A 60,948-nucleotide genomic window follows, 5' to 3' on the forward strand; every position below is an offset into this window, starting at 1 on the left:
TACTCCCAACTTTTATTCCACACAAAATCTTGATGTAAACACTTGTATTGAGATTCACATGAAAAAAGTAACTTATCAGTATCCGTCGGACTAAAATTTAAGAGTCCATGTAGTAGAACTCTTCTTTATTTTTTACCGTTATTATTTCTTGTTTTTATTAATCTCAATATACTCCTTGACGACGTGACAATCTCAAGATGAACTATGAACTATTTTTCATCATTTGAATTTCTAAAAAAGTGTTTTACTTCAAGAATTTGAGAATAAGAATTGGAATTAAGAGTTAAACGTAATATTTTCCGGGCAGATATATGTTCCCAAAAAAGTGCAGTGGGAAACGTGGCTAGGGTTAATCCTACCCAGTACCCGGCTATATATGTACCTAAGCTACTAACTATGCCAAAGTACCAAACTTCAACTCACTTTTCTAGTTTTCTTGCAGCCTGCAGATGCCATCACTACACCTTTCTTTCTTTCTTTCTTTCATTTATCTGAATGAATGAATGAATGTATGAGTGTTTGCTTTTATCCAATATGATGAAACCCAGGCCAGTTTGCTTTCATGCCTGCAGCTTCCTCCTCTTCTCTCTCTACTTTATCTCCACCCATTTTCTCTCTCATCTTATCACATCTGCTGCTATCTGTACTTTGCTTTGTCTCTTTACTTTGGGTTTTGAGTTGATGAGGGTGGTAGGGCGTGGGGTCTTTGGTCTTTATGTACAACACAACAATATCATATCATTTAAAAAATAAAAAATAAAAAATAAAAAAGAGTCAAATAGACCACTGAACTGTACAAGAGAATGCAATTAGGTCACTGAACCTAGAAAACCATAATTAGGTCCCTAAACTATCCAATTTCATTCAATTTGTTCATTTTTCAGGTTTCTCAAGTTACTAACTGGTTACCCATCCACCTAAGTTATCCCTCCACCTCGGATGCATATGTGACATTTTAAAAAATAATAATAATTTATTTTTAAATTAGTTTTTTAATGTTTAATAAATAAAAACTAAAATAATTTATTTTTAAATTAGTTTTTAAATGTTTAATAATCAAAACTAAAATAATTTGTTTTTTTTTTGAAAATAAAATCCAAGCGCCTATACAACACAATAATATCATATCATCATTCACAAAAACTTGTATAATTCTGTTTACGGATCTTTATTTGTGAAATGGATTAAGTCAATATTTAAATATAATAGTTATATTGAAAAATGTATTATTAATAAGGAATAAAATATTTATCACTTATAACTTGAAAGGTGTGGTTGAGTGGAAGGAAATAGAATAATCTTAAATTTCTAAGCCAGTAGAGAATTAATCATTGTGTACCAAAAAAATATATTTATTACTTATAAGAAAAATGTAATATTTTAACAATATAACAACTATGTTTTGTCACATACTCGTATAGGGGTATAAGGCCAGGCTTTAATGACACCCTTTTTAGAACTTCTCGGATGCACAAAAAATCCTATTGTATGGGCAACCGGTATGACTTGTTCAAAAATTACTCTCTTCATATCTTATACATTTATACCTCAAACTAATTTCTATTTAATTTATTATAAGAAAATAACTAACAGTTATATTTAGACATTATGTAAAAAGTTTATTACATATTTTTTAAAAAAAATCAAATTTAAAGAATATAACAAATAAAAGTAAAAACAAATAAACAAAGTTCATTTGACCTTGAAATAATAAAAATGATAACGAGTAAAATGATACAAATTAAAGTTGGGAGTAAGGGGGAGGGGGGAGGGGGGGGGGGGGGAGGTGATTATTAATATAATTTATGACAAATAGTTTTCATAAATATGATTATTGGTAGTAATAACGTTTATACCTTTAAATAAATATTAATAATCATACTTGCTAATAGTTACCAAGCACCTTGTGCTCAGATGACATGTAGGGATCCCTCCCATGTGGGAGGTCATGAGATTGAGCCTCAGTAGAGGTGTTGTTGATTATAGGTTGAGAAAGTATGTTTGAACAGATAGTACAATGTAATATAGTTAATAGCATTCAAAAACATCTTATCTGATACCACGTCTAATATTTTTAAATTACAAATAATTTTGTCGCGTTTTATGTGACGTTTGCCTTGTGATCCTTGTTGAACATATAATATATAAACATAAATTTCTTCAAAAAAAAAATATATATAAACATAAATGTGCATTTCAGTAGCATTCAAAAACATCTTATCTGATATCACATCTAATATTTTTAAATCACATCTAATATTCGTAATCACATCTAATAATAAACAACTATGACAGGGAGTTAAACTTAAAACTTTCTGGTTATCAAATTAATTATTGACCAATTTAACTAGGATTGTCCCCAAATGTCATTTTAAGTATTATATTTTTTAACTCTCTTTAGATCCTGCCTAGTATAAATATGATAAATTTTGATATGATTCTAATTGACTGATTAAAAAATATATGGTCTGAAAATATATATCACGACATGAACAAAATTAATCACGAAAGTGGAGTGAAACGTTGTTGGAGACGGCTTTTTAATGTATATTAATGCAGTGTCTTTGGACTTTATTTATCATGCTTTTGCTTTTTTCCATTCTTGCGTATAACAAGCTTTTAACATATATAGTAGCAAAAAAAATCATGATCGAAGCTAGCGTGTATGACTTATATATACTCATATTGCTTTTTCTTTTTATCTTTTACTAGTATTTATCATTCAAACCTTCATTTCACTCCTAATGTTGTAAGGACAAATCTCATGACCAAAAATACTGAGATTGGATGCGAATAGACTGCGGTATGGTGGTGATTGAGTTTGAAACTAATACATACATGTATTTATATTATAGCAAATATCTTTCTTCCAAACCATAATAATAATATAACCATAATTAAGTATTCTGCTACATTAAAAACGGGATGTATTATAATTAAATAATTTAACCATCATTTAAAAAAAAAATTGACCATAATTAAATATTCTTCTATATTCTATTACTATCATTAATTATTTCATAATGTACCATAATTAAATAATTTGAGCAATACAATTAGTTTTTTTTTTTTTTTTGGTTGGGGGGGGGGGGGGGGGGGGGGGGGGAGAAATGGTGAAAGGAGGATTTTACTTATATATACATGTGTTAAAAGTACAAATAAAATGTACAAGTAAAATTACTTAAAGTGCAATCATTTTCACTTAATAGTGCAAGTAATTTATCTTTTCACATTGGTGCACTTAATGATAACGTTATGTGCACTTAATATTCTTGCTCGGTGTATATATTATATTGTTGCAATTTTAATACATTTTACTTGCACTGTGCACTTTATGAAATTGTTACTTGCACTTCAAAATTTAAATAATTTACAAAATTGTCAGTGTATTTTTTTTAAATGATGTTTCTAATCCGTTAGATCTGGACATATAGATTGCTGTGATGGGTTCTCATTCCTTTCCTAGGCATGGTGGGTGGGTGGGTGGTGGTTGTGGTTGTGGTGGTGACGACGGGTGATTGGTTGCTTCACTGCTTCAATCGAAAAATGACTTCCCTAAAAAAAAAAAAAAAAAAAAAAAAGAGAGAAATTTACTTTTAGAAAAATCTCCTCTATTTTCTAAGGCAAAAGGGTCAAATAGGCCTACGTACTAACATTGATTGTTCATCTAAAATATGGTCCATCTAAGATATTATACTCTTAATTATTTTCCATCTAGCATTTTAACAAGTTTCTAACAAGTAACACATCAAATTTGCTTACATGGAAAAATAAAATAAAAACAAAATGCTGACATGTTTTTTTTTATCTAACTTGCTGTTTTTGTCACTTTTTTTTTACAGAAAAATTCAATTTTTTTTAAGTATTTCCAGATTATGTTGATTATCCCGATGAACAATCAATGTTAGTACATAGGTCTATTTGATCCTTTTGCCATTTTCTATTGACCACACTCCTATTTTTCAATTGACTCCTATTTTTCTCCTCTAGCCAAACACTGAAAACTCAAAAAATAATATTTAAAAATCATTTTCTGAATTTTCAAACACACGTCCTAAATTCTAATCATGGAACGACATCCTTTGAGAAAATCAACGATGGAGGCGCAAGTCGGCAAGGGAAGTTGTACAAAGTGGAAAATAAAAGCAGATTCATTTGTCTATGAATGCTTGCTAGCTACCCTACTTCCCATTTGAGGAAAACGGAAACCTTTTCGACGCCAAAGTTGTCTTAATTAGCTCCACCTAGAGAAGCCTATGGTTTGATTACAATTTTAAATTAATTGTTCACATTTTCAAAATAATTAAAACCTTAATTTCGATCTTGTGGAGAACGTTAGGTGATGGATATATATTACAAATAGATCTAGTGTGAATAAACTCAAAAGAAATCGGATCCAATCAGTTGTGGGGTTTCGGAATCGAGCCCGACCGATCTTGACTTGGTTGAGTCCAGCCTCGACCGAGCCTGGCTAGTCCAAGCGTGGCCGAGCCCTGTCTCACTCGAGCTCAACGCTTGCTGCTTGGGTAGAGCCCCGCGCTAGGCCGCTGGGGCTGAGCTTAGCGTTTGGCCGCCTTAGCCGGGTGTTTTGGTGTTCAGCTGGTACGGTGCGTACAACGTGGGGTGCGGTCTTTGGTGGTTACAACTTCCCGCCCTTTTCTCACAGGACGGTTTAGGGGTTTAATTAGTATAAACTATAAAAACATTCCACTTTATCTTGTTAGGAGATTCATTCTAATCTCTTATAATTTTCCACTAAACAAACTTGAAAATGTAGAATAATCTCATCCATCCATCTTGACTTATCAATGGAGGGAAATTAGAGAAAAAAGGGACGAAAAACATGACAATTTTTATACAGAGTAATTCTTACAAATATTGGACTTACACTGAACAAACATGAGAATGCATTCACTAATAATTAACCGTGTACTCAAGAAAAAACAAACACTCTCGAAGACTCCTCAACCACATGCAACCCCAAGCTAGGTACCTTCTCATAAAATATCATTCACTCTACCTACTTATTAATCTTTATATTGATATGACATTAGGGAAAAAAAAAAAAAAAGGGACCACTTCCTACAAAGAATACTCATAATATCCTCTTTTGAGGCGTTTGGTTGAAAGGAGAAAATTAAGTGGGAAAGGAATTACAATTCTATGAAAGATGAAAAATGTGGGAATAAAGTGGTAATTGAAATGTTTGGTTTGCATGAATAGAATTACTGAAAATTTGATCAATTTCAATGTTTAGTATACATGGCCGGGAATCGAAAGTGGATAAGTAATATAAAGTACATAATACTCATTATTATTATTATTATTATTATTATTATTATCTGACCAAATTCAAATTTTGCTTTTGAAAATTTATGTAATACGTTGTAAATAAACTTTAGAATTGCATAATGAAAGGAATAATATAGATAATGGAGTTTTGAAAAAAACATATTTTATTGAGGTTGGTTTATTGATTGATGTTCTCCATTGAGAGTAGAAGAAGAAGACACGCTAATCGAAAGAGAGACCAAACATCAATTTTAGGTTTAAAAAAATGAGTAATTTTGTTTCAAATTTATTTATTTTTTCTTAAAATCCATTAAATTGAAATACTAAGGGGCATGAGATTCTAATTCCATGAAAATGATGGAATTTTAATTTTGTTAAATTGGCAAACGAAAGAACCTTCAGAATTATGTGTGAATCGAATTATAATTTTCTCCCACCAAACTTCCTGTTAAAGATGGAAGCTAATGTAAAAAATTGGCAGAAGGGTCAAATAGACCAATGTACTAACTTATAGTCGATTTACAATTAAGAGTATAATTGCTTAGATGGACCATATTTAAATTTATGATGTTAGATGAACAATGTCTACACTAAAAACTTAAACCCAAAACTTTTCACATAGAAAAAACAATCGGATACCAGTGGACCACAAAGTCCTTGATAGTACATTGATGTATTTGTCTGCCTAAATTATTTTTATTTGGGTACATTTACCACAAAACAAAAAAGGGCGGCATGCTTGGGAGTAAAGAGTAATTACCAACCCCAAATGTCGTAAGCTAATTAATTAAGAAACGTTATCCCGATTAAGACAGTTAATCCATCATTATTATATTTGTACTAAGAAATCAAAGAGAATGATTAGGTTGGGATAATATAAATATAAATATATTATCAAATGTATCATATACGACAACATATTATGATTACAACGTTTGACTTTGGTTTGAATCAATTAATTTAATTAATTAATGTCTTACGTACTTCATTAAAACCGCCGGCCACCATGCTTAATGGGTTCACTAATTTGCGAGATTAAAGGGGAGATTGTGAGTTCAAAGTTGGACATTGCAGGTCTACCTGTTCCTTGGGGTGGGCCCTTTGTGGCCAATAGGGCTTTGCTTAGTCAAGTAGAGACAAAAACAGAGTCCATGTGATACTTAATACCATCTGAGATCCTTCAAATATAGTAATTTTGTGTCATATTAAGTCCTAAATTTTCAAATTGATCAGTGGTTCTTCGACTTTCAAATTTAATCATTTGTGGTCCAAGTTAACTACTTATGATCCTTCAAATTTTGAAATTTAACTAGTTGTGATCTTCTTGGAAAGACCATGGTTAGTTAAAATTTGAAAGTTGAAGGAGTACAGATGGTCAATTTGAAGGTTTAGAACTAAACGTGACAAAACCACTATATTCGAAGGATCTCAGATGGTATTAACTCATGAAATTAATTACGACCCCAAAGAGCAAATTACAATGACTCCATGGTGTGTTCTTTGTGCGCACCGATATTTAATTCTGTCTGTTGAGTCATTGAGTTATCGTGATTTACATCATTTCAAATGCCGTGTGGATTCTTATGGTGGGCCATTTGGATGGGGAGAAGTAGAAATGGTTGCTCCTCATTAATTTTCTTATTGACAATGAGATGAAGGGACCATTATTGTGCGTTGGATTACAAGTGGCTGGGTTTGGTCTGATTTGGTTGAATTGGTCTCCCACTAGGGACTAACCCCATTTCCTTATTTTTACCAAACCCACACCTAGTGTCATTTGACTTTTTTTTAACCCAACAAATAAAAAATAAAAAATAAAAAATTACAACCACTATCTCAGAGTATAAGATAAATTTCAGTCTTTTATAATAACAAGCAATCACATCAAGACAAATAAATTAAATCATACTATTAAAATTCTGTGCGACAAACTTGACTAAGAATGTATTGACAAAAGTCGAATTCGTGATTATTTATCTTTTATTACATGATAATTAGTAAAGCCCTACTTCAAAATCAAACTTATTTAATGTGGGGAAACTTCATCTGAAATTTTGGACGTGATTGTTACAAGTTGCATGCAAATTTATTTTGTGAAGGTAGTGTTCACATGACAAGTAGATTCATACAACCCATAAAGTGAAATTAAAGCCATAAATAGAATAGGGAACCGATCGGAATTTCAATTTCAAGTTGATGAAATATTGGATGATGATAGCCTAATTCAATAGGTCAAATCTAATAAACTTGCAGATAAGGATGACAATTCAATCCAATTAAATGGAGAAATTCAATTCTTGTCCAACCCTGATCCTGAATTCCTAAAATACATATATATTATAGAGTTAATTTTATTTTTGATCTTAGATTTATAAATTCAGTTCATTTTTACTTTTTTTTTTAAAGCATTCATATTTGATTCTAGTATTATGGTGGCATGATTATTTTTTTATCCTCAGTCAACAAAACTATTTAAATAACATTAAATACAAAAGCATTTTGATATATTCAGTTTTAAGTGTTAAGACATTTTTTTGGTCCTAGATTTATATGTATCATTCCATTTTTAGTCTTTTTTTTTTTTTCCAAAACATCCATGTTGGTCCTAAAAGTATACCAACACCTATTAATCTAAGAACAAAAAATGAAATTAACTCTATATTATATTTACATAATTATATGTAATATACTAATATTTATATATGAATTATTTGGATTTTATTTTTTTTGAAGTTATGTTTGGATATTTGAAATTTTGAACACAAATATTTTGGCTAGGACTTACATTTGAACAATTTGAATCTTTAAGTATTATTTAATATTTTAAAGATAATTGGATGTTAGGCTAATTGAATATTTAAATATATATAAATTTGTAAATTAATTGTATAAGTTAAACAATATATTATTTTATAGTATATACTAAAAAAACCGGGACATGTATAAAGAATTTGTATTAAAAAATCAAGAAGGAAAATTCCCATCTCCAATAAATCCCGTAGGAACAAGGATGGGGTAATCCCCCAATCCTATTCCTTGCACCCGCCCAATTGTTATCCCTACTTACAAAAACAGTGGTCCTAACTTAGAAACCCATATTTAATTGCATGCGAATGGTAACAACATTAAATACCATCAATGACATCGCACATGGAAGTGATGGAACTGCCACTGCAACATAACATATGAGGCATCACTTAAAAACCCTGAATTATTATATGACACTAGATTTTTGAGATATAAGGCATCACTTGAAAACCCTTAATTTGATGATTATATAATGCTTAGAATTTTGAGAGAGTCTTCTAATTATACTATCACCTTTATTAAGACTCTATGTATTTGAGTCAGTTTATAACTTCTTATCCCAGTAATCATGTGACTCTTCCTTGTATATATTCTCATTTTCTGTACTCTTGATGATGATTTACATTCAATACAATTTATTCAGTTCTCATCATGTTAATAATATTTACTAGTTATACATAACTACATATTATTGTGACTTATGCATACTAAAACTAATACTCCAAATTAACTAAACCCTAAAATCCATCACAAGCAATTTGATAACAGTTCCTCCGAATTAGTTAAAAATCGAATATTTCTCTATCCAAAGTATAAAATGAAAACGACAAACAATTCTATATTATTAATGGGTTTAAAAGAGGACCTATATGCATTCATTACCCATTATACTATAATATTTGCCATGTCATATAAGAGACAAAAGGTGAATAATAGAAAGATTATTTATGTCATCTCCATCCACAGAAACTTCATAAATCATAATGTCGTTTAAATATCGAATATTTTCTTGTTTTTACACAAGTGGAATTTAACAGAGGCAAATAGGCAATCCAACATATAATAATTTTTCCAATGCACTCACCTATGCACAAGTAGACTGAACATTATCTCTCTTATGTAAGACCGTCTCGTGTAAATTTTTTTTAAGTTAAAATATAATACTTTTCTATACACTTATAAAAAGTATTACACGTCTTATAGTGAGACAGTCTTACAAAAGACTTGTTCTTATCTCTTCTCTCAAGTCCAATCTCACGCACACTCAAAACAGACTTTACGCAGAAATAGTGAATCCTGCAAAGTACAAACTGCGAGATACATACTCTTCTCCTAAAAAGTTGAATCCCTGCGAGATGCATACTCTCTAAGGTGGAATGTAGAAGGAAAAACAGTTCAACGTTCCGCCTTAGAGGGTATACATCAATATAACAATTCGACAAGGGCGGCCAACTATATATTTATTTGATAGGAATTGAAGGACAACCATCCATATTACAATGTTAGAGAGTTACTACTACAAGGGGAAGAAAGTGATGAAACTATGGCAAAGGGTATAAATATACAGCCACTTCCTAACCCCACCTCTCTCCAGCTCTTTATTTCTTGCCTAGAATACCCAAGCTTTTGTCATACTAGGCTGTCAGTTAAGGGTTATCCTATGCTAAAGTCTATGGGTTCTTGTCGCCTTAATACTATGGCTACTTATAATGTTTAGTCAAGTTAAGATGGGAGAAAGGAACACTTCCCTTTGTTTTCAGAACTCCCAAGATCTCTGCTCCGGGTTATTCCTGCCCAAAAGCCGCCCTGACCATTCGCTGTTGGTTCTGCATTTTGAGAAGAATATCCAGTCGTCTCCATGTCAGCATGCTGTGAATGCCTTGAATACAAGGGAGAAGGAGAGGATGAGGAAGATGCGTCGGAATCTGAAGAATTTCTCCAAAAGCCTCCAGGGTCGCCAGATATTTCAAAATAGTCGTCAATGCTTACAGAATCCCTGTGGCTACTGTCTGTGCTCGAACTAGAAGTACCAACCTCAGAAAAAAGAGATGATGAATTGTCGTCACTCAGATAGTCATCACCTTCAAAAATATCCCAAGAACTCATCTCAGATCTAGGTTTACGGTTCAGATGTTTTAATCTCCTTGCATCATGGGGAATTGACAACTTCTTTATGGATCTTGTGGCCCGTGGAGAGCACCTAGATGACAAAATCATGCCGGGTATAAATTCAATCAAAAAGAAATGAATGCTTCAGCTCGGGGAAAAAACAAAAAATTAAAATGATTTACCTAGCATAGAGAAGTATGTATGCCCTCTCTGACAAGACACTTTCAAGTTTAACAGCTTTTACCTAGAACCATATTTCAAAGCCAGAAATATCAATGAGTTTAGTGAAGCTGGTCTTGGAATATTTCGATATAGCACGCTCAGAGCAGAAAAGGAAGACCATTCAGCATAGAAATGAAAGATAAAAATCCATAAATTACATAACAAAACAATTTTAAGAAGTGCAATATAAAGTGAAATTAGGATGACAAATGCACTAATTTTGATGCTTTAAAGAGGAACATAATAACATACCGTGCTGTCATCAACTCTGAACCACTTGTTTTGAAAATTCTTCACATAACAAATGTAGTGACCAGAAAATGCAGCATTCATAACATCCAAATGAACTATAACTCCATAGAGCTGGTAAATTGGTGACTTGTCGCTCGTTCCACTCATGTATGGGGCCAAATTCAGAATTTCAGGAAATGTTACCGGCTTATTCAGCTTGCCAAATTTACCTGACTGTTTTACAATTTAAAATTGAGCATGCACTAAATACAGAGAGAATAAAAAGAAACAGCTGATTCAAGGGAGTTTACCTGATATCTCTTCAAGGTAATAGTAAGGACATTAGGGGCCTCCAGCACTTTCATCTTCTTTCTAGCCTTTTCATAGGATTTGCATCTGATTAAAATAATGCAAAATTATTCTTCTTTCTAGCCTTTTCATAGCAAACAAAATCCTACTAAACAAGCCAACTAGGTTAAAATTAAGTCTTAAGAGAACCGTGAGCACATATTTTCAGGAACAACCAACAAAAGATCTTGGCAATTACTTAAAGAAACCATAGTTGCACCATACAGTGATTTGTGAAGTTAAAATTGCTGTTAGTGAAAAAGGTAACAGATGGAAGTATTAAAAGAGTTTCTAATTTGCAAAGTGATGTACCACTCAGAAAAAAAAAAAAAATTAAAATTAAAAATTAAAAATTAAAATAAATAAATAAAAACCTGAATTGTGTTCTATGATGTAAATGCATATAATAGATATTGATGTAAATCAGTCTTGACTACCTGCTGCAGTGGTACTTGTTTTCACCATCTAACACCTCAGTGCGTGAGAATTGTTTTAGAGCCTCTTCCAGAGTTACAACATCTCCATATATCTCAACTATAAGGTCCATCATTCTTTCATGCTTCTCAGATTTGCCTCCACACCTCATGCACTCAATCTGCCAATTAAATTAGTGAATAATATTATAAAAAGGGAATTGTGCTTGATATGCCAGATTTTGAAACATCTGTCAACTCCAAAAAGACTAAGAATTACCTTTGAGCGGAGACAGCCTCCAAATGTAAGCCCAATTAGAGTTGTTTCCTCTTCCAAAGATCCTGATACAGTGACTCCTACTTCCTTCAAGCAAACAGATTGCATGGTGTCAATGACATACCTGTAATAGCAATCATTGTCAATATCATCAGAAAGCAAATGCCACGCCCTCAAAAAATTAAGAGCCATTTTTACCTGAGAAACTCATGAGCATCTTCTTCTTGCCCATTACCAAGATTGCTCCCAATGTTCTCCAAATGGGAAACTATTCGGATTGGGGAGAGTGGAGAATTTCCCTCCTTTGCTTTTAGAACTAAACTCTCTAATTCACAGGTGAAGCACCATCCTTCCTTCCTGCCTAACATATAATAGACCAGGAAGAGAGAAAAAGGAGGGAAGGAGGAGTTACAAGAAGATACAACCGAAAGCTGATAATTTATTTTCACGAGTGAAAATTGATAATCAATCACCCTAAAAAAAGACCATTGACCAGAAACTTACATCCTTTTGAATGAAGTCCTTGAAGAAAATAAGCAGTGAGAGGCGGAGTAAATGCCAAGCACTGGAGGACAGCATTAGCATAACAGCTGCACCATGTTAAAAGTTGTTAAATGTTTGGGAGCAAGAATGTAGAGAACATAATAAATCATTGACCAGTTATCAAAAACATTATATTGGAGGGTTAGACAGGGAGCATAGGCTTGTACAAATACAAAACAGAGTAAGCATCCATAGTGCAAAAATTTGCTGCTGCAAATTGATATTAAATTAAGATACAATATATTTTAGTGAGTGTATGGTCAATCATGTGCATTCCTGGATGAACATAGAAACCAGTGAAGTAGATAAGAGAGTAAAATCACAAATAAGATACTGACTGATGTTTCTATAAGATCATATGAAGTAGAATTAGAAGAGCCCAATGTGCAATTTCATAATTTGTTAAGTGTTTTATGGAGAATCTAAGCAGCTGATAACCAAATCCACATGCAGAGCTCAGCATACCTATTCCCACAATTTGAGAGGCCAAATGGATGCAGTTCAACCTTGCTCCAATCGTAAAGCTTTACAAACAACTCATATGGAAATATACCCTGTAAAAATGGCATAATTAAAAAAAAAATGCTTTACATCTGGGATTTTGTGCATATAATAATAAAATGTAGAGGAAAGCATAAAACTCTACCTTGCCATTGTATCTTCCTGCAATTTCACTCCAGGCTCCTAAGGAATTACAGGGTGGCAACTTCAAATTTTTTAATTGGTCAATAACCTCCAAGCCTATTTTACAATTTTGTGAATCATTTCCACACTCTGATGAGTGAGCAGTAACCTGCTGTGTGCTGTCATTCTTTATGGACTTCATACTTCTAAACTCATGACTTTCAATGCTGGAAGATGGATGACCAAAATAAGCTGTTGCAGGGAGAGATTCAACCTGTAGGGCTTTTGGAGTATGTGAGATATTGTTTATGCCTTCAATACCACCATTTGACTCTCTCAGCAAGCCATTCACCTTTAATGTGCTGTTACTCGCTAAATGCAGCATTGGGCAAGCATGTGAAGCAGTAAACAAGGGATGACTAGTTTCCATAGAATTCAAAGTACATTTTTCATTGGGGTAATTGATTTCAGTTTTGGTAGGTGTTTCAGGCTTCAAAGGTGATGACCTTCTGAACTCCATAGTATCTTTAATTTGCAACAGTCCAGCTGAATCATTTTGTTTCCTTACTTTTGATATTTTTGATCCAGGACCATCCAAATTTATTGATTGTGCTTGGCAGGATTGCTCATCCACATCAGGAAAGGCAGCTTTAGTTATTTCTGAAGAATGGTACGGAGATGACCGAGAACCTGACATATTGATGTCAACACTCTCTTTGGGACTAGGATGGGGAACATCCTTTGCTACATACATTTTAGATAAGCCATAATTAGCCGCTCCTTCCCAAAAGCCACAAGAGGATGAATTATGCCCCAAAGATGAAGACTCACCAGAGCCAATACTTGATATTCTTGAACCTGATGAACTTGACTTTATATCTTCAGATCCAGGCTTTATATGACTAGATCTACTTGAAGTAGAAACAGCATTAATAGACCTGATCAGGGTGGGCTGCTCCAAAGAAGGTAGCTTACATTGTTCCATGTTGGGCTGACAAGTTTGAGTCTGAACAGAATCATCTGAATCACTGACAGATGTACTAGATTTACTTGATGTGGTGGTGGAAATTGAACAAACCGAAAAGTCAGAATCTGAATTTGAGGTTGTTTCATCAGTTAGATGATTTCCTTCCATGGCATCCATCCCATTTGATATGCCAGACATACTGGATTTTGATAAAACAGGCTCTGCAGAGACATTAATTGGTAAGGGAGACTGTGCGCCTTCATCCTCAATACCATTAGCAAAACTTTCATTTGCATTTTGCTTAAACGCCTTTGAGTGACAAGTTTCATCACTACTCTGATGATTGCAGTTGAGAACCAGATGGCACTTATCTTTGTGACCCTGCCTCCAGTGGATGATTTGACATTTGCCAGAACTGAAACATTTGGTCTAAACGTAAGCATAATAATACAAACACAACAGAAAGCAATGCAGCAATATGAACACAAAAATGTACTAATTGTTACCATAAGAGGATTAAAAAACACAAATCTTTAGAAAGTAAACATTGTCTAAATGGTATCCAGCATCATAGTAGTGGCAGCATCTTCAATTCAAATTAAATTCTTTCAACAATTAATCCATTTAAATAATTTACAGTAATAGGACTATAGGAGCAAAATACATGTTGGACATCTATGTGCAACCAATTCCATGAATTAATACTACTGTTTTAACCTGCTTCAAAACTTGCGCATACGGCATACAGCTTTCAATAATAATGTTATGACTTAGAGAAATGAATTCAGCTGCATCCATTAATTGTTAATGACCTATTAATAAGAAAATAAAACCCAGCAGCCCTAGTATATTGATGTTTTCTTGCTTTACTGTCTGGTAAACCTTATTATAAAGCCAATTATATATTAGGAAAAAAAAAAAAAAAAACACAAATCTTTAGAAAGTAAACATTGTTGTTAAGAGTACCACTTAGATAAAATAAGAGAAAACATATGGGTTATAAGGCCATGAGTTAGACTAGCTAATTGGTTGGATTCAATTTTTTAGTGTGGTTTGGCCCATGTGCATTATAGCCCAATTTGTCTTTTATTATTTGATAGTGCTTTTAATACACATAGACAATTGAATTGTAAACAATTTGAGTCAAGTCATGTTAAACGAACCAAGACCCCAACCTTTCATAACTAAAATAGAGATCTAAAAGTTCTTTTTATGATAAGGCCACTCAATCTCCCAGTCTCCCACTACTAGATACATTTGCTTTCAAATAGGAGGCAAGCTCCCTGTTCTTGCCTTTGTAATGCTTGATTTTATTCAATAAAATTTATGGTTTGCAAATTTATTTTGAAAAAAAAAACACACACACACTCCAATCTCTATGCCCACAATAAACATGCTGCCTGATAAACCAACTGACTAGCTGAAGCTAGAGAATATTGCACGATATGTGGTTCGATAATAGATAGTCTCTATGTCCTTGTTTGGTTAACTATCTAGCCTGTGATTTTCAAGATTCCTTCCATAGAAACAAGCTATTACAACACAAGTAAATCAATCATTCATGGCAACAAATAACTACAAACTCTTTTTTATAGCTACAAAATTACTACGGAGTTACAATAGATAAACAAGTGTACAAACCAAATGTCACATCAGAAGTTAACCTATCACCTATAGCAACAAATATCTGCAACTTTTATATTATTAAAGTATTAAACACTAGTATCTGAGCACACAGTCTCATGTAATAGAGAAATGTAATTATAATGTAACATTCCCAGTGCTTTTTTCCCTTTTCCCATGGATTGTTATTTTTGGAACTTAAATCATGATCAACAATTAAATCCAAAGTAATGGATCAGAATTTTGTCACAACAATCATCAAAATTACTGGTAGGCATCCAAACCGAACAAACCAAAATTGAAATGGAAAACGACTCAAATTGAACAACCCAAACCGAAACAGAAAGCAGTGGTTTGGTTTCAGATTGGTAAGGTTCTTAGCTTACCACTAATAAAGGATCTATTGCCAAAGTCACACTTCCATTTGATTTCATGCCAGCTTAACATATGATCTAAAGACTAATCCAATTTCAAAGCGCACAACTTAAATATTGCAAAATCCTCAATTCAAATCGCCAATTCTGACATTAGCTTGTGTCCATAAAACCACTAACAAAAAAAAAAAAAAAAAAAAAAAAATCATCAGTTTTACGGGATAGGTTTCAGAATAGCCATACCAATATCGAACTGCTTTACACCGTGAACACTTTGCAGACGCCGGGGAAAAGCACAACGCGCACTGGTACGGCAATTGCCGAGTAACCTGCACTGGGGACGAAGCGGAAGCCAATACAGGGACAGTCGTCGGAGCACTAGCCGGAAGCTCCTCCTCTAACACAGAGCCGTAGCTATAGCCATAACTAAACCCGGAGGTGTACTCGGCAGCCGCCTCGAGCTCAGCCTTAGCAGCCTCCTCGGAGGCCAAAACCAAAAGCCGATTAATCTCATCCCTCCTGGCCACAACGCGCCGCCATTTACGACGCACCACAACCCCAACCACCGGCCCTAAGAGCACCACAAACACCGCCGCCGCCGCGCGAAAGAAAAAAACTAGATCTCCTCCCACGAGCATTTACACAAACTACTCAACACCACAGCTGGATCACATCCCACCCCCCGTTCTTCCAAAGTCATAGATTACAATTTGCACCTTTCTCCAATCGGAAAAAAAGCAAAAACTCAAACGCAAATTCAGTAGAATCAGAACGGCGAGATCAAACTCACCGGCGATCGCGTCCCATATACACGAGGAAGTGCTATGCTTTTACAGGGAAAAATGTATAATGTTAAGCAGAGAAAGAGGTGACGCTTGGCGATGATGCTATAAGGAGAAATGGAGATTCTGATACCTGACCCCCATGATCTTTCAGATCGAGAATTTAGGGAAGATTTTACAGAGAGAAAGTGATTAGTTAGAATAAATTCGTTAATTAACTAATTAGCCTCCGGGGAGGAAATGGATTAAAGTATTTCGTACCGTAAATTAATCTGTTGGAGTGTGAGAGCGATATACGGAGTCCATTGTCGGGGGAAAGGAATTCCTATATTCCTTACTATTTCTTCTACCGAATCTTAGGGTGTATTTGGTTGGTGGTTTTGCACATAGGAATGTGTATGAAAGTGATTGTTTTTGTTTAGTTGATAGATTTTTGGCAAATTATATCATGCATCACGCTGCATGATCAATTATGCACCGCGCGTTCTTTTTTTTAAATGAAAAGAAACGGTGTTTGTTTTCTGCCGTTTCGCACCTTTTTGCAAAAAGTAACCCTGTTATTCAGTGTCATTTTGTATACACTGCAGTTTCAGTTCAAACACAACTACAGTTTCATTTCGATATAACTATAGTTTCATTCGATATTTATAGACTCAAATATGTGAAAATGTTATTTAATTTTATTTTACATACACTATAGTTTCATTAAAACACAACTACATGATCATTTTGATATAATTACAGTTTCATTGTACAATATACATTCAAATATGTGAAATGTTATTCAGTTTCATTTTATATACACTGCAGTTTCATTTCACTATAACTACAGTATCATTTTGATATAACTGCAGTGTCGGTTTAGATATACTGTAGTGTCAGTTGGTGTTGAATACACCAAACAAGCGGACTCCGTTAACTATAACGGCGGGTCGTTTTTTTACTTAAAGAAACGGCGCCGTTTTTGTGCACCGCGGTCTATGATATACCGACTCTAAGTTTTTAGAACACTACTATGGGTTTCGAATACTCCATCAATTGAAAAACTCATACCCAAATAAAATAAGGGTTTCATTCCCTTATTCATTCTCAAGCACTACTATTAGTAACCATTCACATTCCACCCTACTACCAAACATGTTAATTTACTTTCACCAAAACTCATTACCATTAGTCTATTACCAAATATTTGATACCAATTCTGATTCCTATGTGCGAACCAAACACACCCTTAATCTCTTCTCTCAAATATTACTTACTGAACTAGTAAATTAAGCTTGCAAGAACAAAAATCTTGATCCTTCCCTCTTATTACCAATCACCTGCAAATGTAATAGCCCATTCCTTGAATGAGCTATCCTATTCTATAAACAAAAAAATCAAAAACAAACAATGAAATAGGTTTATTCGCAGAAATGTTGAATGAGCTATCCTATTCCATGAACAAAAATTTCAAAAACAAATGATGAAATATGTCTCTATTCCTATAAATGTTATTCCATTCGTGACCTAATATATAAACCAAATATGCTCTAAGGCTATGTTTGGCAATCGTAGCTGAAAAGGTAGATGAAAGCTGAAAAGGAGTTGAAAGCTGAAAAACTATAAGCCAAGAGCTAAAAATTGAAGAGTTGTTAAGCTAGCTGTTATGTTTGAAAGTGTTTGATAAAATTAACTTTTTGATAAGTTGATAAAGGTAAAAAGACAAAAAAACTATTAGTATAATCATGATCTAGCATTCCATAATGAAATAACAATATTGTTGTGAATCTCCTTCATATAATAATAATAATAATAATAATAATAATAATAATAATAATAATAATAATAATAATAATAATTGCGGTGAAAGTAAAGGAGAAGAGAAAAGAGTTTTAATTAAGAAGTATAAATGATGTTATTTCTGTAAAATAATAAAAACAAAGATGGAAAAAAAAAAGTTAGGAAGCTAATATATTATTTTGAACCTAAGGGAGCATTCCAAAATAAGCTCTTATTTTAAGCTACGAGTTTTTTTTGGGAACACTACCAAACAAAGCTTATATTTTATTAGTAGCTTAAAATATATAGCTCATAAATAAGTTATGCCAAACATAGGCTCTGTTTGGAAAACCTAGCTGAAAAGCTATAAGCTAGAAGCTGAAAGCTGAAAAGGAGCTGAAAGCTGAAAAGCTATAAGCTCGGACCTGAAAACTGAAGAGTTGTTAAGCTAACTGTTATGATTGAAAGTGTTTGGTAATATTAGCTTTTTGATAAGCTGATAAATGTAAAAAGACTAAAAATGACATCTTCATAAAATTTAAATTAGTTTGTTTACATATTAAAATTTAACATTTTTTCTTTAAAAAAAAAATTAACCATTTTGAAATAAAGCTATTAGCATAATCATGATATAGCATCTCATAATAAAGTAGCAATATTGTTGCAAATCTCATAATATTAATAATAATAATAATAATAATAATAATAATAATAATAATAATAATAATAATAATAATAATAATAATAATAATATTTGCGGTGAAAATTGCGGATAAAGGAGAAGAGAAAAGGATTTCAATTGGGAAGGGTAAATTATGTCATTTCTTTAAAATAATAAGGATAAAGATGGAAAAAAAGTTAAGGAAGTTAGGAGCTTATTTTGAAACGCTACCTATTGTAGCGTTCCAAAATAAGCTCTTACTTTAAGCTAGGAGTTTATTTTGGAAACATTACCAAACAGAGCTTATAGCTTATTAGTAGCTTAAAATAAACTATAAACTCCTAAATAAGCTCTGCCAAACAGAGCCATAGCCTAAATCTTTTAAAGCAACCTTAACTAAATTGGTTAAACTATTGTAACTGCAAATTTGTCTTTGTGACTTGAAAAATACAAAATTTTATTTACCTTTCACTAGATTCTAGACATTTGTAGTCAAAATGTAGTGTAAATTTAATCCCTTATGGGTTGTTTGATTGGGAGGAAGGAATTAGGAAAAAGAAAATTGTAATTCGATGGGAAAAGAATAAAGTAGGAATAATATAGGAATTCAAATTACATTATTTGGTATGGAAGAATAGAATTATTAGGGGTGAGAATGAAAAATGTGATATAAAGACTAAAATATCATTGTGTAATAATAATAATAATGACAATCAACAAGGATATTTTTGTCATTTCTTACCCTTTTTCCTTTCCCAAAAGCATTGAATTGTAATTCATGGGGTTACCCCATCAATTACAATTCAACAAAAGGAGATAATTGCAATTCCCTCCAACCAAACACTGTAATTGAAGCTTTAATTGAATTACAATTCAATTACAACTAAATTTCATCCAACCAAACACTCCCTTAATTCATAGGAGACTTTTACACTGATTGGATGGCATCGTAGTTAGCAATTATCTTCTTCTATATCTAAAAAATTTACACTCAAAATTAATTAAAATAATAAATTTACACAATTACACCATAGTCGTGACTAAAGAATACAAATTATTCATTTTCATTTAAAAATAGATTTCAATTCTCATGTCAATTTTATTTCAATTACCATCCAATTAAGTCTAAATTTTTGACATTTTTTTTTTAAAAATAAAAATAAAAACTAGGACTGGGCCTAATGGCAGGGCCAATGGCCTGCTACACCCAACCACGGAGTCCATGTAATATTGGAGTGGGCTATGGCCCAAACCACATGCTAACTCATGGGACCAAAATTAATATTTGCTCTTTGTGTTAATATTAAGTGAAGTGCAATCGTTATGGCAATTTATATCGTGCACCAGGGCACGCATGCATTGTGCGACTTGATGCAAAACGACATCGTTTTACATAATTGTATAAACAAATACATATAATTGTATAAATAAATACACATAATTGTATAAACATATACACATAACTGTATAAAAAAATACACATAATTGTATAAATAAATACACATAATGATATAAACAAATACACATAATCACGTCAACGGTCAACCTCCTTCCGCGCGTCTCAAAATGACGTCGTTTTGATAAGTTGTGTGGGGAGTCGACGCGACATAGTGTATGTGTATTATGTTATATAATTATGTACGTTATGTTATACAATTATGTACATTCTGGTATACAATTATGTACATTATTTTATACAATTATGTACATTCGAACACACGATTTTTTTTTAACAATTAAAAGTTTATGTACATTCTCATATACAATTATGTACATTTTAGTATACAATTATGTACATTTTCAAAACATGAATTTTTTTTTTTAACAAGCTAACAGTAAACAGGGAAAAGTGAAATTTTCAAAAAAAAAAAAAAAAAAAAAGTGTCGTTTTGCATCAGGGCGCACATTGCACACGATATAAATTGCCAACGAAGTGCATTTATATTTTGAATCAAAATGAGTAGGCAATGAATATGGGCAAATTATTATGTGGACCGTGGTCCACACAGTGCTGTATGAACCATAACAAAAAGTACATTTTTAATATACTAAATGTACGTTATTTGTGTATTGAATGTACATTATACAATATAATATACATTCAGTACATAAATAATGTATATCTTGTTAATACAATGTACACTTTTACTATACTAAAAATATATTATTTTTATACTGAATGTACATTATTTTACAGTATACAAAATATAGTCCATAGAATAATGATAGATGAATATGCAGGCATATCAAGATGAGCATGAAGACTTGTAGAAATGTATGTACATGTTTGTATTGAAAGATAAAAGAAAAATACACAAATGATTGATTACTATTGTTCCAAATATGATTCTTCTATGGAGTATTTTTTGTCTTGTGACATATTTTTTCAACCAACTCATTAGGATCATCGAGACTAATCTTATCACACTCTCTTATAAGTTTTAAAATATTTTTTTTTTTTTAAAAAAAACCCACGACATCTCATCCTTTTACTTTCAAATGTGTGTTAAATTCACACATTCATACAAACAATATTTTAACAACATACAATACACACCATACTTATTATAAAATATATATATATATATATATATATATATATATATATATATATATATATATATATATATATATTTTTTTTTTTTTTTTTGTTTTTCCCTAGTAAAAACGACTTAATTTTGATGAATTTGTAAAATATTACTGCAAATGAGATTAGTAGGTATGAATGTATTTATTACAATAAACAAAGCATACTTGTTAGTGCATCGTCCCGGTAGACCGGTATCATATTAGTATATTAAAAAATAAAATACTAATATGACCCACTCTTATAATAATTTTTAAATTTTAATCAACATGTAATACTTTTTATAAATTTATAAAAAAAATCAAAATATACTCAAAAAAATATTCTGCAAACTTTCAGATAAGATCAAACTTGCAAGCTATATGAACTGTTAGTCGTGAAAATGATTGCAAAGCCAGAACGATAAACTGATTGCTGGATTGAAGTAGACGTAGCGAAATCTGGAATTCTAAAGAAGTTAACGTGACAGTGAAACTCGATCGATCACGACAGTCCAATCATATCACCATGGCACAGAAACTCCGGTGTGTGATCGTCGCCGTCGATAGCAGCGAGGAGAGCATGAACGCGTTGAAGTGGGCCCTAGCAAACCTCAAGCTCCAGTCCTCCTCCTCCTCCGCCGCCGCCGAGGAAAACGGCTGCTTGGTCATCCTTCACGTTCAATCTCCGCCGTCAATCGGCGCCGGCATCAAACCCGGCGCCATCCCTTTCGGTGGACCCAGTTAAGCTAAGCTGCTTTGCTTTAATTGAATTTGGATTTTCGGTACTTTTTGGTCTAATTTTCGTGATCAACTATACTGATACTTAGAGATTGCCAGGTGATCTCGAGGTTCCCGCTTTCTCCGCCGCGATTGAAGCGCACCAAAATCGCATCTCTCAAGCTATCATCGATCATGCTCTGAAGATTTGCTCCGATAAGAATGTAAGGATCCGTATGCGTTTGTACACACACACACACACACACACATATATATATATGTAATTACATCTGTGAGTAATTCGAATAAACAAAATTCTTCCAAAATTCGGATTCAATGTCCTTTTCTTTTCCGGCAAGCTAAGTGCAAGATTGAACTGACTTGTTTATCATCCAATAATTTGAGCTGTGATTTCTACTAATTTCTTTGTGCTATTGCCTGATTGGGAGAGTTTATTATTTCTAGGTAGATGTTAAGACTGAAGTGGTTGTTGGGGATCCAAAGGAGAAGATATGTGAAGCTGTTGAAAAATTTAATGCTGATTTACTGGTAATGGGAAACCGTGGATTTGGTCCAATTAAAAGGTAAAAGATCTCTTGAAATTTGATTCTATTGCTGATTATTGATATTGATCTGTCTAGATAATTCATCCAATTTGGAATTTGATTCCATTGTTGATTAGTAATCTGTTTAGATTAGATAATTGAAGTGGGAGTCAATCCTCTGATCTTTAGCTTTGCAGAGTTTCAATACAATTCGTTTCTCCAGTACTCTTGTGCTAGCTAGTAGATGTAAAGCTAATATTAAACCAGAAGGGATAACTCTAAAATAAATTACTAACTTAATTGCTCCTTTGTTCCTTGCAATATTGAATGATATTGAGGCTTGTTTCACAGAAAGGAAAGAAAAGTGATGAATAATGAAACGACTTTTGTGAATATTTATGTGATCAATTTTGAGTACAGTAGATATTTCATGATACCTACTGATGAAAAGGATTCTTTAAAAAGGATATTCCTAGCATATTTATCAATGTAAAAGAAAATGTTTGCAAATATTTTTTTATTGTAAGGAATTAGGGCACTGTTGTGCTAAGATTCAACCAGATTGAAGTGATTTGTTTGCTTTATATACTTAACCAATTCATGATATTATGATTCTTTTTTGGGAAATTTGGAATAGGTTTTCATTCTTGCTTCCCTTGGTGTATATTTTTGACCTTCTTCAAGGTGTGTTGTTGACTGGTTGTGCTTTAGAGTTGAACTTAAAGTAGAAGAATATAATATTAGTGAAAAGTTTAATACACAAGTAGCTTTCATAGCTCAGTTGGTTAGAGCACCCGTTTAGTAAGCGGGAGGTCTTGAGTTCGACTCTCAATGAAAGCAAAACACATTTTCCTCCATATTTTCCGTTCTTACAGATTGTTTTACTACTGAACACATGACACCTCAATTCAAACATACATACAGGATGTTTCTGGGAAGTGTGAGCAACTATTGTTCAAACCGTGCACAATGCCCAGTCATGATTGTTAAAGATCCCCAGTGATGAAAGGGCAGGGTATGTATAATGTATTCTTTCTTTCAGGCTTTCCTTTAATTTTCTCCACAGATCTCATCTGCTTCACATCTTAATTGGCCGGTTATTAAATTCATTATAACACCATAATGTGTGGATTCATGGCAATATAATGTTACGTTAGTGTATCGATCAATAATATTTATAGACATATGTCTATGCAATAATATATATAATACTTGTGGATAGACAACCCTCAGGCCTTAGTCACAGGTTCCTTGGAGATCTTGATGGCTTTTTTTTTTTTTTTTCTTTTTTCTCCCCATTCTTCCAAGTTTTTCAAGTCTTAATAGCTCGATCACATTGTTCTTTTTCTATTATTTTGGTTGATTCACATGAAATGTTGAATCGTTGATTGAAATCATTAAATTACATATTATTTTTTATCGTCTAATTTCCATCTCCGATCCCTTTCTCTTGTTGCTATATATTTTATAACATTTTAATCTTCTCCGTCCTAGGTTTCAAACACAAGTTCTAGTCTTGTTTGGATTGTGCGAAGGGTAATACCCTATGTGGCTATGTCAAGATCGAACATGCTGGTCCGCCTCGTGCCTCAGCCCGAGCCCGAGCCCGGCTGTCAAAAAGAATTGGCATATATATATGCAATATGCAATGATTGGCTGTTAGTGTTACTCTGTTGTTATTTGCAGTGTTTTTGTATGAGTTTGGAAGAAAATATCTAGGAGGTTTATATACTTTTGATGTGTGGTGTGTGATGGTGAAAATTTGAAGCAGATTCTTTAATTTCTGCGTTACTACAGATAGATGATGATCGATCATTCATCGGATTCTTTGTATCTGAAGCATATATATTCATGGTTTTGGGGATCCGGTAACTTTGAGTCAGTTTTAAGATCAATAATATGGTGTTTGAGGAGTTTGTGGTCCTTTCATTCTGCACAACAATATATTTTAATTTTTTTGTGAATTGACAGGAATGACAGCCATGCATTATGGGAATCAATTAATGCCGTACATTCGCATATGCATGCATTTTGTCATCTTTTGTTACCAACAATTTAAGTGTCAAACTAACTGCACCTTAACAGGGCGTTTAGTCGGAGATGGGGAATTACGTGAGAAAGGAATTATAATTCTATGAGAGATGAATTACTGAGAATAAAGTGAAAATTTAAATTCTAGTGTTTAGTTTACAGTAATAGAATTACTGAGAATTTCAATTCCAATGTTTAGTATACATGGGAATTGAAAGGGAATAAATAGTAGAAAATTAAAAATATTCATTGTTGTTGTTAGGCATTAATTTTAAGTTAAAAAAGGGAGGGGTAATTTTGACTCATCACTATCTTTTTTTTTTTTTTCTTAAAATCTCAGGAATTAAAATACTAGGGGGATGACATGAGATTTTAATTCCATGAAAATGAGGGAGTTGCAATTCCTTTCAACCAAACAAGGGAATTTTGTAACCTTTGAAATTAGGTGGGAATTAAATGAGAAGGGAATTTAAATTCCCCCATGTAAGTGTCGAATTGACGCATTTTAACGATTTTTATAATCTTGATAATAACTCGTAAATCATACATGAAAAGTAAATTACACTAAGAAGACATTGTGTTATGAACTCCATCGAAAATATATTAGCAAATTAAAAACCAAATTCATGATGATAAAAAAATCATGTTTTTCCGGTTCGGCCAATTAGGAGGAGGCAGGTTTACAGTATATGTTTAATGACAGAAAAGTACAAGCGTAATTATTGCAGTTGTTTACATTACAATTTTGAATTTTGATCTCATCCGTTGCATTTTGCGAGCCCGTGACCGACCGCATCCCGTGCATCTTGCTTATCGACAAATTACAACTTGCACCATATTCTCTTCTGTGTCTCGGTCTTTCTCTGTCCGTTTAACGGTCCAAGTCCACCCGATAAGTTCATTTGCCACTTGAGCTACCCTGTTGGATTACACCATATTTTCTTCTATCCTTTGTTCTTTCTTCCTCTAAAAAATTTTTTTTAAAAAAATCCTTTATTCTTTCTTCTTTTATAAATATATTTCTGAGTTAATTACCAAAATGGTCCTTTAACTATAGCGAAATTATTGATTTGATCATTGACTATTTTTTTTAACCAATTAAGTCCCTCAATTTTAAAAATCTTAATTAATTTGGTCATCCGTTTGTTTTGACATTGACATCCGTTAATTCGGAACCAAATTGATAATTTTGTTATAGTCAATGAACCATTTTGGTCATCACATGTACCATTTCTTCTGAAAATTTATTTATCAAAATGGTCCATTGACTATAGTGAAATTACTAAATTGGTCCCGAATTAACGAATTTTTAATAACAAAATAAACGGAGAACCAAATTGGTTAATATTTTTAAAGTTGAAGAACTTAATTGATCAAAAAAAATAGTCAATAACCAAATTAATAATTTTGTAATAGTCAAGCGACCATTCCGGTAATTAACTCTATATTTCTTGTTTCTAAACCTTTGAATAAAAGGTCCCAAACACTATATATATTTTACAACAATATAATTTAATTACAATATTAATCAATTAATTAATACATCACTTTAATTTTATTAGCAATTATTACACACCAACACAATGGATCAATAATAACAATGATTGGAAGCTACAGTATGAGTGTTAGGGTTAAAATTTCACTGGAAATATGTATGGAAAAAATGATGGAAAATCTGCATTGGATTTTTGTACGCACATAAAGACTAGGATTTGATTTGTAGATTAATTGCGCGACTCGCGATTTACACGGGTTTAAGATTAGTTTGGTGAGTGGCCTAAATACACTTTCATGTTACGTTCAGTGACCTATTTGTGACTAATCCCCACGCTGAATTGTAGGCACTTTTTTTTAATGGGACAGCTGGCTTAGAGATTTAAAGCTGCTCCATTCCCAAAGCCAATGATCAAACCCTTAACCATTAATTAAGGGTGAATAAGTCTCTTCCACTCAACCACACCCCAGGTTATTATTCGATAGATTAATGCTTCTCTGTTTTATCTGTACTCCCCAGTCTTTGTTTTCTTCTCATTCCTTGTTTTATGCATCAAACTATGACTTGCAGATTCACTTTTTTTTGGGGCCAAGTCCCACCAGCATTATTCAATACCAATAATTGAACACAAATATCCTCACGTGAACCCAAATGTTGAATAGACATGCTAATATAATAATGAATCATATCCTAATTAATCTTATTTATGTGGCACTGCAAAAAACATACATGATACATACATTATATTTCATAAATTTAAATTCACCTCATTATTGTTTTGTTAATATAATAATATACTCAACGATCGAATAAGTTATTAATGACACATCATGTAGTATAACTAGTAAAAGTTAGAGCAATAGTTCAGTAGACAGTATTTGAGAAAAAAGACTAAGATTCAAATCTCTGCCGTAAGATTTACATCCTCCTAAATGCTCTGTTAGGCAAGGTGTAGAGAGCCATAGAGTTGTGACCATCTTGACACCACACGCACCTGTCACGTTTCTCACTCCTACCCTCCACCTTAAGGCCAGAAAAAACACACACTCCTGCAACATACTCACTTTTCTCACTCCTACCCTCCAACTTAAGGCCAGAAAAAACTCACACTCCTACAACATACTCACTTTTCTCACTCCTACAATCCTACCCTCCACCTTACCCCGAAAATAATAATAATAATAATAATAATAATAATAATAATAATAATAATAATAAACAACCTTTTTTTAAGGCCAGAAAAAACTCACAATCCTACAACATACTCACTTTTCTCACTCATATTCTCCACCTTACCCAAAAAAAATCTCATAATAAACCGCTATTAGGATTTAGGGATGCTCTTACTATAAAATCTGATTTACTAGTAGAGATACAACCAATTGAGAAATATATTCACCATGTGAGATGATTGGCTTTGAAAAATATCTAAATCTATGAGTTGAGATGTAAGTAATCCCTAATTGTAGAGATACAACCAAGAATTACGTATCAAGACTGAAAAGTCCATAATATAGCTATACTCCCTAATCAATAATCCAAATAAAGTTAATAACTCTAGGTGGATTATAAGTAATTAAAACACATCTTGTAATTTATTTATCCATCTTGTAAAAGTTCACGAGATTGGAGTACAAAATTGCAACATAAGCTACTGCACTAAAGACATTATTTCTGGGTTTATGGAGGGTGAGGGAACACTTCTTCCCCTTGTATATATATATATATATTTAAGAACTCTCTTGTTTCATGCATTCTCATCATCATCTCAACACACATTCTTAGTTCTATCTAAACCAACTGTGCTGGGATTTGGCTAAGTCCAGCCCCAGCTACCATGGCTGCCTTACTCTTTCTGCCATTTCTTCTTCCTCTTCTTTCAAACACAGCCTCTGCAACTCAATTCTGTGCTCCAAACAAGGCTAATTCCGAGCTTTCTGTTATGCACATCTATGGCAAATGCTCACCCTTCAACAATCCCAACCCTACTTCTTCATGGCTCACTACTGTCATGAACATGGCCGTTAAGGACCCGGCGAGGCTCTCCTACTTGTCCAGCCTCACGGCCCTAAAGCCCAAGGGTAAGACCAATGTGCCCATTGCTTCGGGGCAGAACGTGTTGAATACTGGCAACTATGTTATTCGGGCTAGGATTGGGACTCCGGGCCAGGTCATGTATATGGTGTTGGATACTAGCAGTGATAATGCGTGGGTTCCGTGCAGTGGGTGTGTCGGGTGCTCGGAAACCGTGTTTGCCCCGAACACGTCGTCCACTTTCGGGTCGGTCGAGTGCTCCGTGCCCGAATGCAGTATGGTGAATGGGATGTCGTGCCCCACCGGTGGGTCGGGGGCTTGCAACTTTAACCAATCCTACGGCGGAGACTCCTCGTTCTTGGCCGCGTTGTCACGTGATGCGCTCGGGCTGGGCAATGATGTTGTGCCGAACTATGCTTTCGGGTGCATCAATGCAGTGTCGGGCTCGAAAATCCCGCCCCAAGGGCTATTGGGCCTGGGGCGGGGCTCCATGTCGTTGCTCTCGCAAGCCGGAGCTCTTTACTCGGGAGTATTCTCATACTGTTTACCCAGTTTCAAATCGTACTATTTTTCCGGTTCGCTCCGGCTTGGACCGGTGGGTCAACCCAAGACCATAAGAACCACTCCACTCCTCAAGAACCCACACCGTCCATCTTTATACTACGTAAACCTCACCGGTGTCAGTGTGGGAAAAATTTGGGTATATATTCCCCAAGAGCACCTAACTTTCGATCCAGCCACCGGAGCCGGCACCGTCATTGATTCCGGCACGGTTATAAGCCGGTTTGTCGAACCTGCGTACGTGGCAATCCGGGAGGAGTTCAGGAAACAAGTGACGGGCCCATTCAGCTCCTTGGGTGCATTTGACACATGCTTTGCAGTGACAAAGGAGTTCATGGCACCACCCATCACCTTCCACTTTCAAGGAATGGATTTAGTGCTTCCAATGGAGAACACCTTGATTCATACTAGCTATGGGAACTTGGCTTGCTTGGCCATGGCCGCGGCACCAAATAATGTCAACTCTGTGCTGAATGTGATTGCCAATTTGCAGCAGCAGAACCTTAGGGTTTTGTTCGATACCGTCAACTCTCGCCTGGGGATTACTCATGAAAATTGTAACTAATGTTAACAGTCAGTCATCCCAAATCCAAATATGATGCCCTGTGAACCCTTTTAGCCTCGTTATTTTTCTCCTAATTTGTGTGTCCACGTTACAGTTGTTGCAGTTTAATAAGAATGGCATGTTAAGCTGTGATTACTCTAATTCTCTAATTTTTCTTTCTTTCTTTAAATTTTCATAGGGATCCAAACTCAACATCTCTAACATGTATGATAATAATTTTCGACGACTAAATTGAACTCAAGAACATTACTGAACATTACCTGAAAACAAAACTTGGGGTTTTCAGAGTTTCAGCCTGCAGGTGAGTTCTTTGTATAGGACTGTAATAAGCTAAGTAACTAACCGAAACTCCAAAAGCAAAATGATTAGGCGCTATTTTGATCCAATACTTTACAGCATCATCTTGTTTTCAGAAGTGATTTGGTGAAGATCTGATTCTGATGCTGATCCATTTCTTTTAAGGGTTTGGATAGATTGTCCAGAATTTCTGCCATTGTCCAAAGTTTTAGGCTCATTTGTAATTTGAGTGCGGCGGCTCTCCCTCAAGAAGTTGATCCTGTTTCTTAGCTTGGACAGTGCGGTATTACCTCCCTGTCATTCACAAGTGTAAACAATAAACTTCAACATCTCAACAAATAAATGTCTTTCTAGTGCAACAAAGGAAAGTACATTTAGTTTATAGGGAATTGAAGGATGTGCCGTCTCAACTAAAAATTTAAATGTATAGTTGGATAGCACTATATATATAGCTCAACAAGGGTATGTCACATATGTGTACCAAGAATTAAAATAACCAATGATTATCATTATTATTTTTTGGGTGACGAGGGAAACATGCAATCACTATTTAAGGATGCATGCTAGGTAAACCCCACTCCTGTGTAATAACTCACAAACTATACAAGAAAAGTAAACTACATTAAGAAGATGCTAAGCGACAGACTTGACCAAGAGATGGTTGTCTTTAACTATACAAAGTTTCAGACTCTATCTCCAAACTACAACCATAATCTAGGAGTATTCAATTTGTAACAGTTCCAGCCTTCCAGAGCATAACATTTCGTAGAAAAAACAGTTTGCAAATACAGATGAAAATAAACAAAAAAAAGGCAATATTTACTTGTGTTTTATTACATTCATAACTTCATTTTGATGTATGGAAGAGGATTAGTTCGTGTTGGCTCTATCATCAATTAAAGCACAAGATGAACTACTGAAACTAGAGAGCCTACCTCCTTTGAACCAGAATTCTTGAGAATAATTGAAGCCCCAGAAGTGTTGGGATAATGTACTGAATCTGATTGCTTACTCTGTGAATTCTGTTTATCTGACAAGTGAGATTCTTGTTTCATGTCTCTTTCACTTTCTGCATTGTTCAAGCAAGTACCATTCTGCAAAAAAAAAAAAAGTAAATTTCAAGCATACTTGTATTAGCTTCATGCAGTCAAAATGATGCACTCCAAACAGAACATGAGAAAACAATAACTGATTTAATGGTAAGTGTGAAGTTGGCAAAAGAACAATGGCATTAAAATTTTGTCCAATTATTATTACATCTGATGATCAAAATGCAATATTGAAACTCCATGACAGTAGCAACTTTGTTACTAAATGTGTCTTGTAAAAGCAGAATTCCCAGTACTGAAGTCGAGCTACCATAATAATCTGTACCTTACTACTCTCTGACTTCTCATGAGCTTGTGATGTAGCAAGGCTATCCTCATCCCTCTGTTTATCCTCTCTGTAGCCAGATCAACAAGGGGAAAGCATAAGGCAATAACAAAAGTGAAAAAAGGGTCAAATACGCCCCTAAACTTTATACGAGAAGTCAATTAGGCCCCTGAACTTAATTGCAACTTTTAAAAGTTCAGAGGCCTAATTGACTTCTTGTATAAAAGTGGCAAATACTTGGGTTTAGCCAGCTTTAAGCTCCCTAGATATGATTTTCAAATCATAGAATACAAATATTTGGGTTATGATACATTAATGTTCAGGTGCATGCAAGTACCACTCCCAATAGAATGGAAACCATAATACACCTAACAGATGTATATTACACACAAGATTTTGTGAAGTATATACAAAATAATAATAATAATAATAATAATAATAATAATAATAATAATAATAATAACAACAACAACAAATAAAATTATATGTATAAAGTTATAAACAAGTATGCAAGGTTATCATGCTTACACTTCTTGAAAATATAAAGCTTTTGGTGGATTGACCACATCAATACCAAACTCTGATTGTTGGCATTGTTTATTAAGCAGCGCTGGATGATCATTATCCCTCTGTTTCAGCTTGATAATATCTGCCTCCATAGGAGCAATCTCCTTCGGCTCTGCATTCTTGTATTACACATAAAGAGGATTACTACTATGGACTACTTCCACAATGACAATAACAAATACGGAGTATTTGGAAGTGCGGTTATACTAACTGTTTCATCAGTACTACTAGAAACAGGCAATGACCCTTGAAAATTCTCATGTCCAGCTTCCAGTACCATACTAAATTCCCTTTCCTTCTGCAATTGTTCCTGAAGCCTCGCCACCTATCCATGCCAAAGGGTGGAAATCATTAAACATTCCCAAAGATAAAGTAATATAAGTATAATGTGCTTAAAAATTGGTTATAACATGTAATCCTTAGCATGTATTCTCGAAGCAAGTGGGCAAAATTTTATTCATAGCAAAGCAAGACATGACAATTTTGGTTTCCAACTCTAGCTTCTGTATCATGTTAGTAACAGAGAAAATATAAGTAAAGCAATTTCTCTTCAAACTAAAAAGTGGAAGGTAAAACATCCACAATAATTATGACCCCAAACAGCCATAATAGCAGTGGTCCCAAATGATCAAATTGTTAACAAGTCTGACCATACTATTATCATAGAAATCACATATAAACATTTCAGAAAGTAACACAAAGAATCTCACAAATTGGTCCTTTAAAAAATAATTTTACCCAACCTGTCATTAGATAAGAATAAAATTTGACTTTTTTTAGATAAGATAAAAATTGACTTGTTGATGCTGCAACAAACACAAATTTATAGTTTGAAATTGTAAAAATACTTAAAAATGAGAGGAAAGAGAGTATCTAATCTAGCACATACATCTTTCTCAAGAGCTAGACGGCACTCAAGCAAAGCATTCTTTCGTTTCTCCAAGTTTTCTTGCAGAAGTGCATTCCTCTTAGCCTATTATTAAAAATAAATAAAAATGAAAGCATAACATTAAGGGGGAAATTATAGAGTTCAGATGAAAGGCATGCATTCTCTCATGTCCATCTCTCAACAAGAAAGGATATACAATGATCTGTACCTCCTCAGCAATTCTGTTTTGCAAGACAGTTTTGGTGGCCTCCAGTCTCTGGATTTCATCTCTGGAGAAATAAAAGCAACAAGAGAATACCAAAATAATATCAAATATATTTTGGAGATTCAGAGAGGAGATCAGAAAGAAATTGATGCTTGTTTGCAAGCAAATAAAAGAAGGGTATAACGCACAAAACATGTATACACATTTTAAATGCTAATAGCAACTACAAATGCAATTTTCACTGAAAACATAAGAAAAAAATACATTCTGAAAATTCACAAAATACTGTCACCCAATTCAGAAACAGGCATCCAACCAATTTCATATATACTAGTAGGTAATCTATTCAAGTTAAGATGAGGTAGAGGACAAAAAAATTAGCTCCAATTTTATAAGAGATAAAGGAAAAATTTACAGTACATAGCAAAGAACTGCATGTCTACATCATATCAAAAGAATAGGAGCAAGAACACCATGTTGAGCTGTAAAGGAAGAATCATAGTCCTTGTTTATGTAGTAGCAGCAACAAGAATTTTTTACATAAAATTCAACTAATGATAAATGAATGCATCACTTACTCATCATCAAATGCAACATCAATAGACTCCATGGAAAGGTTCTTTCTACCCTGTACTCAGAAAAACAGAACAAAAGAAAATGAAAATGGTCATAATAGGGAGTACTTCAAAGGGAGACACTAGTAAAAATGAATAAATTCAAAACTAATATCTTAGGGAATAAAACAATACCCAATTAAATGAAAACATAATAAACTGCAATAGAAATGAAAATTTGACAAAAGATTATGAATTGAAAAGTAAATTTCTCCCAAAGAATATACTGACAATTCTACGCCTGAAGATGGATTTCCACCGAAGGTGCAGTATAGGCCCATTATGCACGTCTATGGACTTTAGAAACGTGGATGTTTCAGCAGATCCAGTTTTGAATAATTCACTGGATTCATTTTCTGGTGTAGCGCAAACATCCCCATGGCTTGGAGCACTATCAATCCCTTCCTTCCTTTCATGCCAGAGAGAAGTTCGAGGAGGTTTTCTTGGTGGCACTTTATCAACTTCAACAGCATTGCTTACTTCAGAAGACTTGGAGACTAAATTACCATCTCTGGGGCTCTGCATATTCCATACAGCTCAATAAATTGACTACCTCCAGCGGGAGTTAGTGAGGAATGACAATGTAATAAAAAGCCATGCATGACTTTAAAAGAACATATGAAACATAGACAGAACATGGAACCTTCAAAGAACCATAAGGAAGGAATTGCCATCATTAGCCTTTGAAAGAGTTTATTTATGAGCTAACCTTTTATCATTACAGGAGTACAGGTACAGGGCTTTTGATTGCTGCTCTTTCATATGTGATGGAACAGATTATACCCACCCATGTTAAACAGGTGATTATCTATGAAGTAATTATATGAATGAATTTAAGCTCTGTAATAGCACTAGATTATTTGGTATCATTTCATGCATGGTACCAAATCCATCTAAAATGAATATACAAGCCATAAAGAAGGCTAAATTCGCGCACTTTATTAAAGAAGACAGTCAAGTACATTGAGAAAAAGGGAAACTTTATTTGTGCTAAGATGAGTTCCCCTCACAGTCCTTCACTAATCCTCGCTCAGCATCACATTCAGTCACCGGGAAGCCTCGAATGGCGCAACTCACTTCTCCGGCGAAGAGGGCTCGTCCAGGAAAGCCATCTCTTCCGATGAACCAGCAGGAGATGGGCAGACCGTGTCCCAGAAGGCCGGCATCAGAGGCGGAACCGCGGGTGCTTCGTCGTCCGGGTATAGCTCGAGATAGCAGGCAAAGTCGCATCCGACATCAGATCAGAGGCTGGCCCATTGAAGTCGTCCAGTGGGATGGTAAAGGTCATTTGGAAGGCCAGCTGTTCTGGGACCGCCACCTCGACGAAAGTCCCATCCTTGGCCGTGACACGGGCTTTGGTTTGGGACGAAGGATCAATTAAGGGAGAGGAATCCACGGCCGGAGGCGGGGCCTCAGTTGCCATCCGCGAGTCAGAAGAGGTAGAGCCAGAATTATGTCTTCGAGAGGCAGGTCTATGAGCTTTTATTTTTCCCTTCTCCAACCTCGATCTTGGAAGGAGGGGGGCGAGGTGGCGACCCAAAATCAATCTTCTTTCCTTTTATTGGAGAGCGGCCCATGTTGGCAAGAGGGATGAAGAAAGGCAAAAAAGCAAAAGCGTTATTTATAAGTTCGAGAGGTAGAGGAAGGAGTTAAAGCGAATCAGGGAAATCACGCAGGATCCGGTTGCGATCCGGCCACTGAAGGGAGAAGATTGGGGAGAGATTCCAATGATTTGCAGTAAAGAGGCGGTTACTTTTCAACATTCGAGTGGGAGAAAGGACTTAATGTTGAAAAGTGAGGGACTAGTTGATGGGGTACGGGCCCCGGGGCCCAAAACCTGGGAAGAAGAGGAGAAGCTCAAAAGCAAGAGCGGCCCGAAGAGAAGAAGGGGCTAAGCCCAGGAGAAACATAGATCGAACTAAGAAGTCGGCTCGACCTTGAGGCGGCGCGAGTGCCAAGAGACCGTTAGAGCATTTAAAGAGGCTGCTTTAAAGACACAGTCAAAGAGCCGTTGGGAGGCCCAGTAACGGCTGCCCAACGGACTTGAGAGTTAAACGAGAGTTATGGGCCAATTTATGGCCTTAAGTGTATGCTTGATTCCAAGGAGACCCACTATAAAAGGACTCCTCAGAAACTGTAAAAGGGGACGGCAAGTTCAAGACAAAAGAATACACACACATACTTACAAGAGCCATTATTTCCCTTCCTTTTTGAAAGGTGAATCCACCAACCAAGGTTGTGTTGGACCTCCCTGGACCCAAAAACCCTAAAACCAACACAGAGTAAAGACAATTCTTTGGTTCTGAAAAGAAGGGTGCAAGGACAGAGGACTTCAGAATTCTAGCACCATATAAGATAGCCAGAATATCTTATCATCAAAAGTGGCTGTATTATGATGACGTCTAGGTGGTCAAGCAAAGGAAGAGAGAGAAACCAACCTCATTAGTAACTTCATTTTCTCCAGTCTGGTTGGTGGTAGCAGCAGATGCATTATCTGAATCATCATCTATATTCTCAACAGAGCCATCACCTCCATACCGTTCATCATGATCAACATCATTAGTATATTCTTTGCTCCCAGTTCCACTACCATCTGACCCAGAATACTGTTCAGGTGACCCAGAAAGAGAACCTCCCTGCAACCAGTTCTAATGGTTCTTATTCAAAGAAGTAAGAGAAGGGAAAGGCTACCAAACTATGTTTTGTTAATAACTGAAAATGTCCTCCCTTAACAGATTTAATGGACCTTATCAGCATAACCCTCCTGCAGAAGTAGGAGTTTCATTCATTTACTGCTTTTTCTGGGAGGGTGCCAAGTACACACTGATGGACTCACAAAGCAAACAAGCTAAATTACCAACCCCATTATTCCAAAAAAGGCTACACAGATCAACCAGTAATCACAAATTACCAAAATTCCAAAACGGAATAAGTCATTTTCTGCAAGGAGTATTGACTTTGTATAAGGTTCTACAAATTACCAAGGAATTATAAGATACCCAATACCATATGTCCCACAAGAGCAGAGAAAAAGATGATATATGTCTGAACTGAGATGAGCTCCCAAAACAACTACAATTTGCTGATGGATACTCTAAACCGCAATTTCTCAATTAATGCGTTAGTTACATAGCAAGCAATAGATAATAAAAATCCTAACAAAATCTTACCCCAAATATATTATCATATTCCTCTAGCAAAGTGATAACAATAGCTTGAGCATGGTTTGCTGCTGCTGCAGCAGCCTTTAGAAGTTGAACAGATCCACCACCTCCCATGTCAAAGTTATGATCAATTTCACAATCTCCAGCTAAAAGAGGGTGTAGAAGTAAAGGTGCCATGCAAGCTGCCACAGCTGTTGTGCTCATTCTATTCATATCCTTGTGAGTTACCACATTTTTCATCATTATGAGCATTCTGATAGATTAAGAAAGGGTATAGTCAAAAGCACAGAAGCCCATTTTCAGATTATCAAAAAACACAGATGCACATTGTAGAATGATCAAATGCACCAGATACACATTACTAAAATAAACTTAAAGACTAGAGCAAAGTTTAACATTAGAGAAAGATATTAATTTCCAAATCCACCCAGCATGTCAGCTAAAACTGAAATAGTCAATACAACTTTTCAAGAGAAAGATATTAATTTCCAAGTCCACCCAGCATGTCCCATTTCTTACCACTTGTCTCTTCCTTGAATCAAATCTTGTTAATACTTGAATTTTAGGAAATAGGATTTTAATGACTTGATTGTATTCCCATAGTTTTTGGCTAGTTATTTTCCTAAGAAAAAGAAAACTCAGCAGTCCTATATAGTATATGTGCTAAAATATAAGTGTCAACAAATGATGGCATGAAAGGCAAGTGCGCATGTTCAAATGTGCACAACATTGCATGGGCCTCATAAAAGGCATGTCCATGCAATATAGGCTACATGTCAATGTCCAAAAGAATTTATCCACTCCTTGTAGAAATAGCACTCATACAGTTGATTTCCCAAATGAAATAAACATTAAGAAATTGACATCCTGGATGATAAACTTACTCAATGGATCAATATGGAAACAGAATGTTCTCACCAGAAGACATGCACATGAGAATATGTACTGGGTTCAAAATTGCAATTAAAATTTGTAGAAGTGAGACAAGCAACTTTAACAATAACAAAATATGAACATAGGCAACATTCATGAATGAGAAAGATTATGAAATATCATGCCAAAAAACACAAGTGAAAAGTACTTATACTAAATACCTTTGTAACAAACGACGATTTGGTTCTGGAAACATCTCCATTATAGCTGAACGCATAGCACTAACTCTCTTACCTCTATCAGTTCCTAAAAGCAATCATGAAATCTTCCACTAAGTAACATTATTTCACCAAAAGTGTAATAGAGCACTTGAAAAGTCACCAACTACACAAATTTAGCAATTGAACAACAATATTGTAAGAATTCAAGCTACCCAAGTATAGGAGATTATTAGTTTCCTATAAATGTGGGATTGCTAATTTAGGGATATTAGAGCTGAGGTTATCTTATCTTAGACAGTATAAATTAGCTTCTAGAAATTAGGGTTATCTGATGGATCCTTTTGTATATATGTACCCAAATTGTTCATAGTGAAATCATGAGAAAATTCTTACTCTATTCAGCTTCATGGCATCTACGGGTAAGCACTTTTTTGGTTAAACAGATTTACCCGATAACCGAACCGAAGAAAAAAAAAATCAGTTGGCCATTGGTTATATAAGTTTTTGGTTAAACATATTTACCCGATAACCAAACCGACCAAAAAAAAAAATCAGTTGGTCATTGGTTATAAGTTTTGAAAAGGTTTTGGTTTTCCGGTTACCCATCAGTTTTGTACAAACAGTGACCACGGGCTACACCTACACTCAAAGAATGTGGATATAGTTGGATACAAGTAGATTTTTTTAGTGAAACAAAAAGCTGATTGCAGTATTGAACAATTCAAGGCCTGTTTGGTTGCCAAGGGCTTTACCTCCTATTAACAAACACGTGTTTGTCTACATGTGTACGAATGTATGTGTGTATTTGCGTACATATTAGATACTCCACATTATATATGTTTATGTACGTATACAAGGATATTTGTGGTGTTTTGAAAAAGTAGTTTTTTTTTTTTAAAACTCAAGAATAACTAATACCTAATACCTCCCCCCACCCCGGAATAGTTCATTTCCGATAATGTTATTCTTGACAATAGAAAACCAAACCAAATGAAAAAAAAAAAAAAAAAAAAAACTCAAGAATGATATTCCATTCTTGACCTATTTTGTGAATAAAATAAACAGCCTAAGTTTTTGTGCACTATGAAGATTATTAAATCTATTAAAATAACTTGTACCAAAATAAATAAGTATATTTGTTGATTTTGTTCAAAAAAAAAGTATATAAATAAAATGAAACAAATCTGAGACTTTTATCTTTCAAGCATCAACGGGGCAGAAACTTAATGTGTTTGTGCCGTCCCTCCCAGAAATTGAAGTTTTTCAATAAATACGATATTTTATATCCATCCACCATCACAAGGACATCCAATTTTCTGCAACTACTTTTTCCGGGGGTAAAGAGGATCAAATGTGTTTCCCAGCATATCCTTAAGGTGATGGTGGCTACAAATGAAAGCTGCATCATCTCTTAAAGACTATAACTCTGCATATAAGAACACATGGAATAGAAATAGTAGCAATGGAACTAATATCAAAATAAACTTACGAAACGCTTCAAGCAAGGCATTGCAGCAAGATGCAGGAACTGGAGATGACGGCATTTCTCGGAGGATATACTGAGCAATTTACCATAGCAAAAAACAAAATATGAAAACATTGTTTAAAAAGGTTTAACCTGAGGAATCTGTAATGAGATACCTTGACACAGTCACCAATGATATGTGCATCTTCATCTGGATAAAATTCAACTTTCCCTGGGTCAAAAGACAATAGTTACCAAATAATTCAGTTTCCTCTGAGCACGCTGCACTAACAAAAATTTAATTAAAACTATAAAAGCACTTAATAATGTTAGCTTCATGATATCATGTATGTGCAAGCATGTCTAACTTTTGTTATGTTTGAGTTTTAGGTTTTTAGATATTCACACATCAAGAAAAGAAAAACAACATCACTGTATTCTCACCACCATTATGATCACCAATAATTCACAGGATGTATGAATCTTGGGTACAGGAAATAACTTCAGATACATATCAGTGGAGACATTTCTAAGAACTGATATTCACATGGTTTTTGCAAAACATGTCAGATTTTCTCAGTGTAAAAATTTAGCACCATGGAGCAAAGTGAATAAAATTCCAAAAGAGCTCAATGAAAGAACAAACTGAAGAACAAAGAGACCTTGTTTGTACTCTCGAATTCGGCACTCAACATCGTCAACATCTGCAGCTTGTCGCAAGATGCCTTCAATTTTAACTCCTGTAAATATGTTCAAGTGATCAGCACCAAATCATTGACAAGAATGCATTCTAAGAACCAAGTCCAGAAATTATGAAGAGTACTGAAAAATACTTTTAATGATAAAAGATGCAGGAAATTCTACAAGTAAAGGCTCTGTAAAAGCAAGGACACATTACAGTCATCTAACAGACTCTGGCCTATTAATTGTAGGTCAGAGGGTTTAATACTTTAATATGAATAAGAAATCAAGAGCCTGGAGAGAATCCAGATATATGACCATCAGCATAAAGAAAATAGAGCACTGGTTTCAAAGAAATTCATGTATAAACAGTGTAACAGAGGCTGATGGTGTAGAAATTTAGGGACTCTAGGGTGTAACAAGTTCCAGCATATTTATACAGAGTTCACATATGAATCTTACCATGCTTTTCTATGAACTGAAGGGCTTTCTCCAAGAAAGATGGATTTCCATCAATATCTTCCAAAGCAAGTAAAACAGGTTGTCTATCCTTAGCTACAGAGTAAAAAGTGAAATATAGCTTCATTAGAAGGATAATCAAAATAAAAGCAAATGCATATTTTGCCAAAACAAATTGCCAAGGGAATCACCTATCTAGGGAGGAAGGAACAACACTCAAAAATTAAAGAACTCCAAAAATAATAATAATAATAATAATAATAATAATAATAATAAATAAATAAATAAATAAAGAGGAACATGGCATTTGCCATTAAAACTCTACTGCAAGCTTCTATTTACTGAAATCACACAGTGGAAACTAAATATACTCAAGTGTTAAATTTTACATTTTTGCCAATGTTACAAACAGAAGAATCCTAAACAATTTCAGAATGCATGAAAATATAAAGCTACTCCAAACTATAGCTTGCTGAACTGGAAGAACTATGGAAAGGAAGTAAAAGTCAAAAACATGTCCACAACATAGAATGTAAAACTAAGAGCAAACCTAACACACCAAGTATGCTTAGCTAGAAAGAGACAGGAAAACCAGGTATCCTTTTCCTTATCATTATGCCTTTTGATTTTACAACCCAAAAAGTTAGTGAAGCTATATCAACAGCCAAATTCACTCAACTACACGTCAAATGAGAAGGAACTAAGCAATATCAAACAGATCATGTGACCCATGACCATATAGGTAAAATGCTTACATTTTTCTGAAGAAACATCAGTTGCATTGACCTGATCATTCCTGAGCATTCCATTTTGTCCAATCACAAGAGCAACACTAGGTACATTTGCTAAAGCCTCTTCTAGTGCAACCCTCCACTCAAGCAATTCTTCTAATGTTTCAGCCTAAAATATCAGAAGTTCTCAACATCAAAAGAGCAACTCGGAGCGCATATTCTATCCAATCAGATACCTTAACGGCTTAATTAATGGTGATCATGAGGTAATGTACAAAAATGCTGGATGACCTAGTGTGCAGGCTCCCATATAATGCATTCATGCAAGATTTGTGTAAGGGAAATGCACCTCTGTTCTGAGAGATTGTTTCTGAGGCTTAAGCCTATGATGTAATGATCAATGAGTGAGCAATTGGCCTTTACACCATGCCCAACCTTCAATTATGATGTCATGGATGAAAATACCATAAGTCATTTGCAATTTCAAAGCTAAAATTTTGTCATATTCTCCATGTTATTATAATAAGATGAAAAGAAGATAAATATTAAAAGGGAATAACAAGTACTACAAAACTTAGAAATGAAGAATAACCAGACCCAAAAGGAAAAGAATGAAAATACAAGAGCTCACAAAATTAAAAGAAAAAATAAATCAAACAAAAGGCATTGACAATCTAGCACCTTAAAAGTTCGCCCATCACGACCATCAGGAAAGAGCACGGTCAAGAGTTTTTTATCTTCTTTGACAACCACACTGTAAGGGGAAGAAACCTCAGTAGACTGTTTTACAAATATAATACACAATCATCTAAATTGTGGCATTAAGGATGAAAAAAATAAAAAGAAAGCCAACCTGCCTGAACTGTTAAGATCAATAGCACCAAGTATTAAATTTACTTCACCTGGTTTTTGAGGTGAAATAGTCTGAAATGTAAAATCAATGAAATGAACAAATAAGTACATGTAACTTTATATAAAAAAATGAAAACTAATAAAGTCTTCTGTAGATTCTAAAGAAGACAACAGATACAACCTGAACAGAAAGATGGGGCTTGAATTATGACCACAGCAATTACTCAAAAAGAAAATAATGGTTGTTTAACCTAAACACTTAGAAGTTATCTGCCTTCCATACAATCATATAACCATCGGTGAAAAAATCATCGTTGCCCACACCAAGGATGGTGCAACCCTCAAGTTTCAACTTAGCATTTCAGGTAACTAATAAGGAATATTATCTAAATAAATACCACCATTTTACATAAATGGATGCCATGTAAGCCCAGATAGTGCTGCACTTGCAAGCAGTTCACATAAAATTGGATAGATAAAAGGAACAAAAGGTAAATTTGCAACTCCTGTAGATGCAGTATCAACAGAAAATTTGATAAATCAAAACTCGAAGTTCCTTGAAACATTGTATTGGGATAACAGAAACAATTAACTAAAACTTTTCACATTAAATCATAGAGATAATGATATTTGTCCAAGACCATCACTAGACCTAACTTAGATTTTTTAAAATCATATGACAAAACTTTGGCTCACTAGAGAACTTACAGGATCACTTCTAAAGAAGATCAATGAAGTATGTGTTAAAATGAACCATCTTTTCTTCCATGATGTCCATCCAATACCTACAAACAAAATTGACTTTAAGATTCAAGAATAGACCACCACTATGGCATTTGGCAATTACAAAAGTATCCAATTTCAGCTTATTGTCTAGTATCATGATCAATGGTAAATTCTTACCCGTGAAACACTAGAGTTTAACTTTTGTTACAAAACAAGAAGATAAAAATCAGTCATTCACTAGAAAGCAAGGAGATAACAACTACATATATGTTTTTTAAAAAAGAAAATGTGAAATACGAAAGGAAGAGGAGTTCAAAGTAGTAAAATAAGCTTAATTTTCAGTCCTAACAATAAGCTTCGTATGCAATAACAGAAGAATGGAGGCAACCTTTAGATGATACAAAAAGGGGGCCGCATTTGTAAACCTGTGAAACAAGGTAAACTTTTAAACTTAGAACTTCAAATTGGCAAACAAATAACAAATTCTATATATACTTTGTACTATACATGCATAGCATATATTCTGGGGAAGGGAAATGCACTTACTAGAATTGTGAACCTCACAAATACTGCTGCAGTATATTCTCAAATTAATTGCCAACTGTACTAATAATAATAATAATAATAATAATAATAATAATAATAATAATAATATTATTATTATTATTATTATTATTATTATTATTATTATTATTATTATTATTATTATTATTATTATTATTATTATTATTATTATTATTATTATTATTATTCAAAAGGTAAATTTGTTCTGAAATTATCACTCTCCTCTCAATTTCTATGTAAACATTTATCACAAGCACACGGACAATGGGAAAAAAAAATAGAAGAGGCAGAAATTGAAGCATTATTTGATAATTACCTAAAGACATGCTCTGTACAAAATTTGCTTAGGATTATAATTACCTTATAAAAATTGTGATACTGCAGCTGGTGATCAGTGGAATCAGGAGGCTGAAGAGGAAAATTAGCACCTTCTCCCTGCATATCCGAAAAACAAAAAACAAAAAACAAAAAACAAAAAACAAAACAAAACAAACAAAAAAACAAAAAAGTAAATACAAATTGTTTAATTTTTGTACTAACGCAGCAAGAAAATGAATGATTAAATTGCACGGTTATTATTTTTATATATTTATATTTTATGCTCAGCCTATTATTGGTCTGACCAATCATATGAAGTTTCAACTAATTCAAAATCCAGCTACTACTGTTGAAGCTCTTCAATCTTAAAGCTCAAACCAATTTGAAGAACTTTAGATGATGATAGTACTATCATACCTGAGAAGCATCTGCGTTGTGATAAGTCATGGCGCAATTCTGAGTACAGACGTCCGCAATCTCGATCAGGAAATCCTACATTTGTCAAATGATCAGATACAAAAAGAGAACCACGGTACAACTGGATTCATTCCCGTTTCCGAAATGTGGATCAGAGAAATAGACAGCGAAAAGCATACCTTTGAAAAATAATAATAATGATAAGAATGCAGCAGACAACAGCGATGAAGAAAAAGTGAGGACAGAAGACTTGGAGATAATATTCTATCGCGAATTGAAGTTTTCTTCCTTCACCTGCGGAATTCTTTTCCTTTCCTTTTTCTTTGGTTCTGACTTCTGCGAGTCAAGCGAAGAACGCATACGAAATTAAGCATTGAGCTCAGGAGATTACAGAGAGAGAGAGAGAGAGAGAGAGAGAGAGAGAGAGAGGTCTAGCTTTCTCTCTCTATCTGTTCCCGAAAAGAGCGGGACAGGACTTTGATCGACGTGGCTTAATTCACTCACACGTTGGGCCGTACCCGTACCCCCAGCGACAGCGTCTATTTTGGAGGGAAAATATATTTCTCAATTTTCTGCCTAAATTTAGGCATGCTCGCCAAGTCAAGACTCAAGACTCTTGTTATTGTATCCTCCCTTTCAAGGTTTAGTTTGGTAAAGTAACAAAATGTTAAAATTCAAAAAGTTGTTTAAAATAATTCTTAAAAAAAATTATTTTGTATGTAATTAGTTATTAGTTAATCGTTAATTTACTAAATATTTTTTTACTTTCACTTAATTTTAATTTATTTGAACATTTGATACTAATAGATCTTTGACTTGATTAAACATTCAATATAAATGTTTAATTAATTTATTTTTTGTAACAACTTATCATTTCAAAATGCTTAAATTTGAAAAAGTTACTCAAAACAATTTTTTGATAAAATCATTTTGCATGTAACCAGCTATCAACTAACAACTAATTTACCAAACATCTTTCTACAATATTTACAAAACACTCCATTAATCTTATAGTTTTCATTTTTAATTACCCCCCCCCCCCCCCACCCACACACACACATACATACATACATACATACATACATACATACATACATATATATATATATATATATATATATATATATATATATATATATATATATATATAATCATGATCAAATGTGAACTAAGTTTCTCGTGATGAGTGTAAACTAATTTGATCCATCCATCTAAAAGGCTTATGGGACTAACAAATGACGGGATTAATTTTATAAATATTAGTATAATAGAATTAACTTAGGGATTCCATACATCTATTTCATGAATGTAACAAAACAAATTAGAGCAAATCCATTCTTTTTTTGCAAATAGCACCAGTAACACAATTACAAATAAGACATTACCAACAAAAAATAAGTTGACAAGCAATGAAGACGAAGACAATGGCCCTGTTTGGTAAAAAATTGGTCTATAGGCCAATTTTGGCTTATTTGACCACTATTAATTGTTTGATTTAATTAAAATATCAATATAAATGTTTGATTAATTAGCTTTTTGCAACTCAAAAAGGTTAAATTTCAAAAAGCTACTCCAAGCAACTTTTTCAATTAACTTTTTGAAAAAAAAAAAAATTATACCAAACAGCTATCAGCTAACAACTAATTTACCAAACAATTTTCTACAATCAGCTAATGTTATCAACTATTTATACCCTCTAATTAACACAATCAGCTAACAGCCATTTTACCAAACAGGGCCAATGACAAACATATCCAAAAGCAAATTAACAAAACTTAGAGTAATCCCAACCAAAAGTAGTATTTACTACCTAATACCATATCAACTACAATAAGTATTTAGATAATTGTTTTTTTTTTAATACTATTGACTCTATTACAAGATAGTATACATTCTATACTTTCTCTAACTATTGCAGCTCAAAGAGTCAATACCCACCACCGAGGTTCGATCCTGTGGCTCCCTTTCCCTCAAAGGGAGCCACAGAAGTGCCATATGAGCACAAGGTGCTTGACAAATAATTACTTTTAAAAAAATATAAATTAAACATTAATTTTAATGTCAATTATAATGAACTTCTTCTATATAATCCTGTGTAGATATATTTTGAATTACTTAATTAAATATAAACATGAGTAAATACCCAAAATGGTCCCTTGACTATAGCTAAATTCATAAATTGATCCTCGACTTTCAATTTCAACCAATTAAGTCCTTAACTTTGTAATTTTAACACGATTTGATCATCCGTTTGTTGACTGTGATTTTTGAGGATATATATGCAATTTCATGGTCCATCATCGGTTTTTTTAAGGTTCCGGTTGCATTTTCAGACCACACTGTTACATTTGAATCCACTACAGAAAGCAATCTACCAAATTTGGTCGTCTTTCTTCATCCTCCCTTTGGATTCAATGTAGTTGAGTTCGTACCAGAGCGAAGTAGACGATGTGTCATCCTGGAGGCCTCTATGTGCTCCGACGAGAGCTGCAGGTTTTTTTGGAGATCGTTGATGACGGCGCAACCGCCGGCGAATGATGCAGAATCGTGAAATTACATATATATCCTTAAAGATCACGGTCAACAAACGGTCAAATAGACGGAGGACCAAATCGTGTTAAAATTGTAAAGTTAAGGACTTAATTGGTTGAAATTGAAAGTCGATGACCAATTTGTGAATTTAGCTATAGTCGAGGGACCATTTTGGGTATTTACTCTATAAACATTGATATAATATTATAAAATAAATTTTTTATGTGATGTAGCATGAGATAAAGGGTAAGGTATTGTACCTTTTTTGACAAGTTGAAAAAATCAAATTTGACATCAAGAAATTGAATCATTTATTGTAAACTTGTATTATGATTTGCGTAAATGTCGGTTAGACAGTTGGGTATTTAAGCATTTCGCATTTTAATTATGAAATTAGTTGAATTTAGTAAGTCCTTCACATGTCAACTGTTAAGCTTTGAAATGCTGTACTTACATATGTCACTTGTAAAAGTGACAAGTTTAATTAATAGGTTGAGATTTAAAATAAGAAGGAAAAGAAAAAAAAAAAGGAAAATAGACCTATTAAAATTTGTTATATTAGAGTGTACAAGTATGTAAATGGTAGATTTATGGCCAATTAATATTTTTAAGATGTTTTTTTTTTTTTTTTAAAGATCAAGAGAAAGGGAGAATTTCCAACAAAGTTATATGCTAGTCACACCTCGGTGATGGGGCATATCCATGGAAACGCCAGCAAGCATCCTGAGGATTTCGGTCTTCGGTTGAGATAACAAATAAAGGCCTCTATTTATACCAAGGATTTTTAAGTTAAGATGTTATATTTTTTGTCAAGATGTTAATATGACGAGCAATGCTATATATCTCTACAAAAATCATTCTATTTTTGTCACTCCCTAGTATGGCAATTTATAATAAGTTGATAGTATTTTTAAAGGAAAACTAATCAAACAAAAATACCCACCTCAGAAAGTGACAAAATTTGTATAGTTTTTATAGGAGTGGGAAGCATTTCCTTAATAATCTAATATGTGACTAGATAGAACTTTCACAAACCCCTATTACTTTCGAATTCCCATAAAAGATTGGCCTTAATACGGTGTGCATAAAATCTGAGAGAAAAAAGTAAAATAAATAATCAAATTCATAGACATGGATGAGATGATGTTGTTGTCTTTCAATTTAATTAGATGAATTGGATTTTGGTATCCTACTGAAAGAACCTGTGGTCATAAAAAAAAATATTTCGGCTTTTAAAATTGTTTATTACTTTTTTAGTTTTTTTTTTTTTTTAAATGATAAAAACTTGCATCCATTATTTGAGAGTATGCACTAAGTAAACTCTAGTAAATCGCCCATAGAACTCATATACGAGAATCATGGTTCATCCATTCGACCACCCCTTTTAAGACTCTTATTTCCCTTTGTTTATATGATACAATATCGACCTATTATCATTTATAAAATTAAAAAAAAAAAAAAACATGGAGTACTTTTTAAAGTTTGGGTAATTTTCGTATATATTAGACTACTTTTTTAGAATAACATTAAAAAAAAAAAAAAAAAAAAAGATTACCTATCATTTTTTTTTGGGTGTATGATTACCTATCATTGATATTTGCATTGAGATATCAGCGTGTGTGTGACAAGAAAAATACTTTTGTATTCTTTAGAATATATATTCTCACCAAGTGATTTGCATTCATTGAGTGAAACCAATTGAATTACTTCTTAATATCAATTTATCAACCATTGCATAAAAAGTATGGAATAAAATAAAAATACTGAGTATAGTATGAGTTTAAAGGTGTCTCGTATAATTAGAGCATGTTCAGAACAATTCATGGTCTAACTAAAATAAAAATACATATATAATAATATTATTCAAATGCAATGATGGAAAAACAGCATGTCACGATTAAAGAAAGAACATGCAAAGTGAGTGGACAAACAACTAAAATTAAAGACGACAGTTTACTTTTCTTTTTTTTTTTCTTTTTTTTTTTCTTTTTAGAAAGAGGGTAACAATAAGAAAATACTTGATAGATTTTCATTTTAAACTCTTAACTTTTACTCCCATTCACAAGCTTTTGATATAAACACTTTTCTGTGAACCCAAATAATGAAAATAATTAATTATTGTTTGCCACATCAGAGAGTAGAACTGTAAAATTTGGAAGTATGTATAGTAAAACTCATAAGTCATAACTGTAACCACTACTCAAATGAGAGTATTGAATAAATCTCTCATTTATTTAATAGTTCAGACATCGCACATGAGAAATATATTGTACTAGAAAAATCATGTACAACAGGCTCAAGTAAATATGTGTTGACAAGATTCAAACTCGTAACATTAATATACGATAATTATATATACTCTGTCCACTTAACTACCATTTTTAAGACACGATAATTTTACATTGAAAAAAAATGGCCAAATAAGCCAGTGAATTAGAGACAAAAGTGCAACTGAATCAGTGAACCACTGAACAAACAAAAAAAAAAAAAAATCAATTAAACCAATCAACCGTCAAAAGTCATTCAATTTTACCATATAATTAGTTGTTTCAGGTTCACAGAGGTAAAACATATAATGATCATTTTTCATTTAAAAAAAAAAAAAAAGAAGCATGAATGTACAGTAGTAAAAAGCGGACATTGTGATTCAAACTTCAAAGTCATATGATTGGCATAATTGTCAGAGCCAAGCACGTGCAGGAAGATAGAGCAATTTGGTAGATATTTTTCTTTCCATTTTAAGGTACAAGTCGGACTAAATACCCCGCCTCGCCAAGATCTTGTGCTCTAATGACACCCGGATTGAACTCCTATATGAGAGGTTGTGAGTTCAAGCATTAATGGAGACATTATTGACTCTTTATACCTTCAGTAGGTTGAGAAATTAATTATGAACAGATACTTATATTATAAATTTATAATAGAGTCACTAGCATTAAAAAAAAACAAACAAACAAACACCCAGCGTCAAATATTTTTGGTGATGTGGCTGTCTCCAAGATTTAATATTTTTCAATCAAAAGGATGAGAGAGACCCCGAGAGAAACACACCGCCAATTAAGAGCATTCAAAGTAGTAGTGATTTTTATTTAATTTTTGTCATACCATGTAAAAAAGAGAGTGAGAAGGAGAGAGAAAAGCAAAGAAAAAGAAAACAAAAAACAAAAACTGACAGTTTCAAAAAGAAAAAAAAAAAAAATCAGAACCCAATGTTGTTTTACACGCGCCAACCAGGCGCAACACCTGCCAGCCTATGTTAAAACCAGATTGAAATTTTAATTGTCATGATGGACCCACAAAAAAACTTGTATTGGAAGAGAAAATTAAAAAAAAAAAAAAAAAATCTCACACTAGTCTAAAAATTATGTATTGTTTTTTCTTTCTTAAAATCTGAGCTAAAACCACTGATGTGGTTGTTCATTCTCACAAATCTTAGATGTAGATAATTTTTTTTTTTTTTGAATTCACAATATAAAGATGTCATATTCATACTTGCCACATTAGAGAGAATAATTGGTGGAGTAAAATTTGAGAATAATTCCTCATATAATACCACAATTAAGAATGGATGCATGACCACATAATAACATACATCATAAAATATAATGTTTAGTAATCAAAAACATTTTTTATTGGGAAAAAGTGTTAAATAAACACATCAACTATTATTGAAAACAACGATTTACTAGGCATTTGGTTCGGAAAAGGAAATTACAGAAGAAAATGAATTGTAATTTCGTACAAATGAAGTAACATTTCCCTGATGATCTGAATTGGAATTACTATAGAGAGTGTATGAATTACATTTTCACAAAAGGAGGTAATTTCACTAGCCAAAAAAATTACATTGCAAAAGAATTGCAATTACGATGTACCAAATACGCTATAAACTCTTGAACTTTACAAATTTCAATTACACATTTAAATTTAAATTCATTAAAATAGTACAATTAAACTCATTTGAAGAAAGCGACCTTCACGGGCAAATTATTGTGTGGACCATAGTCCACACAATGTTATGTAGACCATAACTAAAAGTACATTTTTAATATACTAAATGTACATTATTATTTGTGTACTAAATATACATTATTTTACAATATGCAAAATATGGTCCACACAACTTGTGTGGATCATTGTTCCACATAATAATGATTGACCTTCACGAGCTATCTTGGGAAAGAATGTGTGGTCCAAAACACTATGGCGGGCTGGGATTCAAAAGATTCCATTTGTTCAATGTGGCTCTCCTTGCTAAGAAAGGTTGGAGATTCATTACCAATCTGGATTCTCTTGTCTCCAAATTATATAAAGCCCAGTACTTTCCCATAGACAATTTTTTTTGTTTTTCAAGTTAAGATTGGGTCTAATCCGAGCTTCTTTTGGCGTTGTTCTATCTCGGGCTCTTGGCTACCCAAAATCTTCTTATGGAGGGTTGTACTATATGCATTGCAGATGGGAAATCTACTAACATTAGTAATCAGCCTTGGCTCCCGGACCTCCTTTTGTGGAATTAGAATTCATATAATTTATGCATTTTCATGGAGTGTTATGCATAGTGCACACGGTTGCAAAAACGATGTCGTTTTGACGTCCAAATTAAATAAAAAAAAAAATCAATTTCGATTGTCGTTAACGGTGTTCTGTTGTGCAGAATTTAAACTATACATCCATAACTTCATAACTATACATTCATAACTTCATAACTACACATCCATAACTTCATAACTATAAATCCAGAATTGCATAACATCACATTCATAACTTTATAACTATACATTCAGAATTGCATGCATAACTACACATCCATAACTTCATAGCTATACATTCAGAATTACATAACTACACATCCATAACTTCATAACTATACATTCAGAATGTGAAATTATAACTACATAACTATACATTTAAAATTGCAAAACTACACACACATAACTTAATAACTATATACATTCTGAATGTGAAATTATAAAATTATGTACATGTGTTTACGTAACTAACGGCAATCAAAAATGATTTTTTTTTTAAAAGTAAAACGACGCCGTTTTTACAACATGATGCACACGGTTACACAACATAATTTGCCCATTTTCATGAACCCCGTAATATAAACCCTTTTATCACCTCTATCCTTACTAATAGTAATGCCCTAAAGAAGGTGGCTAGTGAAATTACCTTGCTAGAGAAAATTACAATACCCTCCTTTTATGAAATTGTAATTCATACACTCTCCATAGTAATTTCAATTCAGAACATCAAAGAAAGGTTACTTCAATTGTACGGAATTACAAATCATTTTCTTCCGTAATTTCCTTTTCCTAACCAAATGCCTAATTCCACAATGCTACTGGAGACTGGAAGATAGGTGACGGCAGGTTCACCTTCTTCAAGATCGGATAAATGAGGCGACACAAGAGTGATAGGGATTAAGACTAGTGTTTACAATTTTTTTTTTGTTTTTTTGTTTTTTGGCTTTATGCCTACATGATATGGTTACTTTTTGAGGAGTTAATACTCAAAATGGTCCCTCAACTATGTCATAATTACCAATTTGGTCTTTAACTATCATTCTTACCCAATTAAGTCCTCAACTATGTAACACTCAATTAAGTCCTCAACTATACAATTCTTACCCAATTTAGTCCTCAACTATACAATTTTTACCCAATTTAGTCCTCTGTATTAATTTGACTGTTTGTTAACTGTCAAAAGTCGGGATAAAATTATAATTTTACAAAATTTCTCCTTCCTCTCCATTTAGCAGCGCCAAACCATGCAGGAATACACTCCGATCATATTTCGATCGTCAAAAAATCGTTGGAAATCAATGGGCTATCCGATGCATAATCACTACTTCGATACCGACAGGTTTAGAACCCAACCGGAGCTTATTGCTACATGGTTTGGCGCTGCTAAATGAGGAGGAAGGAGAAAACTTGTAAAATTACAACTTTATTTCCACTTTTGACAGTCAACAAACAGTCAAATTGACAAAGGACTAAATTGGGTAAAAATTGTATAGTTGAGGACTTAATTGGGTAAGAATGATAGTCGAGGACTAAATTGGTAATTACGACATAGTCGAGGGACTATTTTGGGTATTAACTCCTTTTTGAGCAATAGCTCCATTTTTATTTATTTATTTATTTTTGTCATGGAACTTTGTGCTTCTTTTTGTCTAACCTTTTTGTTGATAATGATTGTACATGTTATTTATCTTGGTGAGCGCCGGAGTATGTCAAATGTATCTTGTATATTCTTTCATCCTATTATATTTACCGTTCATCCATGAAAATGCATAAACCATAATCTACTATGTATATTATAAACATTGGTTCAAATTATATACATACAATCAATATATTATATACTTTATGTTAACAAATTATGTATATTCAATATTAAATCATTATTCTTATGGCCTATTTGGTTCACGGAATAGGACATAAATGACATAGCATTCCAAGTAATAGGCTTATTCCTTTGTTTGACAACCATTTCTATTACCAAGAATAATATTCCTGGTAATAGCCTATTACCTCAAATAGGGTAATAGCTATTACTAGGGGCCCTGGTATTATTCTATTACTGAACGCTCAGGAATATATTTTAGAATCTATTTTCTTTTTTTTACCCCTTTCTTTAACCTAATTTTTTTATCCTATATATAAATTTATCCTATTTCACCACCGTCGTCGCCACCACCACCATCACCACCGCCGCCGCCACCACCACCACCATCGCCACAACCGTCGCCGCCCCCACCACTGCCACCGCCACTGCCACTACTACCACCCTAGCACCACAACCACCATCGCCGCCGCCGCTGCCGCCACCACCACCACCGCCACAACCGTCACCGCCCCCACCACCACTGCCACAACCGTCACCGTCACCACCACCACCGTCGCTCCCACCACTGCCACCGCCACCACCACCACCATCATCACCGCCACCGCCACCGTCACCGTCACCACCATCGCCACCATCACAGATTTTTATAAAGGTATTTATGTCTTTTAAAACATATTTCATTTCTATTCCTTAAATCAACAAAACATTGTAATATAATTCCTAAAGTCTATTCCTTCCGCGAACCAAACAATAGAATACAATTCTTATTATATTCTTTGCATATTCCATTCCTTATGGAATAGTATTTCTATTACCTCAAAATTCACGCTCAAAATTCATTCCGTGAACCAAACGTGCTGTTAATGTTCATGGTAAATCTTGATTCACAATATAATAATTGAAGAATAAAACGTGAGGCCATATTGCCCAAGTTATCCATTTAAACCACCAACTCAAAATCACATTCAATTTTTAGAGTTTACTATATGAACTCTCGAATTTTACTCCTTAAAAGTTTACTTTTTTTTTTTTTTTGAATATTAATGACTTTATTACATTGTACTATTTGTTCATTCATACTTTCTCAATTTGTTGAAGCACAAAAAGTCAACATCACTTCCACTGAGCATAAGATCTTAGCTTAAAATTTACTCTCTAATGTGACAGGCACTAGGCAATGATAAGTTTTTTTTTTTTTTTATTTATTTATTATTATTATTATTTTTTTATGTGAATCTCAATACAGATGTCTACAATGCGTGGAAATAAAAGTTAAGAGCAGAAAATGAGAGTAAACATAATATTTTCCCAATTTTTATTCTACTTCCATCTAATCAATGCACAACAAGAGTATATATTATGTTAAAACAAGTAATGTGTAAGACCATCTCTATGTAAAACGTATAATACTTTTTAAATAAAAATGTAATATTTTTGTGAATACATATTGGCCTATTTGGTAAAACAGTTAGCCTATCAACCAATTTTAACTTATTTGACCATTATTAATTGTTTGACTTAATTAAAAAATCAATATAAGTGTTTGGTTAATTAGCGTTTTGTAACTTCAAAATGCTAAAATTTAAAAAACTGTTCAAAACAATTTTTTCACTTAACTTTTTGAGAAAAGAAATACCAAACCTTTTTGAGAAAAGAAATACCAAACAGCTATCAGCTAATTTACCAAAAACATTTCTACAATCAACGGTATGAATTGAAACCAGACTAATCAATCAATTCATACTGATTGGAAATCTGGTTCACAGTTCATACTGATTCCCAGGTCTCCATCCCACAATAAGAACCATGAATTAGACTGACCCATTGCCATGGCAATGGGAGAAGGACCAAGAAAGTAACAGTTAACACAAAGAAGCATACAAACATAGATCGAGCCAACACAACAAAGCCTGGAAAGTAACAAACCAGATATTTATCAAAGATTCACAAACATCAAATTCCTGCTGGCCTGACAATAACAGTTGAGGTCAATGAACAATCTCGGGGCCGATATTCTCTTTATGCTCTTCCAAAACAGAGGGAGCGGGGGCAACGCAATCAAACCAAAAACAAAAAAAGACAAAGAAAGAAAGAAAGAGTATGTGTTGCTCATTGAAAATTGATTGACAGGGATAGCATAGCATTCAACGACTCTGGAATAGAGGAACGAGGGAGGGGCTCTAAAGTCTAAAAAATCGATTTTTTCTTTTTATTTCAGGCGTGTTTAACTAGTGAACTAGGCATACAACTCATCGACATTGCACTCGCCCAGAAAAACTTTGACGCTTCGAGGTGAACCACAGTTACCTTCAGCGATCAGAGCTCTGTCGTTGGCTGCCATGTGCGCGATTATCTTGTAGATCATTTCGATCTGAAATATCAAAGGAAAAGAGCGGGCAGGGGGTCAGCAATATAAATAAAGGAATAAATCACAGACATAAAAGGGGGACAGTTTGTACATCTTCGAGGGCGTGACATCTGTCAGCAATTTCTTCCAACGTTAACGGTTCAACTGGCTCTTTGCAGCTGCAGGAAGAAGTTATCATAACATCCAGTCAGTCTCAACATTAAAGAATTATAGTACACATGGCGTCATTCGAAATGCCCGAATACCTGGCTTCATTAAGTACTGCAAGAACACGCTTTTGTAGGGCTAGAACTTCTCCCGCGGCTTTTTTACCTGCTTCTACACCTGATATCGCATTCAATTTTAACGGTTATCTAAACGGGGCGAGAGAGGAAGAGAGCAAATGAGAAGTGAAGCATAAATATTGATGGTGAGAATGTTTTACCCGGTTGATGGTAAGCGTTAATATTGACAAGTGAAGCATAAATCCCAACAGCTCGCTCATAGAGTGCTACTAGGGCTCCGACGGATCTAGGTGTCACTTCTTGTACAGTCACCGTGATAGACTCTCGGTCATTGGCATACAGAGCTGACCTCGTTCCCTACATAACAATAATAGTATGTATACGTACCAGCTTTTCTATAAAACTATCCAACTCCCGAGATATGATAGCATTCCGAAAAACGAACCCAAAAGAGAAGAAAATGGGGACCAGGAGGAAACCAACAAATAGCTAGAACGAACCTGTAACATTCCGAAAAGATAGTCACCGCAAGTGACACCAGGTTCAAGTTCCCAATCATGACCCGGGGGCCTATCGCGCAGTACTTCGATAAACGTCACAAAGAAATTGTGCACACCCTCTCTCAGTTGTTGGATGTAACTGAAAATACGAAATATTTAAGCATATAACTAAGAGATGACTCCACATATATATATATATATATATATATATATATATATATATATATATATATATATATATATATATATATATATATATACAAACAACAGATATCAAACCTATACTTACGCATGCTGATCTGTGCTTCCTTTGTTTCCATAGACTGTGATCCCTTGATTCACCTGTATGTGATAGAGTAGAAGACAAGCATAAATCCATGAACTAAACAGTAAACTATGTATTTGCTTATATAATTCCTCTGATACATAAAATATAAATCAGACATCTATAAAAGCTTAGAATATAGTTGTCTTTCTTCTTATCATTAACTGTATAAACTGTATTAGTTTCTGCGCATGAAGAGAAACATACCCGATTACCATCGAGATCAAATTCTTTGCCAAGCGACTCCATAACCAGCTGCTGTAAATACCTACTGAACAGTAATAGGCTATCCTTGTAAGGAAGAACAACCATATCCTGTGTAAGCCACATCACAAAGTATATCGTGTTACTTAAAAAAGTCACAAAAAATACTGCCTCCAAAGCCGTTAAATAATTAAAACTGAAGTACTATGAACCTTGGATCCTATTCCATCGGTTGCCCAATACCAACATAGAGCAAGAAGTGCTGCAGGGTTATTGCGGACCTGAAGTGCACAAAATTAATCCCAATTATCTCCAAACAAGAATTAAATATTTCCTACTATGCATACTTATAAGAATAGGAAGAATAGCATTAAAAAACATAATTTGGAAAAAAGAAATGATACGGAAGTCGTCGTACCACAGTAGTCCTATTTGCTTCGTCCATTAATGCAGCGCCAGCAAGCATCTCTCGTATGTTAATTCCCTGGAATGATATAACCAAGAAATCATGAGAATGAGAGTTTTGGAAGAATTCGTAGAATCGAAGTGTCCAGATATCACAAACCTGAAGCGCAGCCGGAAGCAAACCAACAGCAGACATTTCAGAAGTTCTTCCACCCACCCAATCAAACATAGGAAATCTAGCAACCCAACCCTCAATTCTGGCAGTGTTGTCAAGCAATGAATTCTCTTGCGTAATGGCAACTCCCTGCCAGTGAACAGAATTGATTCTCATTTCTAAGAGAGCTTGAAATTGTAATTTGCAATAATGACAGTAGAAAAAAATTAGTTTATTTATTCTTTTGGAGGGGCTGGGGAATTGAGACTTGAATCCATCAATCATACAAAGAACATCAAGAAGTTATTAAAGAACAAAGATGCCTTTCAAATAATCAGTGATTCTTCTTAAACCAGAACCACGGTTCACAATCTTACCTTGCTTTTACGTAAACACGAGTACCTATTGATGAATAAAGAGAATAAATGAAAGCAAAAACAAGAACCTGAGATCAAAACCTGTTTTGCGAATTCCAGGCCAGCCTCACGGAAGGCCTTCTGTACTTCTAGTAGACCATTTCTAGTTTCAGGGGTGCCTCCACTCTGGGTAGATTGAGAAGGAAAAAAACAGTAAAGGCCCAACACTTCAATCAAATACCGAGCAACAACAAGGGAATTGGAGAACATAGCCATGCATACCTTTGAAATCACTATAACAAGTGTCGATGCCAGCTCTGGCCCAAGTTGCGCTATTTGATGATCAATGCCAGCTGGATCAGTGTTGTCAATGAATCTTATCTGTCAATAGGATCGCAAAGCACAACTGAGTAACAAGACAATAAAGAGTAAATACCATTATCACATCGGGGGAACATTACACATTCATGAAAGGAAGTAGCCAAGACTAATACTTTCATAAAGTATTTTGCAAGATGTGTGCGTTTCGAGAGGGGGGAAAGATGGGAAGTAAAGTGACAGATTTTCAAAACATCCATATATGGCTTCGAACGCTTATCCAATTACCTTCAGAGGAGGGTTGTCAGGTGCCAAAGCCTCGGCAACAAACTGTGGTCCAAGTGCTGAACCACCAATTCCAACCGAAAGAATTTGAGTAAATCGGCCACCGGAAGGAGTCCTGATCTGCACTCAAAGTGCCAAAATCTTAGTTAAATTATAATCATAAAACAAACAATTTCCAATTCTAGACCAAGACAGAAGAAAATGCAGCATGTTTAAACATTCAAGATCATTCTATTACAATTCTTATAGGAGAATCACCTCAATCTTGTTCCAAAAACATATCTTTATAACACAAAATATTATATAAGTTTTCCAGTGTAAGATTCTCTGTTATTCACAACTCCCAATCACACAAATTTCCCAAATCCACATGACAGCTTCTTATCATCACGTTTAAAATAAGTCATGCCGAGATGTGGGGCCTAGGGTTAGGGAATTTCTCCTTTAGTGAGCATGCTAAAAGATCATTAAACCGTTAGGAATAACAAAGAAGAGGAAATTCAATGCGTTGACTAGAATCAGTAGATGAAAAAGAGGTGAGACAACTGACCTTACCGCCGACGACGTCGTCGGCGAACTTACAAACGGCTTCTAGAGTGTTCTCGATCTGCAGGCGGAGGAATGAGTTGGGAGCGAGGTGGGGGCTCCGGAGCCAGTAGTGGCCGACCATACGCCCCTCATCGGGATTGGAAATCGCGCCTTTCTCCAGCGCCTCCATATCTTTGAACGCCTTCTGAAGCCGGGGCTCCATCTGGCCAACGAAATCGTCGCTGAACCCGACCCGACTCACGTCCAAGTACAACCCCAGCTCCTTGTGCTGGTACAGCCAATCCACGTACCTCTTCCACAGCTGCCGCGGATCCTTCACTATCCCCTCCGCCTTCGACTTCGGAACCACATCGTTGTTCCCGGACGCCGCCGATACTCCGGCGGGAACCTCACGCGCCACCGACTGCGCCCGGAATCGGAGCTTGTACTTGCAAAGAGAAACCGAGGGCTTCTGGAATGGGGATTGGGCGACGGGAGCTGGGATGGATTTGATTTCGGGCTTGAATGCAACCGAGACTGAGGAAGCAGCAGCCATGATCGTTGTTCCTGTAATTCTCGAGATCACAAATGGCCCTTCAATAATCTGAGTAAGAAAGAAACGCGATGCTAACGAGGTCTGTGGCTTTTAGGCCATTGGAAGTGGAGAAGCCATTGAATTCTGATGATTTTTATGATTTTGTTCGTAGTACAACACTACAACCGTTCAACTACTACTAGGATGCTGTTGCCCTGAGTTAGGTTGACGCCACAGAGAAGACAAATAAATTGTTTATATATAGTAAGCATATATCGAAAAAATTTACCACCCAAAAAATTGATCATGATTCATGACTAGATGTGTAAACAAATCAAATATTTTTAATTAAATTCAAAAATCAAATTTAAATTTTTGAGTTGAATTGAATATATTCGAATAATGTAGTCAAATCGAATACGAATAAAATTTTAAATTTAAATATTTATCAAATACGAATACGAATAATTTTCAAAATAGTTGAATTCGAATCGAATCGAATAGCAAGATTTTGACTCAATTCAATTCATTTACACCCTTACGCTTGTTGCGTGAACTTAACTCATTGGTTAAGTAGATAGTGTTTAGAAAAAAAGATTAATATTCAAATTTCAGTAGCGACAGTGTGAAAATTATGTTAAAAATAAACATATTCCTTGTACACAACGATATTTAGTCATGCCTGCTGAACTACTAATAAAGTAGACAGATTCCTTGTACACAACGATATTTGATCCTGTCTGCTGAATTACTGATGAATTCGTGACCATCATATTCAAATGCTGATTTCATTTAGAGCTGAGTTTTTTATTTTGTGGTTATCAAGTCAACATTCTAGCTAACATAACTTTTTTTTTTTTAAACAATCTATTAATGAATGAACATAGTAATAGATTCAGGATCAAGGTTGCAAAAAAACGTTTGCGGCCTAGCGCCTAGGGCGCCGATTTTTTATTTTTAAAAAAATAAAAAAATTAAAATTAAAAATTATGAAATTCACTAATAAGACATAGTTCCTCTAGTTTTTTCTTACAAATTATTTACATAAGTGGTTGTAAAATTATTTTGAATATTGTTGAAACCACCTAAATACATAAAAAATTAAAATTAAGAGCAAAAGAAGCATTTTTTGGAGAAATTAGGGGGCCAACCCGCCTTCAACAGTGTATAGATCTCGAAAAAATACGGGATTTGAAAAAAAAAATTGTCCAAAACAGACAACCGAGTCAAAAGTTATGCATTCCCGAACTGTTAACACTTTAAAACTAAAAAACAATAAAAATTAAAATTAAAAAACGGTCGAACCGGCCGACCGGCCTTCCTCGCAGCGGTCGGCAGCCGCCTAGCGCCTATGCGCAATTTTTGCAATCATGGTCAGGAGGGACCAAGTCTCAATACATAGAATGATCCTGATCAAATACTAACGATGCTAATGTATACGTATGCAAATTAACTGTTCTAGGAATTAAACTCAACGAGCAATGATTAAGTAAAGACATAAATAACATAACTTAAATTGTATTTAGTTTTTTTTTTTTTTTAATTTAATTAGTGAATAAAGCGTGATGATAATATATATATTCGTTAAATGAATGCAATTAGATATATAACTTTATTAAAATTATTATATGGTACTTTAGTTAGTTTTTTTAAAAATCAAATATTTTATACATTGTTTTACGTGTGATTTTTTAAATACTAGTAATTCACCCGCGCGATGCAGGGGAAAAAATTATGTTATTATAAATATAAATAAAAATAGAAAAACTAAAATATTTTAAATTGTTTAATATAATAATATTTTTGAGCTTCCATTGGTCAAGTATTTATTATTTTTATAGAATAAAAAATTACAATTAAAATTCAAATTAAAATTTTGTATGGTTAATATA

The 60,948-nt window shown here is 34.0% G+C and overlaps 5 protein-coding genes and 1 non-coding gene across 11 annotated transcripts; 3 read left to right on the forward strand and 3 right to left on the reverse strand.

Moving 5' to 3' along the window:
* Positions 1–9,528: 9,528 nt before the first annotated feature.
* Positions 9,529–16,863, reverse strand: LOC109153208 (ubiquitin carboxyl-terminal hydrolase 16-like). 4 transcript variants are annotated; one of them, XM_019301041.1, is made up of 12 exons: positions 16,075–16,863; positions 13,476–14,249; positions 12,890–13,445; positions 12,709–12,797; positions 12,205–12,290; positions 11,899–12,061; positions 11,704–11,824; positions 11,448–11,605; positions 10,974–11,058; positions 10,684–10,896; positions 10,392–10,453; positions 9,529–10,300 (listed from the first exon to the last, which is right to left on the reverse strand). In XM_019301041.1, exons 1-12 carry the CDS (start codon positions 16,467–16,469, stop codon positions 9,823–9,825), a joined length of 3,180 nt encoding a protein of 1,059 aa, XP_019156586.1. In that variant the 5' UTR covers positions 16,470–16,863; the 3' UTR covers positions 9,529–9,822. The 4 variants fall into 4 exon arrangements, with proteins under 4 accessions (XP_019156586.1, XP_019156587.1, XP_019156588.1 ...); XM_019301042.1 differs by having other exon boundaries at positions 12,890–13,249; positions 13,283–14,249; positions 16,075–16,862; XM_019301043.1 differs by having other exon boundaries at positions 12,890–13,527; positions 13,780–14,249; positions 16,075–16,860.
* A 5,100-nt stretch (positions 16,864–21,963) lies between these two features.
* Positions 21,964–24,788, forward strand: LOC109153210 (universal stress protein PHOS34). Its single transcript, XM_019301044.1, has 5 exons — positions 21,964–22,343; positions 22,441–22,544; positions 22,786–22,904; positions 23,790–23,880; positions 24,360–24,788. Exons 1-4 carry the CDS (start codon positions 22,130–22,132, stop codon positions 23,866–23,868), a joined length of 516 nt encoding a protein of 171 aa, XP_019156589.1. The 5' UTR covers positions 21,964–22,129; the 3' UTR covers positions 23,869–23,880; positions 24,360–24,788.
* TRNAT-AGU lies at positions 23,632–23,705 on the forward strand. Its single transcript has one exon. It is a non-coding gene; the product is annotated as a tRNA-Thr (tRNA).
* Positions 24,789–28,073: 3,285 nt separating the features above from the next.
* On the forward strand, positions 28,074–29,673 carry LOC109153249 (aspartyl protease AED3-like). 2 transcript variants are annotated; one of them, XM_019301107.1, is made up of 2 exons: positions 28,074–28,163; positions 28,228–29,673. In XM_019301107.1, exons 1-2 carry the CDS (start codon positions 28,141–28,143, stop codon positions 29,549–29,551), a joined length of 1,347 nt encoding a protein of 448 aa, XP_019156652.1. In that variant the 5' UTR covers positions 28,074–28,140; the 3' UTR covers positions 29,552–29,673. The 2 variants fall into 2 exon arrangements, with proteins under 2 accessions (XP_019156652.1, XP_019156653.1); XM_019301108.1 differs by having other exon boundaries at positions 28,137–28,155.
* An 84-nt stretch (positions 29,674–29,757) lies between these two features.
* Positions 29,758–44,418, reverse strand: LOC109153248 (rho GTPase-activating protein REN1-like). 2 transcript variants are annotated; one of them, XM_019301105.1, is made up of 24 exons: positions 44,148–44,418; positions 43,969–44,043; positions 43,594–43,668; positions 43,058–43,094; positions 42,652–42,728; positions 41,945–42,015; positions 41,773–41,845; positions 41,116–41,260; positions 40,364–40,456; positions 39,883–39,960; positions 39,397–39,452; positions 39,245–39,314; positions 37,756–37,840; positions 36,668–36,914; positions 35,936–36,133; positions 33,729–34,016; positions 33,462–33,511; positions 32,887–32,947; positions 32,679–32,762; positions 32,001–32,114; positions 31,751–31,908; positions 31,223–31,292; positions 30,784–30,942; positions 29,758–30,142 (listed from the first exon to the last, which is right to left on the reverse strand). In XM_019301105.1, exons 2-24 carry the CDS (start codon positions 43,996–43,998, stop codon positions 29,942–29,944), a joined length of 2,520 nt encoding a protein of 839 aa, XP_019156650.1. In that variant the 5' UTR covers positions 43,999–44,043; positions 44,148–44,418; the 3' UTR covers positions 29,758–29,941. The 2 variants fall into 2 exon arrangements, with proteins under 2 accessions (XP_019156650.1, XP_019156651.1); XM_019301106.1 differs by lacking the exons at positions 29,758–30,142; positions 30,784–30,942; positions 31,223–31,292 and having other exon boundaries at positions 31,756–31,901.
* Positions 44,419–54,765: 10,347 nt separating this feature from the next.
* Positions 54,766–59,198, reverse strand: LOC109153097 (glucose-6-phosphate isomerase 1, chloroplastic). The gene is made up of 14 exons (XM_019300864.1): positions 58,544–59,198; positions 57,997–58,113; positions 57,673–57,771; positions 57,493–57,576; positions 57,041–57,184; positions 56,894–56,959; positions 56,688–56,756; positions 56,479–56,586; positions 56,236–56,288; positions 55,947–56,085; positions 55,647–55,803; positions 55,468–55,546; positions 55,314–55,380; positions 54,766–55,225 (listed from the first exon to the last, which is right to left on the reverse strand). Exons 1-14 carry the CDS (start codon positions 59,075–59,077, stop codon positions 55,091–55,093), a joined length of 1,851 nt encoding a protein of 616 aa, XP_019156409.1. The 5' UTR covers positions 59,078–59,198; the 3' UTR covers positions 54,766–55,090.
* Positions 59,199–60,948: the final 1,750 nt, after the last annotated feature.

Source organism: Ipomoea nil, unplaced genomic scaffold (genome assembly GCF_001879475.1).
Source record: "Ipomoea nil cultivar Tokyo-kokei standard unplaced genomic scaffold, Asagao_1.1 scaffold2480, whole genome shotgun sequence".
Lineage (NCBI taxonomy): Eukaryota > Viridiplantae > Streptophyta > Magnoliopsida > Solanales > Convolvulaceae > Ipomoea > Ipomoea nil.

Coding starts and splice junctions, on each gene's coding strand:
- LOC109153208 (XM_019301040.1), bottom strand. CDS start 16,469: ATGCTCGTGGGAGGAGATCTAGTTTTTTTCTTTCGCGCGGCGGCGGCG. Junction 12,291..12,708: donor CTCTCAAATTGTGGGAATAG/GTATGCTGAGCT, acceptor AACATGGTGCAG/CTGTTATGCTAATGCTGTCC. Junction 11,606..11,703: donor GAGGCTGTCTCCGCTCAAAG/GTAATTCTTAGT, acceptor TTTAATTGGCAG/ATTGAGTGCATGAGGTGTGG.
- LOC109153210 (XM_019301044.1), top strand. CDS start 22,130: ATGGCACAGAAACTCCGGTGTGTGATCGTCGCCGTCGATAGCAGCGAG. Junction 22,344..22,440: donor CATCCCTTTCGGTGGACCCA/GTTAAGCTAAGC, acceptor AGAGATTGCCAG/GTGATCTCGAGGTTCCCGCT. Junction 22,905..23,789: donor GGATTTGGTCCAATTAAAAG/GTAAAAGATCTC, acceptor ACATACATACAG/GATGTTTCTGGGAAGTGTGA.
- LOC109153249 (XM_019301107.1), top strand. CDS start 28,141: ATGCATTCTCATCATCATCTCAA. Junction 28,164..28,227: donor CATTCTCATCATCATCTCAA/CACACATTCTTA, acceptor AGCCCCAGCTAC/CATGGCTGCCTTACTCTTTC.
- LOC109153248 (XM_019301105.1), bottom strand. CDS start 43,998: ATGACTTATCACAACGCAGATGCTTCTCAG. Junction 43,095..43,593: donor AGTATCACAATTTTTATAAG/GTAATTATAATC, acceptor CTTGTTTCACAG/GTTTACAAATGCGGCCCCCT. Junction 39,315..39,396: donor TCATTGGTGACTGTGTCAAG/GTATCTCATTAC, acceptor TAAATTGCTCAG/TATATCCTCCGAGAAATGCC.
- LOC109153097 (XM_019300864.1), bottom strand. CDS start 59,077: ATGGCTGCTGCTTCCTCAGTCTCGGTTGCATTCAAGCCCGAAATCAAA. Junction 58,114..58,543: donor ACGACGTCGTCGGCGGTAAG/GTCAGTTGTCTC, acceptor CTTTGAGTGCAG/ATCAGGACTCCTTCCGGTGG. Junction 57,772..57,996: donor CTGACAACCCTCCTCTGAAG/GTAATTGGATAA, acceptor TCCTATTGACAG/ATAAGATTCATTGACAACAC.